General features: G+C 42.7%; 4 protein-coding genes across 6 annotated transcripts in view; 2 read left to right on the top strand and 2 right to left on the bottom strand.

Moving 5' to 3' along the window:
* LOC138970162 (uncharacterized) overlaps nucleotides 1-6,943 on the top strand; it is a 56,077-nt gene extending 49,134 nt beyond the window's left edge. Inside the window, exons 11-12 of the mRNA XM_070342651.1 lie at nucleotides 4,355-4,966; nucleotides 6,144-6,943. Coding sequence (XP_070198752.1) covers nucleotides 4,355-4,966; nucleotides 6,144-6,179 — 648 coding nt within the window. The 3' untranslated portion in view covers nucleotides 6,180-6,943. The remainder of the gene's footprint in view (nucleotides 1-4,354; nucleotides 4,967-6,143) is intronic.
* A 9,051-nt stretch (nucleotides 6,944-15,994) lies between these two features.
* Nucleotides 15,995-30,927, bottom strand: LOC138971010 (dynein axonemal assembly factor 1 homolog). Its single transcript, XM_070343607.1, has 12 exons — nucleotides 30,820-30,927; nucleotides 28,865-28,927; nucleotides 28,551-28,707; nucleotides 27,962-28,110; nucleotides 26,971-27,150; nucleotides 26,333-26,447; nucleotides 25,685-25,871; nucleotides 24,916-25,101; nucleotides 24,263-24,414; nucleotides 21,814-21,959; nucleotides 20,672-21,268; nucleotides 15,995-19,658 (listed from the first exon to the last, which is right to left on the bottom strand). The coding sequence occupies exons 2-12, from the start codon at nucleotides 28,897-28,899 to the stop codon at nucleotides 19,454-19,456; spliced, it is 2,109 nt and encodes a 702-aa protein (XP_070199708.1). The 5' UTR covers nucleotides 28,900-28,927; nucleotides 30,820-30,927; the 3' UTR covers nucleotides 15,995-19,453.
* LOC138971011 (thymocyte nuclear protein 1-like) lies at nucleotides 30,896-44,750 on the top strand. 2 transcript variants are annotated; one of them, XM_070343608.1, is made up of 7 exons: nucleotides 30,896-31,050; nucleotides 33,809-33,993; nucleotides 34,705-34,773; nucleotides 35,890-35,985; nucleotides 41,966-42,027; nucleotides 42,880-43,064; nucleotides 43,404-44,750. In XM_070343608.1, exons 1-7 carry the CDS (start codon nucleotides 31,020-31,022, stop codon nucleotides 43,445-43,447), a joined length of 672 nt encoding a protein of 223 aa, XP_070199709.1. In that variant the 5' UTR covers nucleotides 30,896-31,019; the 3' UTR covers nucleotides 43,448-44,750. The 2 variants fall into 2 exon arrangements, with proteins under 2 accessions (XP_070199709.1, XP_070199710.1); XM_070343609.1 differs by lacking the exon at nucleotides 30,896-31,050 and adding an exon at nucleotides 32,547-32,692.
* Nucleotides 44,751-47,995: 3,245 nt separating this feature from the next.
* LOC138971009 (serine-rich adhesin for platelets-like) lies at nucleotides 47,996-61,858 on the bottom strand. 2 transcript variants are annotated; one of them, XM_070343604.1, is made up of 3 exons: nucleotides 61,737-61,858; nucleotides 59,853-59,917; nucleotides 47,996-53,475 (listed from the first exon to the last, which is right to left on the bottom strand). In XM_070343604.1, the coding sequence occupies exon 3, from the start codon at nucleotides 52,945-52,947 to the stop codon at nucleotides 49,873-49,875; it is 3,075 nt and encodes a 1,024-aa protein (XP_070199705.1). In that variant the 5' UTR covers nucleotides 52,948-53,475; nucleotides 59,853-59,917; nucleotides 61,737-61,858; the 3' UTR covers nucleotides 47,996-49,872. The 2 variants fall into 2 exon arrangements, with proteins under 2 accessions (XP_070199705.1, XP_070199706.1); XM_070343605.1 differs by having other exon boundaries at nucleotides 61,780-61,856.
* Nucleotides 61,859-71,539: the final 9,681 nt, after the last annotated feature.

Here is a 71,539-nt window from a genome sequence, read left to right as displayed (position 1 = left end):
TTAAGTCGGTAGATTCCTACACTGGATAAAAGACAAGGTTCACGTTTTGAAACACATTTTCTGAACACTTTCCAGAAACAATGGTGTGTTTTTGTATGTTTGTTTTTTTAAATTTCATTGATTCGGCCTTGTTGTTGCAGTTGCATGACATTTAGAAAAACGACAGTAAATCATTTTGATTCATTGTCTGCCGTTTAAGGATGGAAATATGACACGGGGAAAAAATACCGTTGTGCACTATTGCGAATGGCTGTCTGTACTCTTGTTGTTATGGAAATGAGAAATTATGGAAATGAGAGTGAAAGGTCAATTTGCTGATTGCAACAGGAATAACCGGTCTGCTTCGAGTTACAATAGAAATGAGACAGCTCAAACCGTCCAAACTGAGCCAGACAAAGCAAGACAAAGGGGTCTGTGGTTTGTAGTTCCACGTGTGTTCTCACCAGAGACAAATCCCAAGACTTTGCTGCAGAACCATAGGTAAAAAAAATACGGTAATGAGAAATAATAATAATGGATTCCAACAACACTACGGATAGTTCCTTAGTATAGAGTCTGGGGATGTGAGATGTGCATGATACATGTGTTGTTTGAATCTGACAGTGATTGTATGATTTTTGTATACATGTATTGTTGTCACGCGCTTTGAACTTCTGATAAGGCGCTTTATAAATGCCCGTTATTATTATTTATTTATTATTATGATGAATAAAACGAGAGTAAGTCGAAAGTGGCTTTACGATTTTGTGTGTTCTTTGAACATAAAGGGAGAAATTCCAAGACTGTGACTCAGAACATTGCAAAATTTATTTTTGTAAAGGTAGCGATTATTGTGAATTCCGGCTCCCCCCCCCCCCCCCCCCCCCCCTCCGAATTTTTTTTTAAAAAAGCAAAACGATGGGCTATTCCGCCTACTTAACAGATTGATATAACTACAGTGCTTATTCAAGTCTGAGCTTGTAAACAGCGCGCGCACAGAAGAAGTCGTGGTAAAATATTTTTATGTTAACGTAGGCAGTTTTCTACAGAAATCAGAAATTCGAGCCAGCTTAGCCTGTGACAGCCAAAAAGGATCATTACCTTGACGTCCTGTTCAATTTGTGAACGAAACAAGACAAGCAATGCGACCAAACACAATAACGTGGACAGTCTGGACGAAACAATGACTGCCCCCCCCTCCCCCTTCAGATTTGATCACGTGACTTGTCGAAGTGAGCTCTAGTAATATCGCAACTGACGTACTGAAACACCCGTTAGTGTTCAACAGGAAGTCACGTGCAATCATAGCTTACATTAAAACTGCACTGATGGCGTCATGTTTCACTTACGGACGTTGATCGTGTAATGTGATTACTGCCTTCAATGTCAAGGTTATTGAAGAGAACCCTGATGTTTACATGGCCCGCGTGATAGCCACGTGATGATAAACAAGAGGCGAAGCCTTCAAGGCTCACGTAAGAAATCGACAAACAGTAACACAAACTCAATCACTCCGTCACACATACACACACACACACACACACACACACACACACACACACACACACACACACACACACACACACACACACACACACACACACACACACACACAGTAAGCATAGGTGAAACTGTGCAAGAAAGCGAGACACTAGATCTGCCAACTAGTCTCGGCCCGCTCACAATAACAATGACCGAGACTTTCAGTAATTCCTTCGCGTGACGTCTAACCCTCTTACGTCATAATGTGACGTCTTCAAATGTTAAAGTTTCTATCACACACGTCAAACACTTTTGACCGAGACGTAATCTTCTTATGCGAGCTTTATCCATAGACTCGGAAATGTTAAAGTTTCTATCACACACGCACGCACGCACGCACAGACAGACACAAGTTAGCATCGCATAGGCTACACTCACGTGAGCAAAAAACGGCATGCTTGCGTCAAGGCCTGATAGTCACATGATGGTAGCGAGTGTAGTGTGGTATTAAAAAAAAACACTTTTTATTTGTACCCTACTTGCATTTTATTCTTTTCCCGTTGTCTCTTCTTGTCTTCATTTCTTGCAGTTAGGCGAGCCTTGTTTCATGATGTTAAGTCAGTCAGTCAGTCAAGTTTTATTCCGATAAAACCCCGTGAGGGTACATGGAAAATTAAAAAAACACAATAAAAACACATTTCATTCAACACCAAATAAAAGGAACTAAAACAAAAAGAAATCAGGCTATGTACAGAAAGGGAGTTGAGGGGTGAGGGAGAGCAAAAACAATACAAGAAACAATTCAACAATAATAATAATAAATAATAATAATAATAATAATAATAATAATAATAATAATAATAATAATAATAATAAAACACACAAAGTAATTACATACATTTCTTTACTATGGGACATGGGGGGAAGGGGGAGGGGGGGGGGGGTGATGGGTGAGTTAACATAAGGAAAAAAATACTATTACAAACAACACAAAACAGATAACGGAGTATAAAGCTAAAAGAGAATTAAATTTTACTCGCTTCTCAAACAGTCCATGACAAGTGTCATGAACTTTGCGAGTTTTAGCAATAAACTCTTTTTTGTAGTGGAAAAAAGCTCTCTGAATTTAACTGAATTGGGGCGGGCATAATAATAGCACCGTAACAACTGTTTTCTATAATTGGTAAAAAAAGGACATACAAAAATATAATGGAACTCGTCCCCAAGGTCACCTGATGAACATTTGTGACAGATTCTGTCTTGTCTGGGAATACTAAGAGTCCTACCTTTTTGTATAGGCAATTTATGATTCAGTGTTCTAAATTTTAAAACAGCGTTTGCTAAATTAACCGGCAGGATGGACAAGTACTTTTCAAACTCAAAATTCTCTTTATACATTCTATAATTATAATAAAACTCATTGTTATTTATTTCTGAATGCCAGGTTTGGACAAATTGGTCTTGTAGCCTATTTTTCATCAGTGCTTTGAAAGTATTAAAATAACCACCATCCGTTACATTATCGATAGTTTGATTGTGCCAAAAATCACTAAAGCCTAACTCATTTAGAACACCATGGACAGAAAGCAAAAATTTTGACTTGTATACACCAGATTCATACATTTTAAATAAAAAACGATATGTCACACAAGAAAGTTTGTCAGAACCATTTGAAAATGCAAGTTTGTACCAAAAATTCAACATACGACATTTCGCTTGAATACTTACAGGGAACTGACCTAATTCACCCAAAACCATGTTTGTTGGTGTTGATTTGCCAACTTTCAAAATCATCTTAAAAAATCGTATCTGTAATTTGTTAGCTAGATCAGACATGTAAGGGCACCATACTTCAGAACCGTAAAGTAAAATAGGGACCACAGTTTTTTCAAAGAGGTCAATTTGGACATCAAGAGGCAAAAACAGTTTTCTAGTTTTACGTAATAAAGCAAACATGGCCTTGGAGGCACGGTCATACAAATTCTTCTGTGCAACAGTAAATTTACCATTGTAGCTAAATTTAATACCCAGGTATTGAAAATCATACACAATATCAAGTTTTCGACCATTGAATGTAAATGTCGGAACTTTTCTTACTTTCCCTCTTGAGAAAATCATTACTTTTGTTTTAGTTACATTCAATTTCAAAAACCAATCTTTACAATATCTGTCCATAATATCTAGAGCAATCTGCAAGGATTCTGGCGATTCAGCAAAAATAACCGTATCGTCAGCATACAACAAAATGAACAACCCATACAGAACGTTAATATCACTGTTGTCACAGTTTACATTTTCGGATTCACGTCCTAAGGTATTTAGAGCTGACTCCCGATCAAAATAATTCTTCAGATCGTTTAAATATACGGAAAAAAGCAGGGGAGACAAGTTCTCACCTTGTCTCACACCGGCAGAACAAGAAAAAAAGTCAGACAACTTAGTGTTCCACTGTACACAGGACTTAGCTTTAGAGTACATATCTTGAACAATCGTCAACATCTTACCACGCACACCACAATTTAACAATTTCTGCCACAAAAAAGAGCGGTTAACAAGGTCAAAAGCCTTTTCATAGTCAACAAAAACACAGTACAATCTCTTCTTTTTAGACAGGAAAAAGTCTATTATAGCATTCAGGGTAAAAATATGATCAGTCACACTATGGTCGGAACGAAAACCTAAGGCTTTCGTGAAAAGACGTTTTCCGGAAATAACTTTGTCGGGATTTACAAGCGGTGTGAAAGAGTTGCGCCCCTTACCTTTGACATTAAAATTCTTTCACATTTTTAAACTAATCCGACACATTGGTTGGTTCCCACCCAGTTGGGCAATTTCTTGAGCACACCACTCCTGTTCACAGATTATCATTGACCATTGCCCTCTGTCCATGCAGGACGCACTGCGAGACCCAGCGGAGCAGGACAGCGAGCCCGAAGCGAAGAAGTTAGCCGAGGAGGCCATAGACGCCGCCATTCAGCTGGACGAACAGCTGGAACAGCAGCACAAGAAAGCTGCCAAGAACTCTCTCCGCCCCCGCCTCCTCCCCAAACGAGCGGGGAGGGGCCAGGTGACCCGGAGCTACACCGTCCCCCGTCGCTCCGCCAGCATCGACGACCACATCGAAACGTCCACCGCCAACGCTGGCTCCGCTAGCCCTGGGGGAGGCAGCAACGTCTTCTACGTCAACGACGCTTTCGCTACCCACCGCGCCAGCGAGAAAGCAAAAAAACGCCACGCGGTTTCCTCCCCTGAAACCTTGGTCGGTCTGGCCGGGGACAGTAGTGGTGGTGGGGGAAGCTGCAGTGGCGGCAGTGGTACCTCCCCCTGTCTGCCTGTGGCGGAGGAGGAGAGCTGTGAGGGGAAGGGGGAGGGGGCGGAGACGGTCAGTCTGGGGGGAGGGGGAGCGGGTGCCAAAGACTCGTGGGAAGGGAGACTACCGCCCAAGTGCAAGAGCAAGGCGTCGGTGAGGAGTCTTCCTGGACCGGGACCTGGCCAGAACTTTGTGGTGAGTATTTCTTGATAACCGATCGACGTTTCTTTTAATCCGGACCTCGGATAGTAGACATTCACCGGGTCCTGGCCAGAACTTTTTGGTTGAGTTTTTCTTTATATCCGACGTTTCTTTTTATCCGGACCTTGGTTTTATTTTATCTGAGTAATTTGTTTTCACTTGTCTTTCTGTATCCGTCTTTCAGTCAGTCCCAGTGTCTGTCTGTCCCTCCGTCTAATGGTCCGACAATCTGTCTGTTTGGCAGTCTGTCTTACTGCAGGTTTTTCGTCTGTTTTTCGTCTGTTTGTCATGCATGTTTTAGGCCTATGTAGGCCTGTTTGCCTAATTCTTAGCGTTTTGAATGTCTCTTCCATTTCTAAAAGGCCTTTGATAAACAAATAAATAAATACGTTGGAGAGACAGATGTGAAGATGTAAATTCAAGGTCATCGAAGAAAAACTTCACGGAATGTTGGCGTGATGTTTCTCCGAACATGAACTAAATTTATAAGGACGTATTTTGCAATTGAATTTCATAATCTTTGTGCACAGCGAATAGTTGTGTTGTCTGAAAAAAGATCTTTGTCTTGTGTAGTTATTTAAAAAAAATTTTTTTAAACAACTCACGGAACAAGGGGCAGCTGTAAAAGAGTGAAAATCAAACGTGGGCTGAACGGACTGGGGAAACCAAATTATGAAATTGTCTCTGCACCTTCCGCTCCTGATAGATTTACCAACATTAGTTGAAACACACCTCACCAATAAAACTCACCGTGACAATGTATGTAAAGACACACTCCTTCCCGTGTAAATAGTTCGGGTCACCGTCTCAGATGTGGCCAGGCTTTTACACGGGAGAACACCATCCCTCCGCTTAGTCACATACCAAAAAAGAACAACCTGGGTGCTGTCCGCGCACAGTGAGAATGGTTTTTTTCTGAATTAATTTCGTAAAAGCCATCAGTGACATTTTAAGAAATTAATTCATAAAATAATTCCAACAGCAAGCAGTCAGGATGTTCGTTTTTGGTATGTTTCTAAGTTGAGGAGCCTCATCCCATGGGAAAGCTTAGCCAGGTCGAAGACACTGAGCCGAAATGTTTTCACGAGAAGGAGTGTCCCTTTAAGTAACATAAAATCTTTTTTTTTGGTGGTAATAATTTTTTTTCTTCTATCCTTTTTTTCTTTTTCAGACCTTCGAGGTCACCACGCAGGTCACGTACCTATGAGCCACCACGCACACATCCAAAGGGAGGCCAACCGCCTTCCAATCGATAATACTCTCAGCGCTAACTCAGACATCACTGCCCCACGCCCTAGGAAATTGGTTAAGGCCAACAAAAAATAGTCTGTTTACGGTATCCCGACCGACCCTATTTTTTCGCGCGACCCTAGACTTCTTTTTGACATTTGGGGGAACAAAAAAATAAAAAAAAAAAGTCTTTGTTTTTTGGCAAAATAACTTAAAAATATGTTTTGGGGGAAAAAAAATTAAAAAATAAAAAATCCCGACCTTCCGACCCTATTTTTTTGGCCTATGTTACCGTAAACAGACTATTTTTGTGTGTGTGACCTAAGCACTAATGGACCTTCAAGCCCGCTCGCTAAGGAGCAGAAATCAGCGTCTCAGTGAAAGATATTTTCCTTACCGTGTAGACCATCATGTAAACCCCTGAAGACATATCCAGGCTTCTACATGGGATGAGAGCATTCTTCCACTTGAACACCTAACTAACAATCTACAGCTCGGCAGCTTTCTGTGCAGAGTACAAGTTTCTTGGCAGAATCATTGCAATTTCGCAGAATGACATAGGTGTCAGTTACGTAACTAACTGAGCCAAACATTCCCACCCTGCATTGGCAGCAACCAGGCTGCTGAATGTCGGTATGTTTCTAGAAGAAAATGTCAGCTTTACGCCCTCACGGCAAAGCCAGTGGGGGCATGTTACACGTGGGAAAATCCGGCTTTGTACAAAAAAATAAAAATGCAGGGAGGGGTGTGTGTGTGTGTGTGTGTGTGTGTGTGTGTGTGTGTGTGTGTGTGTATGTGTGTGAGTGTGTGTGTCTGTGTTTGTATTTGTGTGTGTGTGTGTGTAGACAGCTGGCTGCCGGCTGCTAGAGGAGACCTCAACATGGGCTTGGGACCGGGTTGGGTCGTTTTGGGTCAGTGCTGTAATGGTTACTTTATGGGCTGTTGGCCGAACGGACACCGGGGCTTCATATTAATTTTTTGCATGCATGTCTTCGTGTTTTCAAGGCCTGAGACTTTCGCTGTGACCCTGGGATCTTTATCGTGCGCGGCATGCGTGCACACGGGGGTGTTAGGACACCGAGGAGAGTCTGCACACAGTTGACTCCGGGACACACATGTTTCCAAGTGGAAGGACGCTCTTATCCCATGTAAAAGCCTGGGCAGATCTTTGGCGGTGCACATAATCGTTTCCCTTGGAAGGACTGTATCTTTAATCCCCTGGCTGTGGGGACCTCGTAGAATCGAACAATCAACGACCAACGACGAGATGTCTAGGGACAACTATTATATTTTAGAATAGAGTTGTCCAAAATAAGCTCTGAAATGAGGAAGGGTGTGATAAGCAGAGTTGTGGGTTAGGTTACATCGATGACGTCATGCAATTCAAGGACAGTCAATGACGTCATGTTGCTTGTGTCGGGTTGTTACAGTCAGTGGCCGTTTTGTTAATTTTAATGAATGAATTTATTTATTTTAGGTGAGGGGTGTGACTCAGACATATGTGACTGAACTATTTTGTGCTAATTATTAAATTTTGTGACTGTGCGATTTTTTTTTATAGGTAAAATAGTTATGTAGATGTGCTACAGAAAACAGTATTAATAACACGTTTGTAAAAAGGAGTGTTTTAGACTCAAATCCGAAAACACCAGCTGCTCAACCATTTTCATCTCCACGGTAACTAAATATAACTATCGGAATACCGATTCGTCTGTTGTTCGATATTTTGTCTATTTTTTGGGTATATACACGCGCTGGAACTTCTTAATGCACAGGCTTCCCCTACGTAAGCAACAAATATATATAACAGGGGCGGACGAGGGGGGGTGGGGGGTTCTGGGGTTTCCGGACCCTCCCCCCCCCCCCCCCCCAGCCAACAAATAAAACTATTTTTTTGAGTTTTTTGGGGTTGAGTTTCAATTTTTGGGGTATTAATCAGTGACAAAATCTGCTGCCTGAAACTGGTAATGATCATCCTCAGAATGCACCAGATTGCACCATTTTGCATCCTTTTTTTTCAAAATTCAAGAGACAAGACAAGACAAGACAACATAAAATCTTTATTATTGAGGGTAATAGATAAGCAAGAATATATGCTTTTTTACATCCAGCCCTCGCCCTAATATAGGGTCAACAGGAACAGAAAACAATATAATCAAAAAGAGAGAGAGAGAGAGAGAGAGAGAGAGAGAGAGAGAGAGAGAGAGAGAGAGAGAGAGAGAGAGAGAGAGAGAGATCCATGATAACGCAATAGTTGAGACTGGCTAACTTGAGACTAACGTAATAGCTCCAAACCTTTAGTAGTTTAGCTTTCTGCTATTACTTTGAACAAGATTGACTAACGATTACTCGAGAAGATTAGTGTCCATTGAATTGTTACCAGCATATGTTTATTTAGCTCTGTGTGTGTGTGGAGCTTCGTCACTCTGAAACGGGTACAACATGGCTGACCACGTTTCCAATCCAAATCCGACTCCTGTGTGTGTACGCATGTCGTCTCATCTATGCAGTATTGTGTGTCACTGGTTTTAATGAAAGGTAAACAGCTGGCATCGGCAGTCACAACTAAAAATACATGTCAGGTGTGTAGGAAGAGTCTAAGATGAGGTCCACACTCGCCCCCCCCCCATCACCCCTCCCCCCGGTTCCTACGCCACTTCTTGCACAGTGATGTATGGCCCCTCTGCGGTGAGGACACGGTACAGGAAACGAAGCATTGCTTTTACCAAAGCTTCATTTGCGTATCCAAAATTCTACTGCAATCGACAAATTCCGAAAATAACTCAGTCGGGTTTGTGATTGGGAGTGTCGGAAACACGAGCTCCCCGTCCAGTGATTGGCCCCTCGTATGTCTGGCAGAGGTTTTGCAAGAAAAGGTCACTCTGCCACAACCCATACAAACCTGACGGAGTTATTTCCAAAAATCGTCTATTGCAGGACACCTATATGCAGAGAAGGAACTCTTGTCGCATGAAAATATCTCTTTGTCTTAATTTGGGATTGTAACAGTGAGGAGGCAAATTGAGTTAATTTATTGGTCTAAACATGGTTTAAATTAAAAAAACAAAAGAAATCGGCACTCACCAACACAAGGACAGCACAGACAAAGACAGAATCAAATGTTCCCCTATGGAGGCTTCTTCGGGATAACAAATACAAAGAAAAACAAAAGGCAAAAGCAAAGGAAGCACACAACCAAAAGGGGGTTTCAAGATGGAGGTCTAAACATGTGTTTGGAGGGAAAACTGCCCTCAGATTATTTCTAAATCTCAATCACTATCGATACAACAGCTATATAGGTGCTCTTTTTCATGGAAATCAGTGACATACATTTTCTGTCTTTCTGCTGTTGATAAATTCTTATGTAAAGTTTGATTTTAATACTCGGGCGTTGCGCTGATTTAAATTGTTTTCAAAGTTATTATGTGACATTTGTACTGTTTTCCATGGATTCCAGCCAATAAGATTTAAGTGGCAGGTAACTTAATTTTGATGGCTGTGTTTAAAATCATTGTTATTTCATTCAATTGAAACTTTGTGATTTCACTTCTTGTCGAAACCGTTTCACGTGACCTGATTTTCATGAGCTGTGACCCTTTTCTGTGAACGAGAAAGCAGTTTAGGAGAACACACTCATATACCCTTGTAACCTGTGTGGCTATTCTGTTTGTTTGTTTGTTTGTTTGTTTAACGCCCAGCCGACCACGAAGGGCCATATCAGGGCGGTGCTGCTTTGACATATAACGTGCGCCACACACAAGACAGAAGTCGCAGCACAGGCTTCATGTCTCACATTATTCTGACACCGGACCAACCAGTCCTAGCACTAACCCCATAATGCCAGACGCCAGGCGGAGCAGCCACTAGATTGCCAATTGTAAAGTCTTTTTTTTGTCTTTTTTTTCTGTCCTTACACCTGTTCCTTGTCCCGGTGTGCTCTCACGCCGCCCCGTCCCTGCACTCACTGCTCCATCCACATCTGAATTTCGTTCCGCTGCCAGACTTGTCGATTTTACAGACGCTCCAGGGAGGGATGTCGGGTCGCTGCGGTAGACTACCCTCGGAAGATGACACTGCACTTCTGCTGAGTCACTTCGACGGTGTTCAGTAATGGGACTGTCCCGAGTCAACGGACGCAGCCGACTACCTACTATGCCTCCTACAAACGACATTGACTGTGAGCCAGACTGAGTGAGCGTTCCCTCCAGAGAGCAGACCGCCACTACGTCCCTCCGTCGACCCCCCAGAACGTCTCACGTTGAAGACTGACAGCAGAACTACTATTAAGGGAAGGATGGAACAGGAACACTGAGACCAAGGTCACCATGAGAGCTCCGGGCATGAAGGGCCACAAGAGCAAGGACAATTTATATAATTTTGGATGATTAATGAGATGAGGATGATTATAATGATGATGCTATGGATTTCCAATTTGGTTTGAGACTACGTGACAGGGCAGCACTCTTCGCTTATATCCTGGTGTCAACCAGGCCCGAGAACTGCAGCACCTGCGGTGTTGGTCAGGTAAACAGAACCTGAGCACCCTCAAAGTCGCATTCGTTAAGTGAATGACACTCGGCTGTGTGATCCCAGCGTTCCGATAGGTACCATAGCACTTCCACTCTGGGTAGGAGCCGGCCGTTGCCCGAAAAACCCACATGACTGATGGGATTCGAACCTACGACCTTCCGGCCCACAGCCCGATGCGCTAACCACTGCGCTACGGGGGACGGTAATTGTAAAGTCTTAGGTATGACCCGGCCGGGGTTCGAACCCACGACCTCCCGATCACGGGGCGGACGCCTTACCACTAGGCCAACCGTGCCGGTGGCTATTCTGTTGTCACGTGGGTTTAAAACGCCTGTGATGAAAAATGTGCAGCCACCTGGTATTCCTGACCACCACCCCCCCTCCCCCTCTCCTTTTTTAAAACACACCCCCCCCCCCCCCCCGGGGCCCCGCCCCCATCAAAAACTTCTTCCTGTTTAAGACCATACTTCTTCATATTGTCTGTCTAAAGCCTCTGTAAACTTTTTTTTAACCTCCATTTTAAGAACCCACTTTTTTCTCAGATTTGTTGGAGGTCTTAACAGGAAGGTTCCTCTGTACAAGATGGTCTATGGTATTTTATAAGATGGTCCTCGCTCAAGGAAGATGTTTGTGAAGTGTTTTTTTTTTTTTAATTTTTTTTTTTTTTACGGAGATTTTTTGCTGGACTGCTCTTCGTTTGCTGGTTGTACAGTGAAACGCTCTTATAATTGATACACCTCATTGGTCAGTTTAAATGTGCTGCTGTGATCAGTCCGTAGAATTGTTTTGAACGTGATAGCTTCACAAGTATGTGTTCAGTTGTTGTTGTTTTGTTTGGTCTGTGATAGATTTGAACCTGTTTGTATGTTTGTGAACAACTGCACTTCCATCCACAAGCTAATCACTTTTAAAGGGTGGGTGAGATTCAATATTCAAGATACATTCGTTCCTTCTTCAACTATCTTGTACCCACCACAGATTTGCATCTGCTTTAAAAAAAAATAAAGATAATAAAAATGTTTAAAGAAAGATCTGTCTCTGTCAAAAGAAACAATTAAGAGCATCCTTCCACGAAGACACAGCTGTCAAAGAACAGACTGCTTGTTGTGTTGATTATTTTATTTTTATGAATAATATCGTAAAAAGACACGAGTGTCTTTATTGAAATTATTTCATTAAAAACATCTACTATGTACTGTGTACATGGAACACCCATGTTGTTGACTGTGGGTATGTGTCCAAGTGGAGGGATGGTCTTATCCCCATGTAAAAGCCTGGCCACATCTGAGACGGTGAGTTCAACTGTTTACACGGGAAGAAGGTTACTGTTCCTTTAATGTTTCTCCATTTAGTGTGGCACATGACTGACGTTTAGCGGACATTGCATTTGAGTGATTCTGCGGAATGTTACATTTCATCACACAAATAGAATCTTTGGTAACAGCGTTTACACACACACACACACACACGCGCGCGCGCGCGTGCGCACATACACACACACACACACACACACACACACACACACACACACAAGACACACAACGATCAGTGTAATTATAACAGATATTTAGACAGATTATTGTTCAATTCCCAATATCTTTCTAATTAATTAAAACTAAGACTTGTGGCGTCGGTGTGCCGCCGAAAATATGTGCAAGTAAGTGTACATTACATATACAAAGAAAAGTGTAGCGGAGTTTGTTTGTTTGTTTGTTTGTTTCTTTCATTCTTTCTTTTGCTGAGCAGCGTTATGGCATATTATGTGGTGGTGTTAGAACTTAATTTTGATTGTGCAACGAAAATTGTGTCTAATGTACGTGTTGAGCAGTAAACGTTTTGTGCAATGAATATTTTGAGCAGTGATCGTTTTGTGCGATCAACGTTTTGTGCAATGAATATTTTGAGCAGTGATCGTTTTGTGCGATGAACGTTTTGAGCAGTGAACGTTTAGTGCGATGGATATTTTGAGCAGTGACCGTTCGAGATCTGTGCGATGAACGTTTTGTGCAGTGAACTTTTCGTGCAATAAACGTGTGCTGTGAACGAAAGTGCTGTGAACAAAAAGTCAAGTTTTGCGCAATGCACGTTTTGCATTTTGAGAAGGAATTATTTTTTTGAAGGCACATTGTGTGCAATAACCTTGTGCAGTGAAGAAGTAGCTCAATGAACGATTTGTGAAATTAATCTTTTGTGAGTTAAACGTGTTGAGTCGTCAGTAGGCCTACTGTAGGCATGTCTTATTGTGCAATGAGGGTTTTGTGCAATGAACATTTAGTGCAATGGACATTTTCTGCGGGTAACTTTTTTGTGGGGGGAAAAAAGCCGTAAAAGAAAAGGAGTTTCTAAACAGAAAAAGTTTGTTTAAAAAAAAATTGCAAAGGACGTTTGTGCTATACGCACTTTGTGAAAGGTACATCTTGTGCAGTGAGTGGTTTCGCACAACAAACGATATGCAATGAACATGATGGCATGATTCGGCGCACTTGGAAGATCTCTTGTTTCGTTTTGTCTTGTTTTTTTTTAATAAACACTGTCTCTTTGTTATTGTTTGTGGACTTGTGTCTCAATGCACTGTAAAGGTCTGGAAAGCTGTTTGTAACAATGGACTGAGTAGTGCTTGTTAGTAACATGTTTTGTGTACTACATGTATATTACTTGTTTTTTGTTGTTGCCGTTTTTGTAACTCAACATTCAGAAATAAAAAGGAAAGAGAGTATAAACCCCATGCTTTGAATTTTGTGTACAATTAATTTACCATCCCCAGAAGCGCGAGAGTGTGTACACACCGTCACACAGAAACACACATAATTATATACATGTACTCTTCCTCCTGTGCACTTCCACACGTACACATCGACATATCGTGACTCACATGTATGCAGTCTCGTTCACTCTCTTTCTCACATTTCTTTCTTTATTTGGTGTTTAACGTCGTTTTCAACCACGAAGGTTATATCGCGACGGGGAAAGGGGGGAGATGGGATAGAGCCACTTGTCAATTGTTTCTTGTTCACAAAAGCACTAATAAAAAATTTGCTCCAGGGGCTTGCAACGTAGTACAATATATTACCTTACTGGGAGAATGCAAGTTTCCAGTACAAACATTGACTATATTCTATACAAGAAACACTTAACAAGGGTAAAAGGAGAAACAGAATCCGTTAGTCGCCTCTTACGACATGCTGGGGAGCATCGGGTAAATTCTTCCCCCTAACCCGCGGGGGGTACTCTCTTTCTCACACTCACCATCTTTCTCTCTGTCTAAAGGTATAACATAATACAACTTAAATTCCACATTCAATGACTTTATTGTCTGAAAAGCACTCAGTTCACATATTTACAGTCAGCAGTTGAAAAATACTGTACGCGTTCTATATAGCTTCAAATGCAGCAATTTCAAGCAAACCAAACTATATATATATATAAAAATAAAAAAAACTATTGATGCAGCAAAGGTATAATCAGTAGTGTTAGAACATTTTACCCGACCACCAGTCTCTCATTTAACTTCTACCTATTTTTTAGTCATTAACAAAATGCTGCTGTTCATACTGCCAGCATGATAGTTTTCAGGGAAAGGAAGGTACAGTGGAACCTCCCTATTAAGACCTCAAACAATCTCAGAAAGTCTGGTCTTAAAAGAAGCTAGGTGGTCTTAAAATAGAGGCAAATCAACAAATGTAATGAACAGAAAATCTGAGTGCGGCATTTGGTTATGGGAACCACTCTCACAGACGAACAGTTTCAGAAAAAAGTGAAGTACAATGGACAATTACAATAATTGCTCTTTATCAAGACATGTCACCCCCCCCCCCCCCCCCACCCCCCACCTCCCCTATTTTTGTGGTTCTAAATGGGGGTTCCATTTTATTGTGTTTCTACAAAAGTATTTAACAAAGGAACTTGACCAGTAAAAAAACCAAAGGTGTATTACACTCTGTCATTCATTTTAAAGAAGCAAGGAGTGCTTAAAACATGTTAAAAACCTATATTCAAGACAATCACATCAAGTCAAGGAAATTTTAACATTTTGGCAACCGTGCTTTCAAAAGTCTTTTACGTATCAATAATCTTTATCAATAAGTCAAATTTGTAGTTTTTGAGCGTGACATTCTTAATCTAATGATTGCTGCAGATCAGCAGTACAAGTTACAAAGTTGGTACAGAAACCAAACATACTCCTAACTGATCAAGTAAACTTTGAACTAAACCAAAACCGGTTTTTCACAGTAAAAGTCCTCAAGCTTATAAAAAACAAACCCATAACATAAATAAATAAATAAATACATAAATAGAATTACATTTATTAATGCTTTTATTATGCAAGATGACGAATTTTATTGAACAACATTTTCATTATAATGCAAGTCAACAATAACACTCTTTTGTGTCTATTTACAAATCCCTTTATAAGTAGTGACATTCTCTCTCTCTCTCTCTCTCTCTCTCTCTCTCTCTCTCTCTCTCTCTCTCTCTCTCTCTCTCTCTCTTATTTCATTTTTGTAGTTAGTCCCTCTTTAGGGCGAGGGCTGGATGTAAAAATGCAGACCACCGCTTAATCTACTACCCTCGTTAAATAAAGAATTGTCATTGTCATTCTCTCTCTCTCTCTCTCTCTCTCTCTCTCTCTCTCTCTCTCTCTCTCTCTCTCTCTCTCTCTCTCTCTCTCTCTCTGTATCATAAATAATATTGGGTCAAGGGACATCTGAATAAATATTTTTTAATTATCATAACCACTGTGGGAAAGTACATACATGCATGCTTTCTCTCTCTTTATCACACTCTAATGTTATGCCTTCCTCTCTCAACCCTCCCTTTTTGTCCTTTCTGAAATACAACAGTATATACTGATTGACATTTTTAACAGTATAGATGATCTATGATGTTACCATTCCAAATGTATGCAATGAACACAATAAAAGATTCTGCAAAAATACTGAACGTAAAAAAAGACAAAAAAACAAGTCGCGTAAGGCGAAAATACAATATTTAGTCAAGTAGCTGTCGAACTCACAGAATGAAACTGAACGCAATGCAATTTTTCAGCAAGATTCGTAGCATCGTCAGTCCACCGCTCATGGCAAAGGCAGTGACATTGACAAGAAGAGCGGGGTAGCAGTAGCGCTAAGAAGGTTAGCACGCTTTTCGGTACCTCTCTTTGTTTTAACTTTCTGAGCGTGTTTTTAATCCAAACATATCATATCTATATGTTTTTGGAATCAGGAACCGACAAGGAATAATTTTAAAGTGTTTTTAAATTGATTTGGACAATTTAATTTTGATAATAATTTTTATATATTTAATTTTCAGAGCTTGTTTTTAATCCGAATATATGATATTTATATGTTTTTGGAATCAGCAAATGATGGAGAATAAGATAAACGTAAATTTGGATCATTTTATAATTTTTTATTTTTTTTTACAATTCAGATTTTTAATGACCAAAGTCATTAATTAATTTTTAAGCCACCAAGTTGAAATGCAATACCGAAGTCCGGGCTTCGTCGAAGATTACTTGACCAAAATTTCAACCAATTTGGTTGAAAAATGAGGGCGTGACAGTGCCGCCTCAACTTTCACGAAAAGCCGGATAAGACGTCATCAAAGACATTTATCAAAAAAATGAAAAAAATGTTCGGGGATTTTATACCCAGGAACTCTCATGTCAAATTTCATAAAGATCGGTCCAGTAGTTTAGTCTGAATCGCTCTACACACACACACACACACAGACAGACACACACACACACACACACACACACACACGCACATACACCACGACCCTCGTTTCGATTCCCCCTCGATGTTAAAATATTTAGTCAAAACTTGACTAAATATAAAAAAAGATACACACAACCAGCACACACACACACACACACACACACACACACACACACACACACACACACACACACACATAACCTATATCACAAAAGCAATTTCAGCTTATCTCGGTATTCATGCTGGCAAGATTTCAACAGTGTGCACACTGTCGTCACAAAAAAACAAGTCGCGTAAGGCGAAATTACTACATTTAGTCAAGCTGTCGAACTCACAGAATTAAACTGAACGCACTGCATTTTTTCACCAAGACCGCATACTCGTAGTTTCGTCAGTCCACCGCTCGTGGCAAAGGCAGTGAAATCGACAAGCCAGAATAGTGCGGTAATGGTCGCGCTGAGCGGAATAGCACGCTTTTCTGTACCTATCTTCGTTTTAACTTTCTGAGCGTGTTTTTAATCCAAACATATCATATCTATATGTTTTTGGAATGAGAAACCGACAAGGAATAAGATGAAATTGTTTTTAAATCGATTTCGGACATTTTATTTTAATCATAATTTTTATATTTTTAATTTTCAGAGCTTGTTTTAAATCCGAATATAACATATTTATATGTTTTTGAAATCAGACAATGATGAAAAATAAGATGAACGTAATTTTGGATCGATTTGAAAAAAATTAATTTTAATTACAATTTTCAGATTTTTAATGACCAAAGTCATTAATTAATTTTTAAGCCTCCAAGCTGAAATGCAATACCAAAGTCCGGCCTTCGTCGAAGATTGCTTGGCCAAAATTTCAATCAATTTTATTGAAAAATGAGGGTGTGACAGTGCCGCCTCAACTTTTACAAAAAGCCGGATATGATGTCATCAAAGACATTTATCAAAAAAAACTAAAAAAAAACGTCTGGGGATATCATAATTTTATAAAGATCGGTCCAGTAGCTTACTCTGAATCGCTCTACACACACACACACACACACACACACACACACACACACACACACACACACCACGACCCTCGTCTCGATTCCCCCCTCTACGTTAAAACATTTAGTCAAAACTTGACTAAATGTAAAAAGCAATACTACTGAGCGGTAATCAAACAAAACTACTGAACACTCGTAAATGCAGAAAAACAACAACATAGGAGCAGCAGTATTAAAATCAAATATGCCAGCAGTATAACTTAATTTGGTTCTGGGACACAACGCGATTTCAACACATCTAATTTCTCTCACACTGACATGTTAAATGCATAATGCAATTCATGTTGTATTATCATTTTAAACAAACTATGTTCCATTTTGCATCTCTGTTCTTGCACAATAATGCAAGCATGGCATAAAATCCACAAGTTAAAAGCAACAATAACGAATGCGGAAAAAATCAGAAGAAATATTTAAATGAAATTAAAAAAAGGTTGCATATTACTATTAGACAAGCATTTAACAAAAACAGAAGCAAGAAAAGATTTTCATAAAATGAAAAAATTATTAAATTTACACAAAACCATTGTGTGCATAAAGAATGCAGTTTACAAAACAAGCTCTCAGCAGTAGACCAGCAATAAAATCTTTGCATAAAAGAAGATTGGCAAATATCTTACAGAAGGAAAAGGACAAACACATGTCACATTCTGTAGCAGCCATACATGAAAAAGCCCACTTATGAAAAACATGAGTGTATGTGGGACTTGGAGCCCACACATGCAGAAGAAGGAGAAAGACAAAATAATCCATACAAGTAATTCATCATCTAATGAGACAGGATTCAGTGCTAACCATACCCTGTCCCGGAAAATAAATGACCATCACATTTTTGCAACACGTTTCATATTTCAACAACAATGTAACAAACATTTACACATCTGATTATAAAATGAGCAAATAACAGTCAAGTCAGTCACAAGAATGAATATACACTTGAACATAACCTTGCACTGTATCACAGAAATGAAAGGGATGGTAAACATGAATGCCTAAATATTTGCAATCTAGCTTCGACACGGATTCAGACTTGAACCGACACAAACAGAACAATTGCATCTATAAGGTCATCAACGTTTCCTCACACTTCTAGACCACTCCTCAAAGCCTGGGCTGAATCATCAATCAGCATGGTATCTTTTAGCATTTAAACAAGTCATATGTGACAAACACAATAACAACAAAAACATCTTTCAATTTGGCCAAGCATTCAATACTGTTCCTTTGGCACCACAGCTGCAGCTGCACAGTCCATCACAATTCCAGCCAATTCAGTGCCAGAGTCTAGCTGCAGAAAATCTATTTAGCCATCGCCACAAAATCATAAAACTGACCATGTGTGGAGAGCCTCTGCCCTTCATGGGAGGCAACTGCTGCGACTTAATACTATAGTCTTATGAAGAGTTGCTTCACTATCTTGCACCTACATATAACTTGATGGAGTTTGCTGTCAGCAGTCTCAGCGTATCAACACCTCATGTCCCAAATAGTCACTAGAACTGGGGTAAAAAATACTCAATTAGCAAAGCAAAGGCTGTCAGCAGTCACTGAACGAATACGGGTCAAACCTCACAGACAGTCTTTGGCAATTGTTATCCCATCTCTACCCCCCCCCCCCCCCCCTGTCGCCACAAAATGCACACACGCACTCCTACCCATCATCCCCATCCAGACAGCCAAAGGTGTTGTATCCTTATGGGTCCATTCAAGCAACCTTGAAGGACAAATGATATTTTGCTATGCAGAATATGTCCATAACTGTATGGGTTTAGCTTGTTGTGCACCAAAAGTGCTATCATCACACGTATACCGCATTCTGTTTTCCAAAATATTGTAACAAATGTTTAAACCAATCTCGGAGGCCTACCATTCATCTCACACAACAAAAAGCACACAATGCAGCAACACCAAAAATCTGACACACTATCGCATAACATCCAAACACCGCTATGACTTCGTGACGGGTGGGGGGCGGGAGGGTAAGGATGTGACGTCTGGAAGAGTTCTCCGTATCCTGTGCTGAAGGCCGGTGGAGGGGGGTCGCTGGCCAGCGGAAGGGGGGACCAAGCCCCCGAGACCTTGAGGTGACAGGATGTCGCGTACCTGTGGCTGGTTGGAGTTGGAGGAACCTGGCAAGCCTGTAGGTCCAATCCTGTGGAGAAAGCCCGGGTATATGTACAACGAAGGAAAACCCCCACAAACCTACATGCATGTGAACAATGGCAAATGCATATGCGCACACACACACACACACACACTCACAGGTCACACACACACACACACACACAAACACACACACACACACACACAGAACATACACATACACACACAGAACACACACACACACACACGCTCTTAACACGCACTCATTATCTCTCTCACCACAACTAAAGCAGGACATCGCTTGAACATTTTCTCCAACTGATAGATGAAGGTAAGGGTGTCTGGGTATCAAAATAGGGGAGGGGGGGGGGGGGGCAAGCAAAAAGGGGCAGAATTGCAGAATATTCATTGAGGAGCAGGGGAGTACATGGTTCTCCCACTCACCTGACCATCTACCCCCCCCCCCCCTCTTTTATAAGACCTAAAAAAAACTTGGAGAAAATCAAGTCTCAAAAGGGATGGAGTCTGACAATGGGGGTACTTTACACACATCATGCACAGAACATCTGAGGAAACAGGATCCCACAAGGAGGAAGCCTTAACCAGGGGGTCCCAAAAATGGGGATTTTCTTCTCTTCTTCTTTTTCCTTGTTCATGGCCAGAAACTCCCACGTTCACTCATGATTTGACCCATCAAACTCTGACATGGATTACAGGATCTTTTCCGTGCGCACTTGGTCTTGTACTTGCATGTACAGGGGAACCCCCCCCCCCTTTTAAGACCCCCCAATTTAAGACTTCCTCCTTTTTAAGACCTTAGTGTTTTGGATTTCCTGTTCATAACCTCTGTAAATTTACCCCCATTTTAAGACTCCCTCCTTTTTAAGACCTGATTTTCTCAGATCTTTTTAGGTCGTAAAAAGGGAGGGTTCCACTGTGCATACGAAGAGGGATAATGCACTAGCTGGTCTGCACATAAGTTGACCTGGGAGATCGGAACAATCTCCACCCTTAAGCCACCAGGCGGGGTGATTTTCCCTTGATCACGTCCCTATCACTCACCTGATTTTCCTGGGACGCGGCGACTCTCTCCCCGGACTGAGTGAGGGATCCATGAAGCTGGTGGGGAAAGGGGCCATCCTGGGGCTCACCACGCGACGTGGGCTCGGCTGGCGAGGGCCGGCACTGGGGATCCGCAACTCTCTCAGCTTTCCACCCTCCCTTGAGCTGGGTCGATCCCCATCTCGGGATCGCTCTTGGTTCTTCTCCAGATTGGCGAGTCTCTCGTACTCCTTCTGTAAACGTTCGTCTTCATCCAGAGACTTCTCGTACTCTTTCTTCTTCTGCATGCCTGGTCTTGCAGGTTGTATCGCTGGCTTGTTCTTCTGTTGGATGTCGTAGTTTGGGAATTCACCGTCAAACGATTCGTCTCCGTCTCCATGTTTGAAATGGCTCAAGCCCCCAGAGCTCTGCATGTCTTTCTTTTGGTACATGTCTTGATACTGTTGAGAACGATATTTGTCCATGGCAGAATCAGGTCGAAAGTCAAGATCATCATTGTCAGAAAGGTCAGACTGGTTGTCTGAAAGGTCACTGTTACCTTCGTGGCTGATAGTGAAAACTTGTGGAGCTTTGGATTCCCTGATCTTTTTCAGACGCCTGCAACACAGAGCAAAGGGATCATTGTTTTAAGTTAGTGCAACTTTCCACTCAGATTCTGCTGAAAAACTTGACAAATGAATGCTTACAAGCCTTGACTTCTTTTGAATTCCACATCTACAAGTCAATCACATCAATCTGAGCATTCTTCTTCTTCGTTCATGGGCTGAAACTCCCACGTACACTCGTGTTTTTGCATGAGTGGATTTTTATGTGCATGACCGTTTTTACCCTGCCATTTAGGCAGCCATACGCCGCTTTCAGAGGAAGCATGCTGGATATTTTTGTGTTTTTATAACCCACCGAACTCTGACATGGATTACAGGATCGTTTCCGTGCGCACTTGGTCTTGCGCTTGCTTTAGGGTTAGGGTTAGGGTTGAGCATGAGCATTCAAAAGACATTGATCTACACCCAAATTTTAACAGACTGCAAAAAAAAAAATAGAAAAGCAAAGATAAGAGACACAATAATGTCTCATGTTGTGCTTCCCGAGACTTGTAGAAAAAGCAATAAAAGGGGCTTCAGTTTCCTGGAGAGACCTACTTTTCATGTTCATCTTTCCAAGACTGCAACTCCTGCATGAGGTCACTGATGTCTTTCTCTTCCAGCCCTTCCCCCTCCACCATCTTCTGCTTCTCCTCCAATGTCCCCCGCACGACCTTTGGTTGTGACCTTGACCCTGTTGGAGGCTGTGAAAAGACGTACAGGAAAACTTAAAGGCACAGTAAGCCTCCCGTAAACCATCACAGATACGGTCAGGCTTTTACACACAGTACAAACACCCTTTCATTTAAACACTCACCGATTGAGAACATCCTAGGTGCCCTCCGTAAAGAGCGAACAATTTTCAAAGAATTTATTTTTGCGTGGTTTATCTTACCCCTGAGCCATCGTGAACCTGTGTGATCCAGTTTCCCTTTTTCACAATGTAGTCATCAGTTAGTTATTTGAATGCGACTATTTACAATAGCACGTTTTTATGCACGAAACAAACGGCTGTGGTTCACAAGAACTCTAGCGATGGCTTTTGACTGTTGAGAGGAACGGCGATATGCACTGATAAACCGGCGGCGTCTGCTACGACCCTTGCGTGACCCTGCTTCCGGGCTTTTCTTTTTTCAAACTTTCACAACTTCGAATTGTACTGATCTTGTCTTGATGAAAAAAGAATTCTTTTATGATTAAAGAATGTTTGTGTAACAAGCTGTCAATTTATTATTTAGATTTTAAAAGTTAGGTCTAGCGCAAAAACGCACCACGGTCCAAAAACATTTTGATAATCATCGATTCACGGCTATCGCCAGTTTACATCGATAGAATGAGACCCGAAGGGAAGTAACTCATGTTCGACCTGAGTTCAGGATGGGTCCCAAAAGTGTTCGAGACAATCTGCAAAATTAATTCTTTAAAAATTGCTCGCTCTTTACAGGCATGAAAACTGGAAAAAAAAATACTGAAAACAAAATTCGAAGGCGCGTAGCGTTAAGTTTCGCAGGCGCGTAGCGCCAAGACTTTTAGGGGGGTCCGGGGGCATGCCCCCCCGGAAATTTTGTTTTCAAGGGTGCAATTTGGTGCAATCTGGGGCTATCTGAGCCTTAAAATTGGATTCAAACATGGCCCCAAAACTATTTTACTATAACTATGACTAGGAAAAGAAAAAAAAAAAAAAAAAAAAAAAGGAAAAATACGGAAACTAAAAAAAAATACGGTTTATTTTTTTCAAAAATACGGTTTATTTTTTTCAAAAATGCGGAAAATACGGAGAATTTTCATGCCTGTCTTTATGTAGGGCACCTAGGATGTTCCCGTTTGGTGAGCGTTCAAATGGAAGGGTGTTTGTACTGTGTGTAAAAGCCTGACAGTATCTGTGATGGTTTAGGGGAGGCTTACTGTCCGGGCGTGAATCCCGGTATTCATAACAGCCGTCCAGCACCAAAACGAGGCGCCATTGCTGTTGAGGCCAAGTCCACGAAAATAAATTCTTTTAAAATTTCTCACGCTCGACAGAAAGCAGCCAGGATGTTCCCGTTCGGTGAGCGTTCAAATGGAAGTATGCTTGTACTATATGTAGACGCTCGGGGAGCTCTGCGATGGTTTACGGGAGGCTTACTGTGCAAGTCAGATAACTATATACTCCTTCTGGTCCCCCAAATCTGCAATCCCCTCATCATTATCTTAAAGAACAAGCAAATTTGGTTTCTTTTAACAAACATATCTTCAGATCTATCGAAGCTTCAACAGACAGGCTAATTAACAGACAGACAGACAGACTGACAGACAAGCATAAAGACTTCAGCATTAACTGACAATTAAATCTGAGTTTCTACGTACATCATTATCAATCTTACATATTACAGTGGTAAAATGCAAAAGAGTAAACAAGCGTAAACAGTACCCCCCCCCCCCCCCCAAAACAAAAAAAAACAAAAAAAAAAAAAAAATGAGGTAGATACCTTATAAGTTATATAATCACAAGTCACAATTTGTGTCCCTAACTTGGATAAAACAGTGTAATCCTCAAGATGAATCTTGTTTACGTTGTTTCTGTTTTTCGACTTTCTCACCAACAATATTTCATTACAGTGGAGCCCCTCTTTTCTGATCTGACAAAATCAGATCTCAAAAAGGAGGGAGTCTTAAACTGGGGGTCAATTTACAAAGTTTATAAATAGAAAGTCCAAGAAAACAGGGTCTTCTTCTTCTTTTTGTCGATCACTCAGATGGAAACGCCGGTTCTCTGCGCACATGTTGCCATGCGCTGTAGGTCGTCCAGACTACCATAGGGCTTCCCTTGCACCGTGGTCGCCTCCGCCCAGATCTGGCTCCTGAGGCCATCGTGTAGTGGGCAAGTCTGCAGCAGGTGTTCCGTTGTCATGCTGCCTGTTTGACAAGGGCACTGGTCTGACTGGCCAATTAAACAGGGTCTTAAAAGGTAGGAAATCTTAAATTGGTGTGTCTCAAAAGGGGGGTTCCACTGTATTAAAACTCATACCCTGGATGACAAGACATTAGGGTCCTCTGATGGATCGACAGACTCCGGACTGTCTGGGATTTTACGTCGGGCTCGCAGGGCCTTGGAAGGGTTGCCACAGATCACCGTTCCACACGTCAGCTCACTGGTGGACTCCATACCCTCCGCAGCATCTACAAGAACAAGCGAACAGGCTTTAATATACTGTACACACAGGTAACAGTAGTCGTTAAACTTTCAGAGGAACGAACATAAAGAAAAGATTTAAGATTGGCCCTGCCATAAACTGATTTTTTTTTCTTCCTAAAATCAGTCCACTCACTGACTCCATCCATGTGCCATCCACAGCTAGCATCTAGAAGAACTAGCAGACTGACTTTATGCACCCACACACACACACACACACACACACACAAACTCACTCACTCACACACACATTCTCACCACTACTAGCAAGACTACTGGACTGGTTTTTATTATACTGTACACACGGGTAAGAGTAGTCGTAAAACTTTTAGAGGAACAAACACCAAGAAAAGAAAGACTGGCCCTTCCGAAAATCACCTCACTCGCTGACTCGATCTATGCCCTCCACAGCATCTAGAAGATCAAACGGACTGGCTTTGTGAACGCACACGCACGCACGCACACACAACACACATACTCTCACTCACCACTACTAGCAGGGCGTCGCTTGGAATTCTCAGTCCATGCAGAGCTGGGTCGCCCTCCACTGATAGAGGCAGGTCTCTGGGAGGCTGTGCTTGGTCGGAATCCTGAGGATGGTCTGAGGGCAGAACCAGGCCTGTACGCTGTGGCCGGTTTTAACGCCGCGGTGGTGGGTCTGCCTGCTGCTGACACTGCGGGAATAGATAAACAAGTAAGACAATTAATTATAGACAATAAAAAAAGAGTAAAAAAAAAGAATTACTTTAGAACAAAGCAAAAAAGCCAGAAGGAAAGAAAGTGTGAAATAAAGAAAGATTAGAAGGATGAAGAAAGAAAGAAAGGAGAAAGAAGGAAAGACAGATTAAAAGAAGAAAAGATAAAATAAAAAAAATAAAGAGAGAAAAATGAAAGGATCGGAAGGAAGAAAGAAGAGAGATAAGCATTCAACCTCCTGGTAAGGGTCACACTAGGAAGTTAAATCTTTCGAAATGCAATCCCATAGTTCAAACTGAGTCAAAGATTGAGTGACCAACATTTTGTAATAAATTTGATTGAGAAATGAGGTAATCACAGTGCCACCACGCATACATGCATGCACACACACACACTCGTCTTGATTCCCAGTCTATCTGAAAACATTTAGTCACAACTTACCTTAATGAAAAAAACATTCTTTACTCACTAAGACAAAGACAGCACAATCAAAAGTCAAGTTTTTGCCTGCGGAGGCCAATACGCAAGGTAAATAACAGCTGTTCAACAAGTCACTCTTACCTGTTTCTTTCTCGCTCTCCAGACTCTCGATCAGCAGAGCATCTTTCTGGAGCTCCTCCAGGTAAGCCCAGTCGGCGTCAAAGACGTTCTGGGGTGAGGAAGAGCCTGTGTCTGCTAATGAATTGTCGTCCAAGGTAACGAGGTTTACCAGCGTTCTCCCGACCACCACCCGATAGTCATAGTTTACCTGTGTGAAAGTAAGATATAAAAGATAAAACAGTCAATTACAAATCAAATAACAATGTAATACAAAAGAGAGAGAAGTCTTAAAATAAAAATATAAATTTACAGATGCTATAAACCAAAGAATCTATTTTTGATGATGGATGAGATGAGGATGATTATAATGATGATGCTATGGATTTCTAATTTGGTTTGAGACATGACAGGGCAGCAGTCTCTACGCGTAATGTCATAATATATCCTGGCCTCAACCAGACCCGAGAACTGCAAGGGGTGGGGGGTGCGGGGTGTGGTGGGGTTGATGGTATGCAATCCATTACATGCTATGTAAAATTAAACACATGGACAGATCCTGCATAGAAAATGAAGAAAACAAAAAGCAGGGAACAGAGAAGAGGAACAAGCTAAGAAGAGAAGACTAGCTGAGACGAAAAGTTGAGGATAAATATAACAGAAGCCCCTTACCTCCTCAGCGGTGACAGTGGGAGTCACGCAGATAGGGTTGCCGTCCAGCGTCAGGTGTTTCAGGTTAGAACACAGCGACAGGTACTGGACCTGGCCAATATCATCAATGTTGTTCCTGAAATCACACACAATTTTAAAACTGGCGCACTGAAAGGAAACTGAGAAAAATGTCACATAGCATGCACATTATATGCAGCTTGTATGCAGAAAACAAGAAGTTGATTAGGCTGTCATCGCACGTATCAATCAGCATTACAGCAACCTCACAGAACCAAATATTCCTCACATAAATATACATGCAGTATTTTCCGATTGTGATCAAAGCTATAAGCTGCAGAATAAATAGCCTGATCATTCAATCAAAGAGACAAACACACACACACACACACACACACACACACACACACACACACACACACACACACACACATGCAAATACAAATGGAAAGAGATAAGGACAGACAGACAAACAGATCATCACACACACAAACATCCAAAAATAATACACATACAAACCAGCTCCTCAACCTAACACTCCCACTTCAACCATCACCCATAGCAAAACAGCAATTCCCATCACACATTCTAAATCGGAAGAGCAAAAACAAAACATAACACAAATAAAGACTACAACTCACCCCTCCAAATCGAGAATTTCCAGCTCATCGAGCATGGTGAGGGGAGAGATGTCTGCGATCTCGTTATACGCCAGATACAACTCTCGCAATTTCAGCATGGACGAAATTCCGTCCATCTCCTCAAGTCCACATCGAGACATCCACAGCACTTCCAGGTTACGAAGAGATGACCCCAAGTCCCTGCAAGGGAAAGAAATAATGAGTGAAAGTTGCAATACCTATTTTAAAAACATGCACCTTAATTCAATGTCTGCCAAGAGAAAATTTGAGCATCGCATAGGCACAATGTTCACACATAAATTCCTCACTCACAACCATGCAGACACCCATACAGAGACACACCAATAATGGCAATATACTACCATAGTCTTGCAAGTGAGATGATTTTAACAGTTTGACCCCCTAAAAGAGAAGTATAAACAAATCATTTCAGTATTTCTGCATGAGAACAAGAGACATAATTCCTGGATAAAGCCAGGCAACAGTTGTCAGTGTCACTCTCAACATTGTTCAGGCATGGGAATTCCAAAATAGAAAAAACTCTGAAAATAGGCCAAGGTCTAGGGGCTGCCTAGGCCCCGGCGGGGTACAGGGGCAGAGCCCCGTTGGAGGAAGCCCCCCCCCCCCCCCCCCCCAGAAGGAAAACGAATATAAGCATTTTAGACCAATATTTTGATAGTTCTTGTGTAAACAAATAGTGGATAGAGAGACAATAGTATACATACAATTTAATGTACCTTTTTTTTTGCTGCGGACAATTTTTTATTTTTGCTGAAACGTAATTTCCTTTTCGCGGAAATCCGTGATTTTGCGGACAATTCCCATGCCTGATTGTTAATGAATAATCATACCTGTTTTTTCTTTGTTTTGTTTTTTGGTGTGTGTTTTTTTTTTTTTTAAGGGAAGTGACAATCACCAAGACATCGGAAAGAAAGGAATTCTTCCTGTCAAACAACCTAACTCAATTTTTTTTACAAGACTGCAATGTCACCTGATGTTAGGAATGACGCTGCCAGACAACTTGAGCACCCTGAGGTTTGGAAGAAGAGAACCAAAATTGTTGAGCGTCGTCTCTGACGTGTTCACTTTCAGCTCCAGTGTGTCGACCTGGTCAAGGTTGTCTGACCCCGTCAGCAGTTGCTGAATCAAAGTGGACACAGTTTAGGGATGCCACATGCATGACATGAGAAGATCTGTCAGATAGAGCAATACAATGGAATCCCCCCTCCCCCCCCCCTCCAAGACTGCCAAAAGGGTTTTAAAAAAAGGGGAATCTTAAAATGGAAGTAACTTTAAAAACAATAGGAACAAAACATCGTAAAAAGCACAAAATTCAAGTTTATCAAAATTAGCATTAAGAGCGTTTACTTCCCTTTGTTTATCAGATCTTAGAAAGCAAACTCTTAAACATGAAGGGGAATGTTTGTGTATGTTTCTGTATCAATTTATGCCTCAACAGAATAGATGAACAAGCAGATTCCACTATGAAAAACACACACACACATAAAAACCAACAATAACATCAGCAAAAACCCTACAAATAGTCTGATATTTGTGTTTAGATGACTGAATACACTTACAAGTTTTGTGGGAGAAAGATACTGCTCCATAAGAATGTCCGACTCCTGCATGACGATGGGCTCTGGGTTCATGCAGCCATCGGATAGTTCTGTGATTTGTACGCCCCGAGCTAGGGCGCTCTGCGGGCGCTGCAAGCCAGAGTCCATCTTGGGAATACTGGGGAAATAAAAAAAACATGAATAAGGTTACATGCAGGAAAAGCATGATTCAAACATTTTATATCTTCATTAATCTTCACGAAGAACCTAATTGTGTTCTGTTATGATATGGATTTTAAAATCCTTTTATTTTCTTTAGGAATTTCTCAACTTACTTTTGTGACATTGGACTCTCACATGCAAGCGCCATTTGTTGTGGTTTTCTGACCCTCAGCTCCCTGCAACAGATAAAGAAAAAAAAGTTTTTCAAAATTAACTAACCAATTGTGACCCTCCACCACGGGATGAGTCGCATGTCACCTTTGCATGATTTTCATATTTTTACATTTTCCTAAAGAGTTTTTTTATGCTCTATCCAGTGGTGAAAACCGTTTTAGAAAAGAGCAAAAACTGTTTGAGTTATAAGCCTGTGACTAAGGTGACCCTCACACTGTTACCAGACGCTCCGCGGACTTATATTAAGCCTAGCGCAGAACCGCGCGAGGTGACATGCGACTCATTTCGTGGTGGAGGGTCACAATTGTAGTTTTCATAGCCATTATTTATTTTTTTATCTTCTAGACTAAAACAAACAAATACTGCTTGTAAGGACTGCGAGATGCAACAAAAACAACATATATCCACACAAAAAAATGAATTAAATGAAAAAAATGAAAAATGAAGGGGGGAGGGGTAAAATTGATTATGATGCAAATCTAATATGAAGAGTTGTCTGTTACACAAAGAATATACTAGGCTTGTAGTTTAAATAAACTATATATATGTTATGCTCTCATGAGCATACATATATATAGCCTGTTCTGCTTTTCATTCGATCTTTACCTATTTTACATTTTATCTTACCCACAGTATTGCTCTGAAACAAATCTAACTTAGCCCAAAAGTGTACTACTTGACTCCAAAAACCCTGAAAACCTCCCAAAACTCCTGAAAACCCCATCTAAAATGACTAAATCTAACTTCAAATTGAAGTTTTTGACATGTCTATTAGAAGTCATGCCTGATTCATGCTATTTGCACCCTTATTTTTGTGTTTAGAGCCGGATTTTTGACAAAGTCAATGCATCGATTTCAATGCAAGGGAGGTAAGTTGGTAACTCTTGCTACTCGAAAGCACAAGTATTGATGACGTTATGTGATTAGTGCTTCCGCTCCTTCGTTAATCCTCTCACAAACACGAAAATAAAGCCGTGAACTGTGAAAGTTGCAGATATAAGTTATGATTTAAAACAAATATGTAACAAAACACGATCTAAGGACAAATTTTCTTAATTTCTGATGAGGTTTTTGGAGTTTTCGGAGACAAGTAGTACCGGTGTCACGATTTCATCTTTTGCCTGTGTACATATTTCGCCCTCGACATATACTCAAGACTGAAATGTTGTTTCCTGGTAAAATTAAGAAGTGAAATTATTTATGGACGAAAAGCATGTCAGTTTCTTGCATGTGAAGAAAATTGGTGGTAAAATTTAATAGATTTCACCCCCAAAATCGAATTCTTCAAAAATGTGTACTGAGTGGTTACGTCTCTTGAGTAAGAAGGAAAACATTTTTAGGATGAATCAAATTTCTAAGTTAAATAAAACAAATTGGTTGGACAAATTTGGCCCCATGAATGTAAGGTACACAAGGTCGCTCATCAGTACTATCGAAGGGTGTTTTTTTGTTCAGTGTAGAGTTTATACTAGATCAACGAGGCCGAGAAACGAAATATCAACACGGCGAAAGATGAAAACGTCACACCGGCCCAAAACACAATTTTTTTGCTCTGCTATGTTACCTGCAGTTTGACAAAGTTGTGTGATCTTACAATGCAGTTCTGTTCTTCAAATAAGAGAACCAACTAAACTCAAAAGTGTGCATCGAGGAGATCGGATAGAACATAAGATCATACTGCATATAAGGAACGTATACAAAGTTTGACAAACTTTTATGTTATTCAAAAGGACAAAATACAAGAGCAAAAAGGGTCGTTTGTAACCTAAATTGTCATCGGAATGCAAAACAGCTGAAAGCTTCCATGACAACAAGAGAAAAACCTCCGTTTTGACAGCAAAAACAACCAAGCAAAAGCCCAAATCTTATAGTTATGGAGGTAAATACTACTTACCTCTGTATTTTACATGTTTCACAGAAACAGGTAACCCCCAAATCTTGTAATTCAGTCTGAAAGAACCTATTGTACCTATAATACTGCACAGGTAGCAGACATGTTGGAATTTGCTTGACAGACATGCGCAAAGACGACTACATACCGCATCCGCCGGATGTTGTCATTGAAGAACGCGGGAATCGAAAGTTGACATAATCATGCCTCCAAGGAAGAAAAGAAAAGTCGCAGGTGATCACGATGTATTTTTCCATTCATTACTTTAATCAGTCGCTAGTGAGTTTACTGTATCTTGATCTTGATCTTGATAAATAACGCCAACAGGTCCCAAACTTGGGAATGTGCGTTGGCGGAAAAATTGGGGAGAGCACTTTGTGTTTTAATCAGCGGTTGGCAGTTTTCCTCTGAATTCGTTGACCGTTGACGACTGGATCGTGTTGTCATCAAGGTTGTTCCAGTCAATAACTGTTCTTGTGAAAAAAGAGTATCTGTACACTGGTGTTTTAGTACACTCCACAGTAAAGCACTGGTTGTTATTTCTTGTGATATTTGTGACTGTGGCTGATGATGTAAAGTCTTTGTTCACTCGTTGTTTCACTTGTCTTTTTGATTTTTGTTGCTGGAGAAATTTCTCAGGGGGTACTGCGGGGACCAGCCCTCTGACCACTTTGAAAAGAAATGTGAGTCTCTGTTGTTTCCGGCGTTCCTGGAGTGGGGGAAGCTGTAGTCTGCTGAGCATCTCTGAGACACATCCTGGGTTTCGGTTCCTGTAGTTTTGGGTAATAAATCTGGCTGCTCGTCTTTGTACGGATCCCAGACGAGACAGCTGTACTCCAGGGTTGAGCGGATGAGGGACACATAGGCAGTACGTCTACAGCTTTGGGGGCAGGAACGGAGGTTTCTTCTAAGTAGGCAGAGGGTGGAATTTGCCTTTTTGACGATTTTGTTAATGTGTGTGGTCCAGCTGAGGTCGTCAGTAAAGGTGACGCCTAAGTAGGGGTTGCTATTGACTTTCTCAAGAATGTGGTTGTCCAGGTTATAACTTATAGAAGAAGCTGGACTTGTTTCTGATGCTGAGGATATAGCATTTCTTTGCGTTAAAGCGCATGCCCCAGGTGTTTGCCCATTCTTCCAGGGTTTTCAGGCTTGGAGTATGTGGTGGTCACTGTAGGAGTTGATGGTGCGGTACAGGAGGCAGTCATCTGCAAATAAGCGCACTTGTGACTTCACAGACGCTGGCAAATCGTTGATGTGGCAGAGGAATAGGACCGGTCCGAGTACGGTACCCTGTGGTACGCCTGAATCTACAGGGACTTCAACTGACTCCTCTCCGTCGACTACCACTCTCATCAGTCTTTTCGTCAGGAAGTATTGCAGCCAGCTGTGCAGGTTGCCTTTCACGCCATAACTCTGTAATTTATACAGCAGGCTTGAGTGTGGCACAGTGTCGGAGGCTTTTGAAAAGTCCAGGATGGCTATGTCGGTCTGATTACCGTTGTCGTAGTTTCTGCAGAGGTCTTGAAGTGTGACGACGAGCTGTGTCTCACATGAGTAGCCTGATCGAAAGCCATGGTTGAGGTTGGTGAGGATTTTGTTCTGTATTTTCAAGAATAGTGTGTTTCAATGTAGTCTATGCAGACCGTAGTGTGTTGAAACTGAGGCAGAAGCGATACATTAGACTGAAATCCATATTATTCATTCAATCTGTAGTCTGTGTTACAGTGTAGACATTGTTTTCATGTCCAAGTGACACAAGTGAATGCCGGAGCGTTGCTTGAGAGAATACACTGGACACTGTTCTTGAATGTGTACCCCCTTTTGTGTATTTGACCGACGTTTTACGGATCTCGTGGTACGCACAGGTTCCTTGCGGGTAAGCGAGTGAGTGTGGTGAGTTCGCACTTGCACTTTTTCAGCGGGTACTAGACTAACTAGTAGTACTTAGTAGTAGTAGTAGTATTACTTGACTCCGAAAACCTAGAAGTAAAATACCCAGTTTCCTGTGATTATTGATGAGTCCCTTGACTCAATTTGCCCTTAATTGTCCAGTTTTGAGAGATTTTGTGTGCGTGTGTTACTGTTAGCTGTTCTCTAGCAGTAGCAGGAGAGTGAGACACTTGTCCAGACAAAGTGCCGGCATTCTCTTTGGTCAGTTTGTGTAGGGGGATCACTGGGTTATGTACTTGATAGTAATGATACTTGCAACTAAAGAGAAGGATAATTATGTATAAAAGTTGTCTTAACCCTTACACTGGTGCAATTCTGTAACACATGTTACATAGCCACTGGTGAATTAACAATAACAGAGAGAAAAATAACAAAAAACGGTCATATAGGTTTTCACAGCCATGGGAGGTAATCGGAACCGACCAAACAGACTGAGCCAGTAGCGCGACATATGTTGTGACAACCAGGTGACAGTATACGTAAAGTAGCGCGACATATGTCGCGACAACCAGCCTAAGGGTTAAGATGAAATAGCTAGGCAAACTGTAATTGCTGCAATGTCCTGCCAGTGCAAAGATTTTTGTCAAAGACTTATAAATACGACTTCATACCGCATCCGCCGGATGTTGTCATTGAAGAACGCGGTACCATTATACTTCTGCTACATAAGGCCCAAAAAAATAATAGGTGTGGTTACGGTAACATAGCCAAAAAAAATAGGGTAGGAAGGTAGGCAATCACTTTTTTTTTTTTAAACTTTTTTTTCTAATGTGTACAAATTAAACCTACTTGACAGGGAAATAAGTGTGCGACTCGGGCGCTTTCGCTTTCATTGCGTTTTCTGCACTCGTTTACTTGGGTTTTTTGGTATTTTTTTGACAAATGTAATAAAAAGTTATAGGGTCGGCCCCCAAAAATAGGGTAGGTCGGGTTACCGTAACCACACCTATTTTTTTTTTAGGCCTAATGGTTGTTTTTTTGTTTTTTAAATATGTGGTGATGATATAATAATTAATATTATAATTGTTTCCTGCGTGCACAGACTCAAGTGCCAAAGAACCGGCCAAAAAACAGAAGCTAACCACAGCTGCATCCAAGTCTACTTCCAGTTTCAAAGCCAAGGGCAAGGTGAAAGGGAAGAATGGAGAAGTAGATAAGCCAGTCTACACTCACTGGCTGATGAAATCAGAACCTGAATCTCGAATCGAAAACGGCATTGATATGAAGGTATGGCAGTTCACACAGCATTGAATGAGTACAAGAACAAGAAGAACACGAATTTATTCAGCCATATTATGATATAGCATAAAAGCCATTGGTAATGGTATTAATTTTGTCCTGGTGTGGATAACACTTAAAGGCATATGTACGCGCTCCCGTGTTTACAAAGTGTAGTTTGCCCATAATCGATGTCAAACGCACCATAAGACCATGTAATGACGATATGTCGCCATGCGCGGACCATATACATGCATTACAGCTTGTTCTAGCCTCTGAAAAAGTGAGGATGTCAACAAAGACGCAGAGTTATTTCCCTTGCGTCAACGTTCCCTCTGTTGGCAAATCTATAAATAGGACGATCTAGATCAAAATAAAAATTCAAATATCTCAACATTTAAGGGGTCCTAGACCACAATATCTTGCAGGGAACTTAATTTAGCATGTCTCCAGCTGTTGGTAAAGCAATTAGCGTGTATAGTCATCGAGTACATATGGCTTTAACATGCACACCCCCATACACTCCTTACAGATACTGTACTTCTTCTTCTTCTTCTTCAGCATTCCAGAATGTTCTGGTTACGTGTGAGCTCGTTTGCCCATTTGGGTTCCCCAAACTATACTAATAACGATAAGATACGTTTATAAATGCTCTATTTTTTTTTAAATGCAATATAAATTCATGCCTGTTTTTTTAATAAAGAACTTTTTCTGCTGCAGTTTGGTTTTGATGACCTTAAAAGCTGCCCTGATCAAACTGAACACTGGGATGGCGTACGTAATTACCAAGTGAGTGGAATTTATTTGATCTCCTTGCCACAGACAAAAATAAAGGCAAGAAATATGTGAATGGATTTTTAAAAACATTTTTGATATCGATAGAGCCCTGTTTTTCGACTTTTTCTTTTATTGTCTTATTGTCTGATTTTATTTTGTCAAATAATATGTGTGCTTTTAAGCACCTTTACTAACATACTTATGGCAGTTTAAGTTAGACTGTATTCTTTATTTTTGTGTGTGCGTACTTGCCAGAGCTGCATGGATTTTTACGTGTATGACCGTTTTTACCCCGCCATTCAGGCAGCCATACGCGGCTTTCGGTAGAAGAATGCTGGGTATTTTCGTGTTTCTATAACCCACCGAACTCTGACATGGGTTACAGGATCTTTTCCGTGCGCATTTGGTCTTGTGCTTGCGTGTACACACGAAGGGGGATATTAAGGCACTAATAGGTCTGTTCATAGTTAACATAGGAGATCAGAAAAATCTACACCCATAACCCACCAGGCGCGGGCAGGGATTCGAACCCACGACCTTCATCATAGGACTCTGGTGTATACAACTCTCCTGTGTTCACTTTCAAGTGAATAACTATCGTTCTGATATCATTTTAAAGTGAAGCTAAAGAAACCTGGTATCGGCACTGCTGTGCATCTCCTATGATCTCAATGGTATCAAGGCACGGGTCATAGCCCTTTGCCGCGACAAGGTTTGCCGATACCGGCACTTGTCTTGTCTAGACAGTGACGTCATTCATAGATGACGCCAATCATAAATGACGTTTGTCAAGGGAACTTATGCTTTCAAGTGTTGCTGCTTCCAGTGACAGGAAGGTATAGAGATTGATCATTGTATACAATCAATTTATCATTGTATACACAAATTACACAAACGTCATCTTGTGAGGGACCAAAAAATATTGAAACTCTCGGATGATTTTTTTGTGTGGTATCAACCTCGACCTACGGTCTCGGTTGATACCACAAAAAAATCATCCTCGAGTTTCAATATTTTTCGGTCCCTCACTCGATGACGTTGTGTAATCTCTATGTCTTATCCATTCGGCCAGTGCGCCCGTCGAATTCAGGTTCATTGTCACCTGATTTGTTTGCTTGTTTTCTTCAGGCGAGGAACTTTCTGCGAGACGAGATCAAGGAGGGACATCAGACGTTTTTCTATCACAGTAACTGCAAGGAGCCGGGCATCATTGGAGTTTGCACAGTCAGTATTTGTAGTGCAGTTTTTGCTTTTTAAGCCTTTTACGTTAAAAAACTTGTGCACGTTCAACCAGATAAAATTGTTCAGGAATACAGAAAAGCATTGACAAAAAAGGGAGTTAGCAGACATGATTACACACACAATCACACACACGCATGTGCCAACACACACCCATGGTACAGTGGATCCTCTCTTTTGAGACCTTAAAGCCATATGTACTCGATGACTATACACGCTAATTGCTTTACCAACAGCTGGAGACATGCTAAATTAAGTTCCCTGCAAGATATTGTGGTCTAGGACCCCTTAAATGTTGAGATATTTGAATTTTTATTTTGATCTAGATCGTCCTATTTATAGATTTGCCAACAGAGGGAACGTTGACGCAAGGGAAATAACTCCGCGTCTTTGTTGACATCCTCACTTTTTCAGAGGCTAGAACAAGCTGTTATGCATGTATATGGTCCGCGCATGGCGACATATCGTCATTACATGGTCTTATGGTGCGTTTGACATCTATTATGGGCAAACTACACTTTGTAAACACGGGAGCGCGTACATATGCCTTTAAAGGAGGGAGTTTTAAAAGGGAGGTAAATTTGCAGAGAATGGAAAGTGTAAAAAAAAAAACAAGTCGCGTAAGGCGAAATTACTACATTTAGTCAAGCTGTCGAACTCACGGAATGTAACTGAACGCACTGTAGTTTTTCACCAAGACAGTACAGCTTCGTCAATCCCCGTGAGAAGGAAATCGCTCACCTTCCACGTGCAAAGCGCAGTGAAAGTAACACGCCAGAATAGCGCGGTAGCGTATTGTGCTAAGCAGGAAAGCGCGCTTTTCTGTATTCTTGTTAACTTTCGAAGCTTATTTTGAATACAACCTATCATATCTATATGTTTTTGGAATCATGAAATGATAAAGAATAAGATGAAATCATTTTTGGATCGATTTCTTAAATTTTGATCGTAAGACTAATTAATTTATTTTCGTTAATTGTGATCATATTTTAAGAGTAAACATGACATATGCATATATTTTTAGATTCAGAATATGATGAAGAATACGATGCAATCAATTTTAAGTCTGTTTGCGGAAAATCGATTTTAATGACAACTTTAATGAGCAAACTCATTAATTAATTTTTAAGCCTCCAAGCTGAAATGCAATACCAAAGTCCGGGCTTCGTCAAAGATTACTTGACCAAAATTTCAACCAATTTGGTTGAAAAATGAGAGCGTGACAGTGCAGCCTCAACTTTCACGAAAAGCCGGATATGACGTCATCAAAGCTATTTATCCAAAAAATGAAAAAAACGTCTGGAGATACCATACTCAGGATCTCTCATGTCAAGTTTCATGAAGATCGGTCCAGTAGTTTTCTCTGAATCGCTCTACACACACACACGCACACACACACACACACACACACACACATACACACACACATACAGGGCACGACCCTCGTCTCGATTCCCCCTCTATGTTAAAACATCTAGTCAAAACTTGACTAAATGTAAAAACCAGGGTCTTAAATGGGAGGAAGTCTTCTTCTTGTCGTTCGCTGTTAGATCGTCAGTCCGGACTGCAGGGCGAAACGTGCTGTCCTCTCCAAGTCCTCTTTGGGGCCGCATAGCTTCTTTTGTAGCGCTGTCTCCTCTGGCCAGATGGTGTCCCTCGGAGCACCGTGGTATGGACAAGCCTGCAGGATGTGCTCTGCTGTCTGATTCTTGCCACACGGACATAGGGGGGGAGGGAACTAGCTTCAGCTTTGTGGCCATATGATGGAGAAAGTCTTGAAAGGGGTGTTCCACTGTACTCTGCATTTGAGGGTTAACAGGCACAGTGGCCTTGTGGTTAAAGGTACTGAACTTGTCAAATCCAGTTGCACGGAGGTCCTGGGCCCCCACACGGTCTACTCCTTGTCGTGGGGTGGGGGCTTGAGTATCTCGATAACCCGGAGAGCTATGCCAGCCGGAGCAAATGTTCCTGGTAGGGCCACCCATGCTGGACAGGTCAAAGGATAGAGGGCAGACTAAGCTAGACCAGCTCCCCCATGAGTTTAAAATGGTTTGCGTAGGGTCAACACCCCTGCCTAGAAAAAGACTACGTTACAGAAGCATCAACGACAAATATCCAAGACACATGCCTGGAGGAGGAAGGGTCTCCATCAAGGAGATCTATGACGTCCAACAGTGAAAGCCGAAAGGAAGCTGCGAGACCGACCCCCCTTCTGACCACCAGGCGAACAACGAGAATAGCCACCTGGAACGTGCAGACCATGTACCAAGCTGGGAAGACACTGCAGGTAGCAAGAGAGATGAAGAAGTACAAGATCCAAGTACTGGGAATAAGCGAAGCAAGGTGGACAACATCTGGAAGGGTGAGACTCTCATCAGGAGAAGAAGTTTTGTATTCGGGACACCAAGAAGAAGGAGCCCCACACACGTTAGGCGTAGCGCTGATGCTGGCGCCGGAGGCACAGAGAGCACTCATCGGCTATGAAGCTATCAGCCCCCGCATCATCACAGCAAAGTTTGCCACCAAGAAGAAGAACATCAACCTGAACATCATCCAGTGCTATGCCCCAACAAACGATGAGCCAGACGTGGAAAAGAAGGACAACTACTACCGGCAGTTACAAGCAGTCCTGGACGGGATAAAGGACAGAGATATAACGCTGGTGATGGGAGATTTCAATGCCAAAGTTGGAGGGGACAACACAGGATACGAGGACATCATGGGGAAGCATGGACTGGGACAGATGAACGACAACGGAGAACGTTTTGCAGAGATGTGTGCCTTGAACCAACTGGTGATAGGAGGAAGCGTCTTCCCCCACAAGCGAATACACAAGGCCACCTGGATTTCACCTGACCACGTCACAGAGAACCAGATTGACCACATCTGCATCAACAAAAAGTTCAGACGATCCTGGATGGATGTACGGGTGATGAGGGGAGCAGATGTGTACACAGACCACCAGCTAGTTACCACAACAGTCAGACTGCGATTAAAGAAACACCACAGCTCAAACAACGCTAGGGTTAAGTTCAACGTGGGAATGCTAAGAGATGAAGAAGTACGCACAAGATTCCAGATAAGCCTCACCAACAGATTCCAGCCACTTCAAGGGATGATCGAAGAAGATGAGGCAGACATAAAGAGCCAGTGGGAACACTACAGCAAGATGTGGAAGGATACCTGCGAGGAAGTGGTGGGCAAGAAAAAATCGCAGCACAAGGAATGGATTTCTGCAGACACCATTCAGAAAATTGAAGATAGGAAGAAGAAGAAGAAAGCGAGGAACGAGAGCAGAACGAGAGCAGGCAAAGCAAAGGCACAGAAAGAGTACACAGCGGCGGAGAAAGAAGTAAAGAAAGGAATAAAGAAGGACAAGAAAGACTACATAGACAACCTGGCGAAGGAGGCAGAAGAAGCTGCAGGACAGGGAAATCTGAAAGATCTCTACATGACGACCAAGAAGTTAGCAGGAAAATTTCAGCAGACCGACAAACCAGTGAGGGACAAGAATGGGGATCCAATAACAACGACAGACGATCAGATGAAGCGATGGGCGGAACACTTCAAGGAGCTATTGAACAGACCCACCCCTGCAGCACCACCGGACATCAGACCAGCAGAGACAGAACTGCCCATCAACACAGACAAGCCCACAAAGGAGGAAATCAAGAAAGCCATAATGTCACTAAAAAATGGAAAAGCGTCGGGGCCAGATGAGATACCGGCAGAAGCCATCAAAGCAGACATGGAGACATCTATTAGTTTGTTCCACAGTCTGTTTGGCAAGATTTGGGAGGAGGAAGAGGTGCCACCTCAATGGAGAGAAGGCATCATCATCAAGATTCCAAAGAAAGGGGATCTTCGAGATTGTGGAAACTACCGAGGGATCATGCTGCTGTCCGTGCCAGGGAAGGTTCTCAACCGAATCCTTTTGGATAGAATGAAGGAGGCAGTTGACACCAAACTCAGGGATGAACAGGCGGGTTTCAGGAAGAACAGATCCTGTCCTGACCAGATTGCCAGTTTACGCATCATAGTGGAGCAGTCGCTGGAGTGGAAGTCTCCTCTATACATCAACTTCATTGATTATGAGAAAGCCTTCGACAGCGTGGACAGAGAGTCACTGTGGAAACTCATGCGGCACTACGGCATTCCAGAGAAATTCATCTCCCTCATCCGGGGCACCTACCAGGATATGAAGTGTAGAGTCGCACATGCTGGCCAGCTATCCGACAGTTTTGAGGTGAAAACGGGGGTACGACAAGGATGTATACTGTCACCATTCCTATTTCTTCTGGCTATCGACTGGATCATGAAGACCACAACAGCAGGCAGGAGAAATGGGATACAATGGACACTCTTTGATCAACTGGAAGACCTCGACTTTGCGGATGATCTTGCCCTCCTTTCCCACAACCATGCCCAAATGCAAGACAAGACTACTCACCTGGAGACAATATCAGCCGGTGTAGGACTCAAGATCAACAAGAGGAAAACCGAATTGATTAAGACCAACACCATAGCCGACAATCCGGTGATGATCAATGGGGAGCCCATCAAGGAAGTGGAGTCCTTTGTTTACCTGGGGAGCATCATTGACGGACAAGGAGGCTCGGACAGGGACGTCAAAGCAAGGATTGGGAAAGCACGGGGAGCCTTTGTCATGCTAAAGAAGATCTGGAGTTCCAAGGAGACTAGCCAAAGGACGAAGCTTCGGATCTTCAATTCAAACGTCAAGTCTGTTCTTCTCTATGGGTGTGAGACATGGAGGACAACAGAGACCATGCTGGGAAAGATCCAAATCTTTGTCAACACCTGCTTGAGGCGCATCCTAAACATCAGATGGACGGACAGAATCCGAAATGAAGACCTTTGGCAGAGAGCTGACCAGAAACCAGCGGCGCAGCAAATTCTCCGGAGGAAATGGGGCTGGATAGGGCACACCCTGAGAAAGCCAACATCCAGTATCACGAGGCAAGCCCTGAAGTGGAATCCACAAGGGAAAAGGAAGAGAGGCCGGCCGCGCAACAGCTGGAGACGAGACACTGAAGCAGAGATCAACAGGCAGGGGAAGACCTGGAGCCAGATCGAAAGGGCAGCCCAGGACCGTGTCGGATGGAGAATTGTCGTCGATGGCCTATGCTCCCCCGGGGGTTCATAATGGCCTAAGTAAGTAAGTAAGGAGGTCCTGGGGCTTTTAGTCATACCTCAAGCAGCTATCCGTTAGAAGAACTACCAAGTTTCATTGACTTGCACCCAAAGAGTCAAGAACTGCGATTTTTTTACGAATTAATTTTGTACTCGGACCCGGCTGGTCTTGACCTATTTTTGGATCTAAATTTAGATCAGGTAGATCACCACATCATGCACAAAAAGACACGTCACTAAAGCAAACTATGTCAGACGTCATCATGAGTTTGTGTAAAACAAAATGGAGGCCGGAATCACTGTTGAATCGAACTCCGACAAAACACGACGTAATAACTAGGTTAATTTATGCACTCGCGTGAACAAGAAACTGTCGAGCTTCACAGATGTCGTCGTTGGGTAGTTTTGGGTTTGTTTTACTACCATAGGAGGATTTTTGAACTGTAAATGCACTCAGTTGCAGCAAAAACGCAAAACGAAGGCTGTGAGCTGCACTGTGCCTTTAAGACATCCTGCAAATTGACCTCCACGTTTAGACTCTCCTTTTTAAGACCTGATTTTCTCATTTATTGTTAGGGTCTTAAAACAAAAAGAGGATTCCGCTGTATGAGTGTTAAACTGTCACATCATGTCTTCTGAGTTGACATTGGTTTTGTATCTTATGCTCATGATTAGTTTGTCAGATGAGTGGTTGGATTTAGTGTAACTTAATAACATTAACGTAACTTGATAACATTAACATGAATTATTTGACTAACAGACATAATAATTAGATGAGAGGAGTCCATTGTTAGCTTTTTTTTGGCTGTTTCAGATCGTCAGGTCTGGGTATCATGACCACACCCAGTTTGACAAGTCTGATGCTCACTATGACAGGTTTAGTAGCTGTGCAGTCTGTGCTGCACACCTCTCTTAATCTCACTGTGCGTGGATGTATGTGTGGGTGATTGACACGTATGATGTATACAAACTTTCACAGTAACCAGGACCCTTGGATGAATGTTAAAATGTTGTGGTTCCAACTGTTGCTTTGTTAACCTTCAGAAGCCTCACAAAAGTCTGTATCTCTATTGGGATTTTTTTTTATTAAGACTTCATACAATCCTCAAACACCATTGGACCCTCCCATCGACCACTTTCTGAAGGATTATCTTTGTAAACAACTAAATAAATAATGAAGTAATTTGAACTGGGCAGTCCGGATGATGTGGGTCGTGGGCCACCCATATGGAATTAAAGTAGGAATTTTCTCTGTTTATCCCTATTCAGATGGCGTGGGTTGTGTACGACCCATACTCTGCAAAGAGGCAGTAAAAAGTGTATCTCCCTTCGGATGACGTGGGTCACACACGACCCATACTTTTTACGTTGAATCCTTCTTTAACACTTTGGGTCGTAGATCATCCGGACTGTGTAGTCCAAACCATGATCTGGTGAAGTTAATGCACATGAATATCTGCTGGAATGAAATTGTCAGAATTTCAGCTTCAGGCATTTTTTTGTTCATCTGCTAGAAAGGTTGAAATGGGTAGTGTTTCAAAGAGGTTGAGATTACAAAGATAAAATTTGAAGGTGTGTTAAAATAAGGCGTGGGTTGACTGTTCTTACTAACTTTTAATCGGATAAACAAAAAATGTATTCAGGTGCCACGTTAAGTAGAACAAATTACTATTATTTTCTCGTTTAAATCGTGTTTGTGCAATAATTTCCAATTCTATAATTGTTCAGTTCCAGCAAACCAGACAACCCCAAGTGGTACATGGTTGACGTGAAGTACAAGGCTCCGCTGGATCGCTTCGTGCCACTGTCGGAGCTCAAGCGCTTGCACCAAGATCATGTTGCCAAGGGAGGGCCTCTCAAAAACATGGCGCTCTTCACTCGCGCCAGGCTCTCTGTTCAGCCTGTTTCACAAGGTTAGTAATAAGTTAGTGATAAGTTGTAAAGTGGACCCCCCCATTTTTGATTTTTAGGTCATATAGATAGCAACAGTCTTTTCCGATGTACATATCAGTCTGTTTATGTTCTTAAAAGAAGTCAAGAGAACATTGGAGAAAAGACGTCTTTTTTCTGTCCCGACTCTTTTTCAAAAGCGACGAATGTCGTGTATCTTGTTTGCCCACTTTGAAGATCAATATGCATGTTTAAAGGCTCAATGAGTGTCGTTTTTTTCACGTCCCATACTTACCATTCTCATTTTTTTTATTTCTTGTTTTTTGACAGATTTTTTTACTTGTTCTGGATTTGTATTGCAGAAGAATGGGATTTCATCATTGAGCTGTCCAAGACCAGTGTTTGAGACTTTTTCTCGCTGCAGTGAAATTCCGAATAGTCTGCAGGGGATGGTACCTGCGATATGCGACTTTTGTGAGATCCCTCTGATGAGAAGACAACTGCCAAAAAAAGGGCCACCTTTCCAAGTCCCTTTTTCTATTATCTTGACTGAAACATACCTGTCAGAACAGGCCACCTTTCCAAGTCCCTGTTTCTATTATCTTGACTGAAACATACCTGTCAGAACAGGCCACCTGCAATGTAGGGACACTTGGTTTCATCAGAAGCACATGTACCATGGTAAATCATTATAGACTTAGACTACAGAGACGGGCGGGGATGTAGCTCAGTCGGTAGCGCGCTGGATTTGTATCCAGTTGGCCGCTGTCAGCGTGAGTTCGTCCCCACGTTCGGCGAGAGATTTATTTCTCAGAGTCAACTTTGTGTGCAGACTCTCCTCGGTGTCCGAACACCCCCGTGTGTACACGCAAGCACAAGACCAAGTGTGCACGAAAAAGACCCTGTAATCCATGTCAGAGTTCGATGGGTTTATAGAAACACGAAAATACCCAGCATGCTTCCTCCGAAAACGGCGTATGGCGGGGTAAAAAACGGTCATACACGTAAAATTCCACTCGTGCAAAAAACACGAGTGTACGTGGAAGTTTCAGCCCACGAACGCAGAAGAAGAAGAAGAAGACTACAGAGACTGCAAATCATATTTCCTTTACATATTTACTGTGTTTGTTTTGCAACAAAGTAGTTCTTTCGTTTTTAATTCCATCCCATTTTTTTTTTTTCAAAGGCTCATGATACTTCTGACTCAAAATAAATTGTTTTGTAAGTATATGTGTGTGTATGTGAACATACATGTAGTGTGTGTAAATATAAATTGATAATGTTTAGCTTACTCAAAAAGTGAGGTGAAATCTGTATATATGTTTACTTTACTATCTCCTTGGCTGGATGTATGGATATAATTTTTCCTGCACGTGTGTCTTGTCAAGTTCATGTGAAATCATTATCCACTGGGGCATTATCCAATGTGTTCATTCGTATCATAGATCTTGAAAGTGTTAATTATTTTTTCCAAACCATTATTTAGACTTCAGTTGGAATATTGAGAGTTAGGCCAGCACAATTTAATTTCTGGTACTTGGATACAATGTAATACTGATAGTGATACAATTACTTTGTTGCTACTTAACTTGGCCACATGTTCAAGTATTTAACTAATTAAGTACATGTATTGTCCATATAATTATAGCATGTGTGTTCAACTGGCAGATGGTGGATTCCAAATCGTACATAAAAGCTTTGTACTGTCATTTTCGTTTTGATCGTTATCGTTTTATGTGTTTAATGTGATTCTGTCAGCTATTCATAAGCCTTTATGTGTGGTGTCCAAGCCAAAACATAATTCAGCCGCACAGACATCACACACACACACAAACATTCCCATGCAATGAAAAGAAAAGGTGATATTCATTCTTAGTTTTATTGTGCTGCCAATGCATTCTCACAACCAATGCCGGTCTGAAGGATTTTGTTTTGAAAACAAAAATGTCATATAATAATTATACAAGTCGTCCAACAAGATTTAACAAAATAAAACAGATTTGACTGAACAAATTGGTGAAATAAAACCAATTTGACTGAACATATTGGTGAAATAAAACTGATTTGACTGATCAGATCATTTTACTTACATTCTCCCACATGTTTTCTTCAGTGCACACACACATGCTCTCACTCAGTTTCTTACTTATTTTCTAAAGGCAATGACCTGCCAGATCAAGAAAGTTTGACTACTGTAGTTATAATAATTAACTACTACAAAGTCTGTCTTGTTTACCCAATCCAAAATATTTTGAAGGTTTTTTTTATTTGCAATTATGTGTGTGTGTGCAGTTACCAACTTTTTGTCTAATCTGGTAACAAATATATGCATGGGTGAAACTTTTCTGCCATCCGCCAAATGAAATTGATTAAAACAGGAATTCCTTACATGTATTTTGAAGATCGTTAAAAAAATACCTTCAAGCTTACAAGATTTTTTAGATTTTTTGCACAAATATATATATAAAAAGCTTGCTTGTTTCACCCATGTACTAAATGTCAAATGGAAGGGACAAAAATAGATACAATAACACTGATTTTTTCAAACATTTTAGTTTCCAGTATTTTCAAATGTTAACGAGTTAGAAAGAAAGAAGAAACAATTTTTATGTGGACAGTGATGACTTTTTTGCATAGAACATAATATTTGCAGATTTAACCTTTGCCGGATGCCGCTTTTGACTACACACTCCCGACGATGCGGGTTTGTCTGAACCCATACATTTGAAAGAGGGTTTTTACCGTTTATTCCTCTAACGACGATGCGGGTTTGTCTGAACCCATACATTTGAAAGAGGGTTTTTATCGTTTATTTCTCTAACGACGGGGTGGGTTCAGGGAAACCCACAGCGCTACTTCAGTGGTTGCATCGAGTTTCTCCCTTCACCGACCTCTTGCAGGGGAGGGAGAGGGGGAGGGAGAGGGGGAGGGAGAGACTGAGAGACTAAGAAAGAGAGAGAGAGAGAGAGAGACTAAGAAAGAGAGAGAGAGACTAAGAAAGAGAGAGAGACTAAGAAAGAGAGAGAGAGAGACTAAGAAAGAGAGAGAGAGAGACTAAGAAAGAGAGAGAGAGAGAGAGAGAGACTAAGAAAGAGAGAGAGAGAGTCTAAGAAAGAGAGTGAGAGACTAAGAAAGAGAGAGAGAGAGAGACTAAGAAAGAGAGAGAGGGAGACTAAGAAAGAGAGAGAGAGAGACTAAGAAAGAGAGAGAGACTAAGAAAGAGAGAGAGAGAGAGACTAAGAAAGAGAGAGAGAGACTAAGAAAGAGATAGAGACTAAGAAAGAGAGAGAGAGACTAAGAAAGAGAGAAAGAGAGAGAGACTAAGAAAGATAGAGAGAGAGACAAATAAAGAGAGAGAGAGAGACAAATAAAGAGAGAGAGAGAGAGACTAAGAGAGAGAGAGAGACTAAGAAAGAGAGAGAGAGAGACTAAGAAAGAGAGAGAGAGACTAAGAAAGAGAGAGAGGGAGACTAAGAAAGAGAGAGAGACTAAGAAAGAGAGAGAGAGAGACAAAGAAAGAGAGAGAGAGACTAAGAAAGAGAGAGAGAGAGACTAAGAAAGAGAGAGAGAGAGACTAAGAAAGAGAGAGACTAAGAAAGAGAGAGAGAGAGACTAAAAAAGAGAGAGAGAGACTAAGAAAGAGAGAGAGAGAGAGAGACTAAGAGAGAGAAAGAGAGACTAAGAAAGAGAGAGAGACTAAAAGAGAGAGAGAGAGAGACAAAGAAAGAGAGAGAGAGAGACTAAGAGAGACTAAGAGAGAGAGAGAGAGAGAGACTAAGAAAGAGAGAGAGAGAGAGACTAAGAAAGAGAGAGAGAGACTAAAAAAGAGAGAGAGAGACTAAGAAAGAGAGAGAGAGAGAGACTAAGGGAGAGAAAGAGAGACTAAGAAAGAGAGAGAGACTAAAAGAGAGAGAGAGACTAAGAAAGAGAGAGAGACTAAGAGAGAGAGAGAGAGAGAGAGAGACTAAGAAAGAGAGAGACTAAGAAAGAGAGAGAGAGAGAGAGACTAAGAAAGAGAGAGAGAGACTAAGAAATAGAGAGAGAGAGACTAAGAAAGAGAGAGAGACTAAGAAAGAGAGAGAGAGAGACTAAGAAAGAGAGAGAGAGACTAAGAAAGAGAGAGAGAGAGACTAAGAAAGAGAGAGAGAGAGAGACTAAGAAAGAGAGAGAGAGAGACTAAGAAAGAGAGAGAGACTAAGAAAGAGCTAGAGAGAGAGAGAGACTAAGAAAGAGAGAGACTAAGAAAGAGAGAGAGAGACTAAGAAAGAGAGAGAGAGAGAGAGACTAAAAAAGAGAGAGAGAGACTAAGAAAGAGAGAGAGAGACTAAGAGAGAGAAAGAGAGACTAAGAAAGAGAGAGAGAAAGAGAGACTAAGAAAGAGAGAGAGACTAAGAGAGAGAGAGAGACTAAGAAAGAGAGAGAGAGAGACTAAGAGAGAGAAAGAGAGACTACGAGAGAGAAAGAGAGACTAAGAAAGAGAGAGAGAGAGACTAAGAAAGAGAGAGAGAGACTAAGAAAGAGAGAGAGCGAGAGACTAAGAAAGAGAGAGAGAGAGAGACTAAGAGAGAGAGAGACTAAGAAAGAGAGAGAGAGAGATTAAGAAAGAGAGAGAGAGAGAGAGACTAAGAAAGAGAGACAGAGAGAGAGACTAAGAAAGAGAGAGACAGAGAGAGAGACAGAGAGAGAGACTAAGAGAGAGACAGAGAGACAGAGAGAGAGACAGAGAGAGAGAGAGAGACAGACAGAGAGAGAGAGACAGTCAGTCAGACAGACAGACAGTCAGATAGACGGATAGACAGACAGACAGACAGACAGACAGAGCAACTGACAACAGACATACAGACAGAGATACGGACAGACAAACAGAGAGACAGACAGTCTCTTGGAGACAAACAGGCAGACAGACACTGTTCCGCCGCTTTGGTAATTATGGGTGTAGCAGAACCCGCGCCGTCGGCAGAGGGATAGTTACAATCACTTCTACTCTTTAAAAGTATGGGTATGTGTGAACCCGCGCCATCGGTAGTGTTTATGTAAATTATCATAATCAATTAATTCTGATGTTTTGTCATGTACACACTAAAAATTTGCAGACAGAGAGCAAATTAGGTGTGTGAGAGATACTTAAAATTTCAAAACGATACCTTTAATGGTTCCAGAGTTACAATGATTTTAGTGTGTCTCTGGGTACAGGTGAACCCAGGAAGCACGGCAAAGGTTAAATCATCAACAACAACAAATGAATAACCCAAAAACGGCTAGCTGCAGCCATGCACAACACTGACATATTGCGTAATGTCAGCAGTTGAACCGTGTCAACGCCACCAGGAATCATAACTTCTTTCCACTGAGATGCACCCATAGCTGTGAGCATGGATGCAAGAGACTCTGTCCCAGAAAGTTCTTGAGCCACCAATTCCACCAGTTGATAGTGATACCGTAGTTATTTTCCCCTGCTTCAGACCTCTTCATTTCCTTGTACCGCATTGTTTGCTAGGTATCTCATCAAATAACCATAAATTCTACTTTTTGCAAGAGCTATTTGCACCCATAAAGTTCTTTAAGAAAGGTTCATTTGCAAAGAATTTTAACTGCTTAGTGCCTTATACATAAAGTAAATCATTCAGCCATTAGTTTCTCCTGCTAAAAAAGACACATGCGATGAGTTGCTTTGTGAATTTGAACTTGAGAGGGAGATGATGGGATATAAGCAAAATGATAGTGCTACGAGATGATTAAGGCCAACAAAAAAAGTCTGTTTACGGTAACCCGACCGACCCTATTTTTTTCGCGCGACCCTAGACTTTTTTTTGGCATTTGGGGGGGGAAAAAAAATCTTTTGTTTTTTTTGCAAAATAACGTAAAAATATGATTTTTTGGGGACAAAAAAAAATCCCGACCTACCGACCCTATTTTTTGGGCCTATGTTACCATAAACAGACCTATTTTTTTTTTGGCCTAATGCATCCTTAAACTTTTCATTCGGCATACGCAGTGGCACATCTTTGAATGTATTCTCCTGAGTGAGACAATTGCTTTGTGAATTTGAACTTGAGAGGAAGATGATGTGATTGGAAGTAAGCAAAATCGTAGATGATTCCTGCATCCCCACACTTTTCATTCAGCATACACAGTGGCACATCTTTGAATGTTGAGTTTTCATTCAGCATACACAGTGGCACATCTTTGAATGTTGAGTTTTCATTCAGCATACACAGTGGCACATCTTTGAATGTTGAGTTTTCATTCAGCATACACAGTGGCACATCTTTGAATGTTGAGTTTTCATTCAGCATACGCAGTGGCACATCTTTGAATGTTGAGTTTTCATTCAGCATACACAGTGGCACATCTTTGAATGTTGAGTTTTCATTCAGCATACGCAGTGGCACATCTTTGAATGTTGAGTTTTCATTCAGCATACACAGTGGCACATCTTTGAATGTTGAGTTTTCATTCAGCATACACAGTGGCACATCTTTGAATGTTGAGTTTTCATTCAGCATACACAGTGGCACACCTTTGAATGTTGAGTTTTCATTCAGCATACGCAGTGGCACATCTTTGAATGTTGAGTTTTCATTCAGCATACACAGTGGCACATCTTTGAATGTTGAGTTTTCATTCAGCATACACAGTGGCACATCTTTGAATGTTGAGTTTTCATTCAACATACACAGTGGCACACCTTTGAATGTTGAGTTTTCATTCAGCATACACAGTGGCACACCTTTGAATGTTGAGTTTTCATTCAGCATACACAGTGGCACATCTTTGAATGTTGAGTTTTCATTCAGCATACACAGTGGCACATCTTTGAATGTTGAGTTTTCATTCAGCATACGCAGTGGCACACCTTTGAATGTATTCTCCGTACCCAGCATGTGTCCCCATGTGCTGCAACAGATCTGTCGTTTGTGGGAATGCGGAGCCACATAGTGGGCACCTGTAGACTGCCGCATTTACCCTTGCCTTGGCCTGTCTTGCTGCATCACCGCTGCTATTTCCTGTGGTATCAGTCTGCCGCTGCGTGTTGTCTTTCGCTCTTTTCTGCGATAGCTCAGCCTGTTTGTTCTGTGTGTTGGACGTTGTTACTGCGAGACTCTTGTTCTCAGAGCATGAAGCAGGCTTTACATTAGATGCTGTGGAATCTTCTCGTACAGACACACTAGGTTTTGATTTGTCATGTTCATGCTCCCCCTCTAGCTGTGACTTTGACTCCTGTAAGCTACCTGCCGTTTCTTTATCATTGCTGTTTTTCCTGGCTGCATTATCTGCTTTATTACGGTCGGTCTTCTGTGCACTCTCATCGCCATACTCACTATCATTGTCTATCTCTCCATCACTATTGGTGGTGTCAGTGTCTGATGAGTCTGGTTCGGACTGTTCGTGTTCACGCTGTATGTGCAGAATCAGGTTTTCATTGACGTCGGTTTGACAGATGGTGCAAAAACTACCAGAAAGTTTGCGACGCTTGCCCGACTCAGGCCCCGTTCCTGATATTTTATAGAATTCGCCGCAAATTTCACAGTCCAGGTGACGAACCTGTGGATGTTTAGATAGCCTGTGACGCACCCACCGTTCTGATGAAGGATAGCCCCTGCCACACACACAACAGAAAAACTGTTCCTCTTCTGCTAAATTCTCCTCCTCTGCTGCTGAAACATCAACGTCTTGAGGATTCTCCTCTGCCTTCTCGTCTACGCTGGCATTATCTTCAGCGTTGTTGTCATCATCTTGAATGCTCTCATCTTCCTGCGAGCTTTCATAACTCCAATCATCTGTCACGTTACTTTCACCATCACAGTTGTCAACAATCTCAATGTTTTCCTGCATGGATTGCATGGTGTGTTGTTTTGTGTGCTGCTCCTGAGCTGAGAGCGATTTAAACACGGCCGGGCATGATGGACATTTGTAGACAATGCTCACACCCTGAGGATGACATGCAGTGACATGTTTCTGCATCTGACTGACTGGTATAAACGAAAAACACTCCCTGCACGCTTTGAAGGTTTGTTTTGCAGCCTGCACCTTGTCGCTCTGTGCTGAACCACGACTTGACACCTGCTGAGAATTCACACCTGTGTTCTTACTCTTAGTGTTAGCTGCCCCGTCTGTTGTGACGAAAGAAGACCTTGAAGAAATAGGAGACGTGACTTTCTGCCTGCTGGTCCAGTTGCCCTGTGGTGTTGAAGTTGAACGCTGTGGGGTGCTGCTAATGTGTCCGCTTTTACTCAAGCCTTTTTCTATTCCGGCAGATTTTAGCAAAGATTTGCCGGAGTCTTTCGATGTTCCAGAAGAACTATGCTGTGTTTTGAGGAGCAATTCACTGCCGCTCAGAGCCGGGTGTTGAAGTATACTTGGCTTATGCTTAGCTACAGCTGTTTCTTCAATACCCTGAACAGTAGTTCCAGTCGAAAAGTTAACGAAAAACTTTTCATAGGCTGTCTCTGCATGGTCTGGCTTCTGCTGAATTTTCCGCACCGCTGAAATAGCTTCGGAGATCTTCAACAGCTGTTGTTGTGAAATCTGCAAAGAAGACTCGGGTTGCTGGTTAGATGACACGTTGTGTTTGACAGACTGCCCTGGCATTTGTACAAGGAAGTTTGTTTGTGAAGTCTGCACAGTCCTGGGTGGGTGATTAGACGATGGTGCGCTGTGTTCGTTAGACTGCCCTGGCATTTGTATGAGAAAGGTTTCCATTGCAGGGGCCGGGGAGCCCTTAGTCTTCTTCTCTTCACTGGCCCCTGCTTTCAGCATCACAACGCTGTCCTTCTTACCAGGTGTGGAGTTGTTCACTGCGGCCTTGCCAGTCACGTAGGACACCCTGATCGGATCTGCTGTGATGAGTTTATTTGCACTCACTGGGTCCTGCCCTTTCTGGCACAGCTTGTCCGCTAGCCTCTGGTCAGGGACACACAAACCGTACTGGGAGTCTACCAGGAGCATGACCGGCTGTTTTTGTTTGGACGTCTTAGCAGTGGTTGATGACGACGATTTCACAGAGGCGGGTTCTTTGGGTGAAGTCGTGGAACAGGCTGTTTTTGCTTTGACCGTCCACACAGTCTGAGGTTCCCTGAGCTGGCCACCAGTAGTAGTCGTTACAGGTCTGTCTCGGGCAACCTGTGCGTTATTTTTTAGCAAGGAAACTAGAGAAATTTGAGAACCAACCACTGGCATCAATGAAGTGGGTTCTGCGACTGGCACAGGTTTTGCAGTCAGCAAAGAATACTCAGAACAAGCAACTGTGTGAGGGGGAGATAATGTGGTATTATTATTATTAACCAGTTCCTTTGAATAAGCAGCTGGATTGAATTCAGAAGATTCTTGTTTGCAAACCTGTGAAATCTCCGCATCTTGTTGCTTTGATTCAGCACCTGAGGCAGAAACAGACGATTCTGGTTTGCAAAACGGTAAAATCTCAGTTTCATCACTCTCTAGTTTTATACTTTTCTTGCTCTGGGATGAATCATCGCAGTTTCCAATCCGATCTTTGGCAAGGAGACCGTTATGTCCGAGATTTTCTTCCGCCATTTCCTCACATTTCACTCTCACATCTTCCTTAGCATGACTATATGAAACAGTTCTGTCAGGCGACTCACCTGGATACAGTAACGTGTCAATGTCAGGCTCTGTCTTTACTGCTGCAATGATAGAACCAGGATCCTTATCAGAAGTACCAGGCTCTGTCTTTACTGCCGCTATGATAGAAGCAGGATCCTTTTCAGTTTCACTAGTACCAGGCTCCTCCTTTGTAGCTGTAGTACCCAGAATAGGATCTTTTCTGGGGTCTGCAACGTCGGATGAAGCCACAGAATTGTACTGCTGCCCATACTGCCAATCGTCCATGACATTTTCAATCTTCACCACTTGCTTGAGCAAAATGTCCTCTGAAGCAGAATCCATCTTGTTCTCTGTAGTCTGTTTTACTTTCAGTTTTATAGCACTGATAGACGGGAATGTATGCTAATCACTGATTTCATGTCAATCAATCTACGACAAGAAATGCATCCTGATGGCACAGTGTGAGGTGAAAAACTTCAAAAGGCGTAGAACTAGAAAATTGAGGCACATCAACACCTCATTATTCCCTTAAACTTTTACTTTCCTATGATCAGTAGCTAGAGTAAATGATTCAATGATTCACAACCAGACTCGACTAACATTTTGAGGTTGTTTTTGAAAATGTCAACCAAACTTCATGTTGATCGATAGATCTCATGCCAGTACATAGAATTTTTAAACAGGTGTTTTCAATTTCAAAAGCAAAAACAACCATTCACAACATGGGGTGTGATGTAAGTTTCGTACTTGAGGCCACAGCAGTTATTTGTTGGATATGCGCAGACTTGAAATTCAGTGTCTTTGGATCAGAATGAGTCCAGCTCCTGTCATCGTCAACCAGTCAAGGGAGGAAGTGCTGTGTGTGCAGGGCTGAAACAAAAGTTAAAAGTTTCAGAAAATAAATGCAACATTCTGTCTTAAAATATTGTATCCGGCAACATACCATTACCAATGCATTTTTAAAGACCCTGCATTATATTATATGCATGAAAGTGCACTGGAAACTCACTTACATTCCAAAAACCTGATTAAATTACATATCTTACCCAACTCACATATAGCAATTAACCCTAGTTCAGTGCTGGATACGCTGTACGCGTCCCCTTGGTAACCAAGGGAGACCACTCTAAAAAAGAGAGTGCTCTATCCCATAATGCCAGACTAACTACTAGCCTGACTTCCGTATGCGCGCGCATACGCCGCCATCTTATCATTCCATACTCAGCGCTCAGACAAGCTGGTCGCATTTGTGTACGCTCTGGCTGTTGTTCAGCCGATGTTGCTTGGTCTGAGGGACCGGGTTTCTTCTCCTTGGTATTCTTTCGTCGTCTTACCTTGCTACTGTATTGAGGTGAGATCGTTCTTTGTTTTGTACTTGTTGTAAAGGCGTTGTTTGGCCATTTTTGACTTGTGAAATTTTTTCGAAAAATTTTTTCTGAAATATTTTGACAAAGTCGTACATGCTATGGCTGATAACGTTAAGAAGAGGCAGAGTTCTAAGCAGGTGGCTGCTGAGTCCTCCCCTCCCAGAAAGATGCATAGAGAATCTAAACAAACCGTCGCGGGGGTGTTAGAATCTGACTCAGAAATAGGTGTTGATGTTTTGATAGGCATGCCTTCTGCCGCCATTTTGCCGGCGGCCATTTTGCCGGTGAAACCTTTGGATAAGGTTGCTAATGTTGCTAAACCTGCTAAAGCGGTTTCTGCTCCTGCTGTTTCTGGTCTGGCGGCCGCGGACGTGGCCTCTCTTTTGCTTGCACTTAGTTCACAGGTTTCTTCACTGGCGGAAGAAATTTCGTCTACACGGGCTGAACTGCGTTCACTCCCTTCTGGGGTGACAGGACCGTCATCTTTGGCAAAGATGGTGGCGGGCCCTTCTGTTACGGTGACTACAGCTGATGTTCATGCTGTTCAGGATGGGGATGAGATTATCCCACTTTCGTCGGGTGGTCTGTCTCCTGGTGGTTCGCGGTCACAAGGTATGTTTGCTACACGAGTACCTGGGTTCTCTGGGGAAAGTGTAGCGCGTCTACAGTCAAAAGTAGCCACGGGCATCGCGCTCACGGGTGAAAGTTCTGATACCCCGCCTGGCCATCGCCGCTCTGTCGGCCGGTCAGGGGGGGGTAAGGACACTGTAGAGCGTACGGAAGGTTCGTTGCTTTCTGCCGCGCCATTTGACGTTAGGCAGTCTGTGAGACTTCTGCTTCCACCTGCGGGGGAAGAAGGCAGTGGAGATGGGTCTCTGTTTGACTATGACAGTCAGGCGGGGAGTCAACTCCCGGACTGTACAGATGTGCAGGACGACTGTCTGGGCGATGGCACTTCCGTTCTGGGAGAGGATGCCGGTGTCCGTTTGCCGTCTAGGCTGGGAAGTGCGGTGGCGCTTGCAGCTGAAACGGCTTCGAAGTACTTTGAAGAGGGGGTAGTGGAGAGCAAGTTGCAGCTTGCTCCACCGCCCTCGGCTTGGGGGGATTTTCGTGTTGATAAGAATACGAAGGGTTCTTTCAAGTTCATCGAATCGCCTTCTCTGGCGTTCGAGATGTCGAAGGTGTTGGTGAAGGGTTGGTCTAAGGGGGTGTCTCCTGTTCCGTTGTTGGCACAACACAGGGAGGCTCCCGAGGCGGCTGTACCGTGGTTAGCGAAGATTGGTCAACAAGTTCCTTGTTCGGCTAATATGCGCAACTTCAAGCTGGTGGTCAACCCAGTCAGACTGATTGATTCCTACTCTTTGCCTATGTCGGTACTACCGGTGACACCGGAACTGACGGCTCTGAGGGAAGATGGCTATTCGAAGGAAAGGCCTGTCCCTTGTACGGAGGCATCTTTGATGTCTTTAGAGGAGACAGGACGCTCTCTGATGGAGTTGGCCTCTGTGTCAGAGTCACTCCAGAGATCGTTGTCGAGGTCGATTGCTACGTCGCTCGATCCCTTTGAGTTCCGGTTCGACGCTTCCTCGGAAGATGTGATGACTTTGCTGGCTACTTTGGCCAGGGTGTCACAGGAACAAATGGCGTTGTCGGCTAGATTGTACACTTTTGCCATGCATTCTCGCAGGTCGGCTTTTTTGTCGGGGTCAAGAATTAGGGACAAGGTGACGATCGATGCTCTGAAGGTGTCTCCCGTCATGGATGGTTCCCTTCTGGGTCGCGCATCTTTGGATGCTTTGCAAAAGGAAACGCACGAAGCAAGAGATCTGGCTATAGCCAAGGTTGTTCGTCAAGGTTTTCAGAAGCCTCAAGGCAAACCTCAGGGTCAAGGCAAGACTCAGTCTTCGTCCGCGGCGGCGGGCAAGACGCAGGGTCAGAACTCTTCTTTTCGGAGTAGGGGGCGTGGTTCCTCTTCTCAGAGGGGGGGTTCTTTTGGCGGGTCTAGGGGGTCGGGGCGCAAGCCCCACCCCCAATGATGCCCTCCCGAACTTTCGCTCCCGCTAGCCCCCACCGTCGTGGTGGCGGGCGGCCCCTCCAGGGCCCTCACTACCTGGTCGCGCTTGGTGGCCAGCCAGTGGGTTTTAGGGGTGGTCAGTTCGGGGTTCCGGCTACTCTGGGCAGAGAAGAAGGCACCTCTGTCCAGGATACCTCCACCTTTCAGATTTCCAAACGATCCCGAGGCCAAGTTGGCTGTGCAGGGGGAGGTAGTTGCTCTCCTGCAAAAAGAGGCGATCGAAGAGGTTCGCGATCAGGGATCGTTGGGATTTTACGGCAGGCTCTTTGTGGTGCCCAAAGCATCGGGTGCGTGGAGGCCAGTTCTAGACCTTTCATGTCTGAACAGGTTCCTGAGAGTGGTAAAATTCACGATGGAAACGCCGGCGTCGGTGAGAGAGGCTCTCCGTCCGGGGGATTGGGCCACGTCCATCGATCTCACGGACGCTTACTTTCACGTGCTGATGCACACAGCGGACAGAAAGTGGCTGCGGTTTCGGTGGGGGGAAAGGATTTTCCAGTTTCGGGCTCTCCCGTTCGGTCTGTCCCTCTCTCCTTGGATCTTCACGATGGTCGTTCGTCAGCTCTGTGCCCTAGTGAGGCAGGAGGGGGTGCGCCTCAGGGCGTACCTTGACGACTGGCTGATTTTGCACCAGAATCAGGCTTTATGCAGCACACACACGCACAGGGTTCTCAGCCTAGCGAGTCAACTCGGGTTCTCAATCAATGTGGGGAAGTCCGAGTTGGAGCCTTCACAGGGGTTCACTTATCTGGGCATAGAGTTCAACACAGTGGAGTGGTCAGTTCGTCCTGCTCAAAATCGGGTGGACAAACTTCAGTCGCTGATCCGGGAGTTACTCGGAAAGAATGTGGCCTCGGCTCGGGAGTTGTATTCTATCCTGGGTCAGATGGAATCTATGGCCTTGCTGGTTCCGTTGGGAAGAGTGCACAAGAGACCATTTCAGGCGGCGGTGCAGGCTCGATGGGATCAGGCAACTCAAGCTTGGAGTTGCCAGGTCGAGTTGGGAGATTGGTTCAGAAGCACCACTGGTGTCTGGCTTCTTCCTTGGGTGTCCCAGGGTGTCCCCATCACTCCCCCGGCTCCGGAGAACGATCTGTTCACGGATGCGTCTCAGACAGGGTGGGGAGCTCATTTGGCGGATCAGACGGCTGCGGGTGTGTGGGACGTCAGTCAAGGGTCCTTGCACATAAACGTCTTGGAACTGGAGGCTGTGGCCTTGGGCCTGAGGGCGTTTCTTCCTTCTCTGGCGAGCAGTCATGTCAGAGTACATACAGACAATACGACTGTTGCGGCTTATATAAATCGCCAAGGGGGGACGCGCTCGCAGGTTCTGTCAGACAGAGCATGTCGCTTGCTGATGTGGTGCAGTACGCAACACATTCGGTTGTCAGCAACTTACCTGAGGGGCAAGCTCAACGTGTTGGCGGATGCCCTGAGCAGGGGGGACAAGATACTCCACTCAGAGTGGACTCTCTCGCATCAGGCCTTGGAGCGCCTTTGGGTTCAGGTGGACAAGCCGTGCATCGACTTGTTTGCGACAAGGTTCTCAGCAAGGCTCCCGCTCTTTGTGTCTCCGTTTCCGGACCCCCAAGCCTGGGCGGTGGACGCACTCGAGATGGACTGGTCGAATCTGGTGGCTTACGCGTTTCCTCCTTTCTGCATTCTGGGCATGGTAATAAGGAAAGCAGATCTCGAAAGGCCAGCGCTAGTGCTGGTTGCTCCTCTTTGGCCCAGCCAGCACTGGTATCCGGATCTGGTACGTCTGGCCGTTCGTCCTCCCATCCCACTCGCTCTAAGGAAGGGCGAACTTCTGCAGCCTCGGTCAGGCATTCATCACGTAAACCCGCAAATGCTGCAACTTCACGGGTGGGTGTTATCAGAGACTCTCTGCTTAGGGCAGGGGCCTCTGTGTCTACTCTGAAGCTGGTTCAAAACGCTCACAGAGAGTCGACCAACTCTGTTTACGCTTCGCATTGGTCTTCGTGGTCGAAGTGGTGTCTTGAGAATAATGTGAATCCTCTGGCGCCTAGGTCTATGCAGTTAGCGAATCACTTGGCGTGGCTAGCTGATCAAGGGGGTTCTCCCTCTTCGTTGAAGGTTAGAAGGTCGGCAATTGCCTCTACTCTCAGGCAACTTGGTCACAAAGTTAACTTGTCGGGGGTTATCTCCGGCGTTATTAAGGGCGCTTCCCTTAAGTTGGCTCGTGACAAAACAAAGCTCCCGGCGTGGGATGTTTTTTTGGTGTTACGTTTTCTTGCGTCAGAGGACTTTGAGCCTATCCATTTAGCCAGTCTGGCAAATGTAACTCATAAAACTCTTTTCTTGGTCTTACTCGCTACGGCTAGACGTGGTAGCGAGGTGCACGCGTTGTCGGGAATGGCAAATGATATCTCCCGGGAGAAAGACGGTTCTTTTTCTCTTAGGTTCAGGCCTAATTTCTTGGCTAAGAACCAAAAACCAGGTCAACCATCCCCGCTTATCCGTATTCCCCCTTTGAGCACAATCCTGGCCCCGGGAGATGAGGATGTTTTTAACTGCCCTGTACGAGCACTCAGCAGCTACCTGTCCCGGACTCAGCCTATTCGCTCTATGTCTCAGAAACTGCTCTTTATATCACTCAATACGGCTCGGGGGAAGGACATTTCGAAAGTTACGCTAACCAAATGGGTTTCGTCTACCATTCGGAACGCTTATATCTGGTGGCAAAGACAATTAGGGGATACCAGAATGGTGTTGCCCCTTACGGCTGCCAGAACTCACGAGGCCAGGGCGTGGGCTTCGTCGTTGGCAGTGCTGAGATCAGGCCGTCTTTCAGAAGTTCTGGAGTCGGCATACTGGAGATCGGAAGACGTTTTTATAAACTTCTATCTCCGGGAGGTGGCTGGCATACGTCAAGATGGCAGCTCTGCTTTGCCCTCTTTGGTGGCTGCAGGGCAGGTTCTTGTGGATTGATATGGTGAGTACCCTCCTCCTATGATAGCAATCTGCTATATGTGAGTTGGGTAAGATATGTAATTTAATTAAAAATTTTAGTAATAAATTTTCATTTGATTAATATACTTACCCAACTCACATCGTTTATTCCCTCCCGCCTCCCCGCTGTGGGATTTATGGGGGTCTAAAAAAGGAGTGAGTTGGGCTTCGTTTAGGAATGATAAGATGGCGGCGTATGCGCGCGCATACGGAAGTCAGGCTAGTAGTTAGTCTGGCATTATGGGATAGAGCACTCTCTTTTTTAGAGTGGTCTCCCTTGGTTACCAAGGGGACGCGTACAGCGTATCCAGCACTGAACTAGGGTTAATTGCTATATGTGAGTTGGGTAAGTATATTAATCAAATGAAAATTTATTACTAAAATTTTTAAATAGACTGCTAACATTCTAAAATCTAGAGTAAAAAGATCGACTGAATGTTTCACTTTGTCAAATACATGTATTAACGTAAACGTTCCATGAGCTAACAGTAACAAGTCTTGTTTTTCGCTCTTTTACAATGCAGGAAGATCTGAAGAGAAGGATGAACTGTACATCAACATGCAGTTACTCAACTTACTGCCTCAAAGTTGAAAGTGAAACTGAAAGCAGCAAGCAAAGGGCTATAGATGTTATTATTAGTAAAACTACAAAAAGGATCTTGACCTGTGATGTATGTCTTGATCTGTGAATTCATTATTCATAATTATAGACTTCTAGTAGTAGTACTACTACTATTAGTAGCACGTACTATATTAAACTGATCCTAAATCTCTGTTCAGACAGACAGATGGAGAGAACTTAAGACTTAGAAAACCAGACAGAATTGACTTACAAGCGCTACCAGTACCAGCAGCTCTGGCATGATTCATGCAACTCTGCTAACGCACGTTTCTGATCCTGGAAAAACAAACAAACAAGTAGTAAACATTTGAGAATCAAAAAACAAGAAAGGTATGTTATTGTTAACTGCAGGCATGGGAATTGAAAAAAGTAAAAAAGGCTGAACATTTGTAAGTAATGGCAAAGTTGACAGCGCGAAGGCTAGGGGGGTTCGGGGGCATGCCCCCCCCCCCGGAATTTTGTTTCTCCAAAGAACCCAAATGGTGCAATTTGGTGTCTTCTAAGCTCCAAGTTTGCCATTAAATTCAGTTTTTAGAACCATTTTTGCCTCCCCCATTTATTTTTTCGGCGGACACTTTTGCTTTTTCGGCGGAACAAAACAAAAAAATCGGCGGAAATTTGCCTTTCAGCGGACAATTCCCATGCCTGTAAATTAAGTGTAATTGTTATTGGAATGTACTATTTACATGTATTTATAACAAAACAAAACGTTACGTTCACTGATCTGCGACCCAGCGGTCTTTTAAGTGGACAGATAGACAGACAGACAAACACTCATAACAGTTTTTTAATACAGAAATTAAACGAAGACACAAGCAAGAGAATGCTTTTAAAGTAAACAATTGAATCTGCAGCACACAATCTTCAAATTGTTTGCTGTAAGCTTTATCAATAACCATACTAATACTAATGTGTATACCGTAACCACTACCGATCTGCTGATTTATCTTTTTTTTACAAAGTTCTGCATGATTTAGGTTCAGAGAAAGGTACAGAAATCTGAAATGTCATTTGACAATAATTTAACTGTTAACTTATAGAACTTCAGGGCATAGAAATATCAGGGATGTATATTTTATGCCCATGGTGATACCAAGGAAAAGAAATGTCACTATTCTGTTACTATAGTTTGAACAGTACTAGTAGTAGTTCAGTAGTTGTGACATGTGTAGTTGTGCCCTTCTCTGTGAATGTGTGAAAAACCGTTATGCTTTGTGCACACTGAAGCTCTAAATTATGAGAATGTTTGAAAAAAAAAATTGATATGAGAATGTTTTTCAGGTAATCTTGAACTTTAGTGTGTTAAATTCATAGCTCAGAATTCAGAGGCATCTAACTCCAAATTTGCAAAACCTGCTACTAAAACAAGTCATTTTAGATCCCTTTGAAGTCACGGAATGAACTGTACGATTGGATTTCGTTTACATGCGTCAAAGACGGATATCCCTGAATTGCGACAGGGGGCGTAACTCTGTCGTGTAAATGATGTCCCTTGGTTGAAAACGTAAGCCTTTTGGCGTCATTTTTGTCGATCAAACAACCAAATTAATTAATTATGCTTAAGTTTGGAGCTCAATCCGTCAATTAATTTCACGACAAATGTTCTTTGGGGTAATCTTGAACTTATGTTCTTTGGGGTAATCTTGAAGTTGAACTTTAGCGTGCTAAATTCATAGCTCAGAATCCAGTGACATTCTTTGCTTATTTTTGATACAAGTCCATGTAAGCAAGCCAAAGAACATTTGTCGTGAAATTAATTGACGGATTGAGCTGCAAACTTAAGTATATAATTAATTAATTTGGTTGTTCAATCGGCGAAAATGCACCGAAATTAAATGCCTCTGAATTATGAGCCATGAATTTAGCACGCTAAAGTTCAAGATTACCTTCAGTTCTTTGGCTTGTCTACAGCGTCGTGTATCAAAAATAAGTAAAGAATGCCACTGAATTCTTAGCTATGAAATAGATTTTTTTGATAGTGAATCACTGACTCATGAATGGCGCCATGATCGCGGCCATGTGGATCAAGTTTTTGTAAACTGTAGCCGAAGTTCTTCTGAAAGCAACTACGCACAAAACATCATTGCAAACTTACGTTCAGTAAGCTGTGAGTGTAATGAGTATGCACGATTGCTCACTTCTCGTTATTTTCATCGTTTTAACCGTCTACGTGTGCTCCAGGTCCAAGCGGCATGTTTTCAACGGTTTGCTTGCGATGTGATTCCTCAAACGGAGCAATTCCTATCTGGTAGAATATCCATTGAATTTCCGGTCTTCGGTCAAGGTCGTTCGCAATTTCTGGAGTCCCGGTAGCTCAGTTGTACTGTGGATTACTGTTTAGTTTTCTGAATCGGCTGCAAAGAAAGATGTGATTGTGTTGGGGGTTATATTCATGCTTGTATTAGTTTTATGAGTCTTTACATTTATTTGAGGCGACCGTTAGAGCTTAGGTTCATCTGTCAGTCAGTGTACTAAGGCCAAGATTATTTTTGTACAGAACCATACATGCAGTGAAGTTAAAAAAAAAAATCAATGTAAAATGTAACAAGCAAGTAAGTTCTACGATAATTCAGTTTTCCAATTTTCCAATTTTAGAAGAAGAAAATTTTCTTCGAATATTTTATTTATTTTGAACTTTTATTCAAATTGTTTTTACTGACTTTTCATATTGATATGAAAAGTCAGTAAAAAAAAAATCGAATAAAAGTCATCACGGAAATCTGTCAATGTTATTGGCAGACTGAAAACTCAGGACTGACAACACAAACAGAGAAAGTTTGCCTCCCGTGAAGTCGTAGGATATGTTTCCCTGGCATGTTAAATAGGCCTACTCATTTCGATCGTTCGAGACAACGAGAGAGAGAAAACAAGTCGCGTAAGGCGAAAATACAATATTTAGTCAAGTAGCTGTCGAACTCACAGAATGAAACTGAACGCAACGCAACGCAGCAAGACCGTATACTCGTAGCATCGTCACTCCACCGCCCGTGGCAAAGGCAGTGCCCGTGGAATTGACAAGAAGAGCGGGATATTCGTTGCGCTGAGAAGGATAGCACGCTTTTCTGTACCTCTCTTCGTTTTAACTTTCTGAGCGTGTTTTTAATCCAAACATATCATATCTATATAGTTTTGGAATCAGGAACCGACAAGGAATAAGATGAAAGTGTTTTTAAATTGATTTCGACAATATAATTTTGATAATAATTTTTATATATTTAATTTTCAGAGCTTGTTTTTAATCCGAATATAACATATTTATATGTTTTGGGAATCAGCAAATGATGGAGAATAAGATAAACGTAAATTTGGATCGTTTTATAAATTTTTATTTTTTTTTTACAATTTTCAGATTTTTAATGACCAAAGTCATTAATTAATTTTTAAGCCACCAAGCTGAAATGCAATACCGAACCCCGGGCTTCGTCGAAGATTACTTAACCAAATTTCAACCAATTTGGTTGAAAAATGAGGGCGTGACAGTGCCGCCTCAACTTTCACGAAAAGCCGGATATGACGTCATCAAAGACATTTATCAAAAAAATGAAAAAAACGTTCGGGGATTTCATACCCAGGAACTCTCATGTCAAATTTCATAAAGATCGGTCCAGTAGTTTAGTCTGAATCGCTCTACACACACACACACACGCACGCACGCACGCACGCACACACACACGCACATACACCACGACCCTCGTTTCGATTCCCCCTCGATGTTAAAATATTTAGTCAAAACTTGACTAAATATAAAAACAGCCACAAAAACACTGAAGAAGCAAACGTTACATTTCCTTGGTATCGTTTGATATACCAGATTCAATGGCTGCAAAAAAACATCAAAAACTTTTTTCTTTATTTTTAAATAAAAATCGTAATCTCTAAAAACAGATCACTGCGCCCACGGTGTGAGGTACGTTCTTCGTCGTCACTGGCACTGAATGAATCTTTCAGTACGCGACGTCACACCAGTTTGAAGGGGGAATTCGGGAGATAGCACACACACACGGTATTAATGCTATTCGCCGCATTCAGCAGATGTGTGAGTAAAGCCGAAATAATCCCCATGTCTCTCGCACGTGCTTTAATGCCGGTGTGACGTCATGTCACTGGATCAGTAGCGCATGCCCGGAACGCGTGCTGCACGTGTCTGCAGATTACGTCACAACTCTCTCAGACATTCGCTGCGTGCCGGTAGGTATTAGTTTATGTTTCTTTCCAGAAAAACATTTCCCGAAACTTGGAAGTTGGTGTTGTGTAATCACCGAGAGTTCTGCTCTGCGTGAGATTATGCCCAATGACTCCACTGTGCCGCAGTGTCCGCACTTTCGCCGTAGGTCTACTATTAGTCGAAACTGACCGAAACTAACTGAGGAATACAATCAAGTGCGCAACCACAAACAAACAAACAAACAAACAAACAAACAAGTGTATTCAGGGATTTGGAAAGTTGGTTCTGTTGAACGCACAACTTGGAAACCCACTGATATTCAGGGTGATGGAAAGTACTCAAAATAGGCCTAATCCGTCACTTTGCACTGCATTAAAACGTCAAGTTATCACAATCATCAAAAATAAGTAAGTCAAGTTTTGACTAAATGTTTTAACATAGAGGGGGAATCGAGACGAGGGTCGTGGTGTGTGTGTGTGTGTGTGTGTGTGTGTGTGTGTGTGTGTGTGTGTAGAGCGATTCAGAGTAAATTACTGGACCGATCTTTATGAAATTTGACATGAGAGTTCCTGGGAATAATATCCCCGGACGTTGTTTTCATTTTTACAATAAATACCTTTGATGACGTCATATCCGGCCTTTTGTGGCCAGGCCATGTTGGGTTTGATGCGTGCATGCCTGGTTTTCTCCTGTAGATGGGTGTCGGCACAGGAGGTCTGCCCGCTGTCCTCAGCCAACATGCTCCGTCTTCATGGCAGCTCAAATTTTTTATCGAGGTTCTCTCCTCTAGATCCGCCGTGTTTCGCCTAGGGGCTTGCGCTGCCTAGTTGATAGGGTCACCTCGTAGAGGATGTGGTCATAGACCACGCACGGTCGGTCTTGGGATAGGGAAACGTTATGCTAGTCCGGAGGGATTACGCCACAATGGCCACCTCGCGAAGACCCAGGGTCCTAGACTAGGGAGGTCCAAGGGGGAGCACCGGGAGGGCTACCCCTCTACCCGCACCTCCAACACAATCCCTTCCCCTGGTAGCTTCATCCCCAAGGAGGAAACAGAGCTACCTGCAACACCCCAGGCCTTTTGTAAAAGTTGAGGCGGCACTGTCACACCCTCATTTTTCAATCAAATTGATTGCAATTTTGGCAAAGCAATCTTCGACGAAGGCCGGAATTTGGTATTGCATTTCAGCTTGGTGGCTTAAAAACTAATGAATGAGTTTGGTCATTAAAAATCGCAAACTTGTAATTAAAATTTTTTTTTTATTAAATGATCTAAAAACAATTTCATCTTATTCTTCGTCATTTTCTCATTCCAAAAACATATACATATGTTATATTTGGATTACAAACAAGCTCTGAAAATTAAAAATATAAAAAGTATGATTAAAATTAATTTTCCGAAATCGATTTAAAAACAATTCATCTTATTCCTTGTCGGTCCCTGATTCCAAAAACATATAGATATGATATGTTATGGATTAAAAACAAACTCAGTAAGCTAAAAAGAATAGACATACAGAAAAGCGTGTTCACACCGTATACCGTGGTTGCACTAGGCAAATCTGTCCGAAGCGGTTGCACCCTTATTTTTCTGTCCGAAGGGAGACACGCGACGTAAGTTTCTGCACAAAATCACCTGTAATTCCTCACAAATGACATATCATCACAAAACTACCGTTTGTACTTTGGCCTAAGGTGTCATAGCATCATACAATCATCGATTTGTTTCATTGCTTCAATGTGTTTGTGAACGTTGGCCTTCAAGTATTTACACATTTCAAGCGCATTATGTGCAAATTTTGACTTTCCGCAGTTACTAGGGAAATTCAAGCACATGAGAAAGGCTACACGCGATTGTAATGTGATCTATGGTCATTTCTTGACATCTGGGTCAGATGGTATGATTTAAAGTGGTGCAGGAGCGTCATTATTCAACTTTTGTGAGTTTGTTTGTCTGTGTATGTTTTTGTGGTTTTTTGTGTGGCTTCTGTCTGTGTGTGTATCTGTGTCTGTGTGCCTGTGCGTTTTTGTATGTGTATTTGTGAAGAAATCGACTAAAGTTACTTGTGAATTTGCGACTGAATTTTGCAACACTGCTCCCATCTCAGTATCCCGATGTACAAATACATGTAAACAGTTGCACTGGCAGCGAACCACCCACAGGTATTCTCAGTGTGGATCAGAATTGCCAGCTACTCAAGTTATGAAGAAAACAGACGGCTGAACTCTTTACCAAACCTGTGTGGAGATATAGATGCGTTTGCCTGTTATTACAACCTGCCAAAATAAGAGTAAGGTGTGCAGATGATATTTTACACACACATACGAATTTGTGGGACCTCCGCACACACACACGTTCACACACACACACACACACACACACACACACTGGCACATACTCACGGCGCACACTGACACACACACACGCGCACACACACACACACACACGCATCACCCCCCACCCACAGACACACACACACACACACACACAGACACATACCCACGCCTCGTGTTGACGACAGTTATATCCGCTACATATAGTTTCTTTTTATTTTAGTAAGAACCGAACTGCAAATGCAGGCGTACAAATAGTGAGGTAGAATCCCGAGCTTTAATTATGTGCCTCGGTTCAACCATGGGTATTGCCGGTCAGTGTTTGCAGAGGCGCAGTCGTCAATATTTTCCATTGACTGAGCGTGCCTGCGCCCACGATCATATTTACTGACAAAATAATGAGAACGTGTGCGATCGGATGATACTCCAGAGAGAGATATATCCCCTTTCATATTTACTGAGAAAATAATAACTTGTGCTCAAATACTTGCGAGAGATGGTCTTGTTTGTTCGGGTTTATGGGGTTGTTATAGCCTACAAAACAGAAAGCTGGGGGACAAAAATCGCTGTATGTATGTAACTATGTATGTATGCATGACTCTTGCAGGAAATGTGTGTGTGTTACTGCCAAGCCACACGTTTACAAGTACACCCATCAGGAGCTGTTTATTGCATCCCTTTGTGTTTGCATTCGGGAGGCAGTCAGTGTATTTCTGTCCTATCCTTGGATGTCTATGTTTGCTCCGTTTGAGTTTTCGCTCCCCTATAACTACTGGTGTGCGTTTCACATAACCGTGTCAGGTAAATAAGGACAACAAACTGCACAATTCAAGGCATCTCGGGTGTTTCTCTTTGGTTTAGCTGTTCCAATCGAGGCCACCGGCCATTTTAGTTGAAGATGCGGCATTCCCAACAGTGTAAACGATAATGTTATTCATCATAGCTAGATCTTCCAGGTTTGTACAGGTCGGGATAACACTTAACCATTCTTACACTTGGACACATACCAATAATCTACAGCCTGCCTGCTTCTTGTGTAGAATGGGTATTCTTTGCTGAACTTCAATCATGCAGATAGCAGGGTGGTTACTTCAAGACGCGCCGGTGTTGCTTCGTTTTGGTCCAGAACTCTTGAGGAACACAGGGGTTCTGTAGGGACCCTCTTGAACAAGAAATCTCCTGTCAAGTTAATCCCATTCCTTTTCAGTGACACTATCCTGACAGAGAGGCAGCATGTGTGTGCATTCTTCTTCTTCTTCGTCGTTCACTAGATTCTTCATTTTGTGATTTGCGTGATGCAGCGCTTTTTGGCACCCAGGGGGTCCCGCATCTCCGACTGACTTCGGCCTTGGACGTTGGTCAGGGGTCCCTCCCCTAGACCAATTGCCTTCCTGGGCTGTTGAGCTTGGTCTGCCCGTGGTTCTATTTCGGAGTTTTCCTTCTCCTAGACTGGTTACCTGCCAGGGTTGACGAGTCCAGTCTACCCGTTTGGAGGTTGCTGAGATGACCGCTTGTGTCCTTGGGCCTCTGTGCCGTCACACCGGTACTGTCCAGCACACCTCCGTCTTCACCAGAGCCCCGTTAGCCAGCAACCAACCTGTCCGCCAATTCAAGGGAGAGCCTCTGTTTCACCACCATACCACGATGAGGAGGGGATGGTCTTTATGGTGGTGTGTGTGCATTGATTTGGCAGATATTGAGCAGCTTTGCATGATGGTTTTGACCAGAAGGAATGTATCTTTGAATAATACCAGTTGACGAGTAATTCTCAGTCGTTTGCCCACCCCCCCACCCCCCCCCCCCCCCCCCCGCACTGAGTGGCTGATACTGTGTCAGCCTAGGTAGAACACAACCCATTTCATGTAAACCGCGGATTTCACACTCTGCCTCTATCTGTCTGTTTCAGTACCCCCCCCCCCCCCACACACACACACACATATCTCTCTCACTATCTCTCATGCATGTATACATATAATAGATGTAGACATACGTGAAAAGAGAAGGTGTATCAAACCAGCAGGCATGCAGGCGTAAACAGACTGTGCATACTGCACGCAGCATTTTTTCTCAACCGAACGCACAGACAGATGTTTGCGGGGCTGATCATATAACTTGACAAAGTCAAAGACCTATACCAACCTGCTGCACCATGCATGCAACACCCACTCTCCCCGTATGTCGAGACTGTTTTAGCCACAGGAGCTTGTATTGTGGAGTGTCGACCTCGGCATGGTCCAGTCGATCAATAAAGCACCTGTCCCGTATAACCTTCTGGAATCGGTTGTTGGTTTTCGGTTTTCATTGTTTCACGGGAAGGTGCTTTGCTGGACCAACTGGACCAAGCCATATATATAATTATGTTAATTGATACAAGCTCCTGTTGGCTCAGTTTAGCACTCCCCACGCCGATTTAACCATATGTTTTGGCATGGGCAACGTTGTTGTTGTTGTTGTTGTTGTTGTTGTTGTTGTTGTTGTTGTTGTTGATGATGGCCGTGCTTTAGGTTACTTTGTCAATGACTCGAACACAACCAGCAAGCTTGGGGTTCAAAGAAAATACACACAGAAAATCGTCTCCACAGACCGCTCTGCTCCACTGGCCCTGCCTCGAGCATATTGTTGCAGCAGCTGTCAGAGAGTTTGGGAAGCAGTTTCACAGGTGAAAATCAGTCTCAGGTTGCCAAGAAAAATACCGTGTCGCGGCCTTGGCAACACCTAGTGCTGAGCGGGGAGAGGCGCGCGCACGGGCACCCAGTCTTGGTTGGATATTTCGTCAACAAGTCTAGATCACTTTCTGTTCAGTTTTCTGCTCTTGCTAGTTTCCCAGCGACTCAGTTCTTCGGTCAAGGTGTTTCTGCTGCAGCTGTTTGTACTACGTCAAGAGCATAACACGGCTGCATGCCTGTGAAGTCGGTTATTGCTCGGGTGAGTGAATGGACTATTATTGCATGTTACCTTTCAAAGTCCCCATTAATTTTTCACTTTTGATTTCTTCGTGGTTAGAAGCAATCGCATTGTCTTATTTGCGATAACGGGCAATCTTGGGCGGCACTAACCAAGAGTGACCTTTTCCGGACAACAGGGCCGGACCCAGGGGGGGTTCCAGGGGTTCCGGAACCCCACCCCTGGAAAAAGCATGTACCTTGCTTTGACTTTTACTAGTTTTAGCACCAAAACAATGCTGCTCTTAAACCCTCAAAACAAGGCCCAGATTGCACAGATTTTAACCGTTTTTCAACAATTTTCCAGGGGAGCATGCCCCCGGACCCCCCTAGTTCGCGCGCCTGCTTCGCCACTTCGCTGATTTGCCCCCCCCCAAAAAAGGAGGAACCCCCCCCTTACAACTCATTTGGTCCGGCCCTGGGACAAGTATGTTTGAGCAAAATTGATAGACAAAGGGACGAAAATTGGACATAAAAAGTTACACGAAGTAAAGTTTGTTGTTTTCAAGCACATTTTCTTTCTGCAACTTTTACTGCAAGAATGGTTTACGTACGTCATTTTTGTACGACCACCCTTTCACGCGAATCCGGCAGGCATAACCTACTTATGCGAGCAAAATACACAAACGTTGAATGACACGAACAAGAAGCTAGGATTAAGGGAAAAAATACGACCAACACAGAACACGAACACTAAACACAACCTGATTTATCGCACAATAATCTTACCAGTTTAAGTTTTGGGGAAGGTTATGGTAACTGAAGTGAAGCAGAAAGGAGAATTGTGCAGGAAAAAAAACCGAACAAATATTGTGCTCTCTGTGAAAGCGATTTTGCAGATTTGAATAGATCTGTGTGTTTGTGTGTGCGTGCGTGTGTGTGTGTGACGGTATGTGTCAGTGTGCGTGTGTGTGTGTGTGTGTGTGTGTGTGTGTGTGTCAGTGTGTGTGTGTGTGTGTGTGCACGTGCGCGCCTGTGCCGCGTCTGTGGGCAACAGTGTTTCGTGGGAACCATCGATCATCTTGCCACATGTCAGATTTATAACACATGCTGGAAAAGCAGTAACACCTCAGCAGACACAAAATCAGAAGCATGCTCAGGAAACTTCAGCATAATCAAGAGCTCTGCGAGTTAGGATTAAGGTAGTGTATCGGCAGGTAGATTATTCCAGTTCTGTCTGCATGGCGTTTTTTCTCGGACCACAGGCACACGGCACTGGCTTGGGATGGGGTCAAAGATAGCTTTTCGGAGGTTTGGTGATGATCACCTGAGCCTTACGTAAAAGCATAATCCGTCTTAACCAGAAATGTCTGGTATATTTCCGTGTTGTTAGTTTTGTTGTTGTTGTTGTTGTTGTTGTTGTTGTTGTTGTTGTTGTTGTTGTTGTTGTTGTTGTTTAGTTTAGTTTAGTTGTTGTTTTTATGGACATACCGTTAACCGACAATCGTAAACCGTTCAGTCATTGTTGTTGTTGTTGTTGTTGTTGTTGTTGTTGTTGTTGTTGTTCGAATTAAAATAAATTTGATTCCTATTGCATGATGATGCACTTTAGTTTGAGTGGTTGACGTTGTAAAGGGAACGGATCTTGTGAGTGGTATACTATACTCTCAAGTTCTTGACTTGTAAGTATGAACGATTCATGATGCACTTGGCGCTCCAACGGTTACATGAAATAGAAAAGCTTGGAAGAACAGCAACACCCCTCTACCCCGCCCGTCCGGCCATTAAACCAGCTTCACGCGCCTGTGTTTCAGACTCCATTTTCTAGGGGAACATCCCCCGTTGAGAGCAGATTACGAAGTTGATTTTCCGCTTTAGGTTGTGGGCCTCGGGGCTGCCACTTCGCTGTATTGGCAGACACCGAACTCTTGCCGCATCCAGCGCCCCTTGTATGAAGTTGCAGCAACGTTCTTTCATCTCATGGGAATTTTATTGGCACCGTTACTGGGTTTTACAAAAGTGATTTTCTCTGATAACTGAGAGTAAAATTAGGCTTTAGAATCTAAGTATAGAGTAGTTAATTACGCACTTCTTCTCTCATGCTCAGCCTTCGTTCGTCCCTCTACGGTATTCATCTTTTCACTTCCCCCCCCCCCCCCCCAACCACACACACAAACACGAACGCATATATACTACCCAGGTCGACCTACCATAATAAAGTTAGCCTCCACGCGCAGAAGAAAGAGATCACTAGAAGAATGAAGATTAACATTCAGCTGAAGTTCCCCGTTTTCCTCAGTAGGGACAAACAAACAAATGCACAGGAGGTAAATCATTTTCTGCATTAGTTCCAGATTAAGAAGATCAAAGCGTCATAGTTTTTTTCTCTTTTTTTTCTGCAACTGAATGGGGTGGGGTAGGGGAGAGGAGGGGATCTGATGTGTTTTCCCTCCTAGTTAAAAGTTAGTCGCATTACTTTTTCTTTGTTATTCTGGCTGAGAGGGGGAGCATGTATGC

Source organism: Littorina saxatilis, linkage group LG7 (genome assembly GCF_037325665.1).
Source record: "Littorina saxatilis isolate snail1 linkage group LG7, US_GU_Lsax_2.0, whole genome shotgun sequence".
Lineage (NCBI taxonomy): Eukaryota > Metazoa > Mollusca > Gastropoda > Littorinimorpha > Littorinidae > Littorina > Littorina saxatilis.
Note: the sequence above shows the minus strand (reverse complement) of the source record. Positions and strands in the feature narration are given on the sequence as shown.

Bases quoted from the DNA above. Each gene is read 5' to 3' on its own strand.
- LOC138971010 (XM_070343607.1), bottom strand. From the start codon at position 28,899: ATGGCGCTTGCATGTGAGAGTCCAATGTCACAAAA. The intron at 21,960-24,262 runs GTATGAGTTTTA...GTCTTTTCACAG, and splicing joins CTAATGTCTTGTCATCCAGG to CCTCCAACAGGGTCAAGGTC. The intron at 21,269-21,813 runs GTAGGTCTCTCC...TCTGTGTTGCAG, and splicing joins TGGAAAGATGAACATGAAAA to GCGTCTGAAAAAGATCAGGG.
- LOC138971011 (XM_070343608.1), top strand. From the start codon at position 31,020: ATGCCTCCAAGGAAGAAAAGAAAAGTCGCAG. The intron at 31,051-33,808 runs GTGATCACGATG...CTGCGTGCACAG, and splicing joins GAAGAAAAGAAAAGTCGCAG to ACTCAAGTGCCAAAGAACCG. The intron at 43,065-43,403 runs GTTAGTAATAAG...TTTGTATTGCAG, and splicing joins TGTTCAGCCTGTTTCACAAG to AAGAATGGGATTTCATCATT.
- LOC138971009 (XM_070343604.1), bottom strand. From the start codon at position 52,947: ATGGATTCTGCTTCAGAGGACATTTTGCTCAAGCAAGTGGTGAAGATT.